The sequence below is a fragment of the Cervus elaphus genome, chromosome 31 (assembly GCF_910594005.1).
Source record: "Cervus elaphus chromosome 31, mCerEla1.1, whole genome shotgun sequence".
NCBI classification, from domain to species: Eukaryota; Metazoa; Chordata; class Mammalia; order Artiodactyla; family Cervidae; genus Cervus; species Cervus elaphus.
This window is the reverse complement of record NC_057845.1, coordinates 36,249,995-36,322,083: the sequence shown is the minus strand read 5'-3', so window position 1 is coordinate 36,322,083 and position 72,089 is coordinate 36,249,995. Positions and strand designations below refer to the sequence as shown.

The 72,089-nt window shown below is 37.6% G+C and overlaps 1 long non-coding RNA gene across 1 annotated transcript; it reads left to right on the top strand.

Moving 5' to 3' along the window:
- The first annotated feature begins 15,261 nt into the window (after positions 1-15,261).
- On the top strand, positions 15,262-34,588 carry LOC122687319. The gene is made up of 3 exons (XR_006339095.1): positions 15,262-15,409; positions 32,563-32,572; positions 34,576-34,588. It is a non-coding gene; the product is annotated as an uncharacterized LOC122687319 (long non-coding RNA).
- Positions 34,589-72,089: the final 37,501 nt, after the last annotated feature.

The window sequence follows — 72,089 nt, the reverse complement described above, 5'->3', positions numbered from 1 at the left end:
TGTTATAACTGATGAACCTACATTGACACATCATAATCACTCCGAATCCACAGTTTGCATTCAGCATCACTCTTAGCATTGTACATTCTACAGGTTTGGAAAAATAGTAACATATACCCATGATCACAGTATCATACAGAGTAGTTTCACTTCCCTAAAAATCCTCTGTGCTCAGCCTGTTTGGTACTCCCTACCAATCACTGATCCTTTTGGAGATTCCACAGCTTTTCCTTTTCTGGAATGTCATATAGTCACAGAATTATATGATATGTAGCTTTTTCAGGTTGCCTCCTTTCAGTTAGTAATATGCATTTATTCCTCTATGTCTTTTCATGGTTCTTTATTTTTAGTGCTGAATAATATTCCATTGTAAAGATGTCCCACAGTTTACCTACTCATCCACTGAAGGATATCTTGATTGCTTCCAAGTTTAACAATTATCTCTTCACCAGTGTTGTGGGCATCACCCAGTTGTTGAGAGCCTGAACAAAACAAAAAGGCAGAGGAAGGGCAAATATGCTCTCCGCTTGAGCTAATCCATCCATCTTCTCATGCCTGACAGCATCGGAGGTCCTGGTCCTTGAGCCTTTGGATTCACTGAATTCCATGACCAGCTTTCTTCATTCTCCAGCTTGTAGATGACAGATTGTGAAACTCCTCAGTGTAAACTACTGATGGTTCTGTTTCTTTGATGACCTGGCTAATATGGACAGAGATATGACCTGTACTCTGTTGACATTTACATCTGGATCAAGCCATCCGAGTTTCAGATTCAGAAGTTTCCTTCTGAGATTCTATTTCACAGTTTGAAATATGTAGTCTGTTACTTGCTATCAAATATATACTAAATACTAAAAAGGTAGATCTATAGTGTCTAGTTTTTCTCATCTGCTCCCCATGACATGCATTAGTCAATAATTTTCCCTTGTTTATGAAAACATATAAAGATTAATGCATATATAAAGGCTTTCTATATTTTATTTTTGTTGTGAAAAAAGTGTATCTAACTCTTCACATGATCTGTTATTTCTCACTTGCCAATATATCTTGGAAAGGCTTTCATATGTCATTAAATAGCTGTATCATATTTCCTCATATTTATGGACCAAAGTGTAGTCAACCAAACTCTTCTCAAAGATCTGCTTTTTTGGAGGGGGATTATTTTTGTGTTTGAAACAAAATCACAATAGACATCCTTGTTCATCTATTTCTAAACATTAGTATTTAAAAACTGTCAGAGAATGAAAGTATAGCTGTGTATACAAGAAAGGTATAGAGATATGTACTTTTAGGAAATTACTATTCAACCTTTTGAAAACCACACCTTAATTTCTTTCTGAGGAACTGTTTGATGCAGAGTTTATGTGGTTTTTGTGGGGCTGATTTTACTCACATTCAAAAGTGCCATAAATTCAGAAATTTCTAATCAGATATTATTATCATCCTGGTCACAGAGGGTAGCTAAAACATGGACATGGAAACCGTTTAAGATCTTATGAGGTTTTTACTGAGACTTCTGGGACCAGATGCTGGTACTCTTCTGCACACATAATAACACTTCCAGAATGCAAGTTCCAGAGATGCTACAGCAATCTGGGGATTCAATCAACATAGAAGATAGAGATAAAAATGAGAGTAAGAGAGAGAAATTAATCATTGTCAATATTTTGGGGTCCTGAATCAAGCTGAACCTGAAATCCTTGGCTTTTTATTTCACAAGCCAAGAAATTTACTTTAGGAATTCACCTAATTTGAATTAACTTCTCTCACTTGCTACCACAGTAATCCTTGTAATAAAAAGAGTATAACTATTTCAAAATATATATAGTAACATATTTTCCCCAAATTTCAGTAATTTACACATCCATAAATTAGTGGAAGTATTCATTTCTTCACACATTTGCTAACTCAAACCCTATTAAACATTTCAACTTTTGTCAATACTCTGGGCAGTAAAGGTATCTTACTGAGATTTAATTTGTATATTCCTTGTTGATGAAATTGAGCATTCTTTCTTATACACCAATCATTAGGATTTCATATTTGAATTGCCCATTCATTGTATGAATCTATATCCCCTTTCTGTTTCCAAATCACCCATTGTTATACTTGGGACTTTAAATGTAGTTAAATCTTTCCAGCAAAATAGCCATTTTTGAAGACATTTTCTCAAGCAAACCCCCATATTAACTCTGTTTGACTTACTGATCTCTACTCTCATCTTTCTGCTTCTTTGTTCTGTGTAATAATTTGTAAAATGTTCACTATGCAATATCTAATTGGCTTTGTCTGAAATCCTATGCTCTATTAACTTACTCAACACAAATGAGAGAAATGTTTAACTCTTTGTACTTTTTAATAATCTGGGGCTCTTAAGTACTGTCCCAATTGACTGAAAAATAACAAATGACCAAAAGCCATGTTTTATAGGAATAAAGAAATAGTATATTGATATCGCTAAAATGGTATCTATTAAATCATGTCTCAAAAAGTCATTTGGAAACATATTTCCATATATTATATTATATTAATACTTTAGCAGCATTAGTGCAGCTCAGATAAGAACTCTCAAGAATTAACCACTCTGTTTATCACCCAGATAAACCTCACTAATGGCCATTTGATTTTACCATTTCATCTTTTTAACATTTCTATATTAAATGTAGTCATAAGTTATTTAATTCAGTGTTTGCAAAATGTGAGTCACATGTATACTCTTTTCATGCCTTGTGCCTGAAAAGCCATGATGATCATAATGAGGCTGAACTGAAAGCGTCGGGGTGGGTGGGGGCCTGAGGCCATGTCAGAGTGAAATGACGACCCAGGATGGGCTGGGGAAGAAGCCAAAGGCACATGTACTCCTGCACATGGCCTCACAGCTGGTCTTTCTGAGACTAAACTGTAGGCAGCTACTCTTACAAAACTAAAACATGAACCTCAAGTGTCAGTAGATACCATGTCTTACGAATATACCAAATGTGGCCCATCACCTATATATTTATGGCCCACAAGCTAAGAATGTTTTTCATATTTTTAAATGGATACATTACAAAAGATCATATAAGTACCAATGTTCTATCCTCTGGTTTATCACTTAACTCCCCAAATGATTTATTTTTGGGACCTTTATGAAAGAGTTTGCCAACCACTGAATGAAGCATAGGTTCCCTAAAACATTTCAGCAATTTTATTCAATATCTAATTAAGATGGATATTTCATCTATTACACTGTGATCAGATCAAGACAAGACAAGCAAATCTAAGTCCTTTAAAAATGCCTTTTACTTTGCTGAAAGATTATGTGATTTTTCAAATATCATTAGGGCATAATTAATGGACATGAAGAATAGTATTGAAAATATTTACACAAACGAGCCCTCTGTGACCTATATTCTCTTAAGTGCCAGTATTCGCAATACTTCTTAAGTTTTCTGCTCAACATTATAAAAATGTCTTTATTGATTTCTTGGAGTGTGGAGTGGGCAAGGGCATTTTATTGTAATAACAATATCAAGCTGTAAAAGAGAATGTCAAGGTTAAGGAATATAACAAATGCCTATGAAACAGGCTATAAGTCAGCTAATAAATTAGAGGTGGCAGATGACATCTATAGGTGCCTGTCCTCTGGATATTCTTGGAAGAATAAGTTCCTTCCATGGTTGTCAAAGATTATGCATCACTGAAAGAAGTTCATGCTAATCAGTCCATGACTGACATTCTCCTTGGATCTGTTCAAGTCCTTCATGTGGGGCTAAGTCATCACTGAAGATACATAAATGGAAATAAATTAAATTGATTCTTTCAGCAAATTGCCTTGCAAGAAATACATCAGCAAAGTGTCCTTTAGAAAAGTGAATAAAAAGAAAATATTTTGAATGTAATTGCATTGATTCATAAAAATAGGAACAACATTAGTAAAGTAAAAAATCTTCAGTAAAATTTATCTCAAACTATGCTCTATTGTTAGTAATCAATGGACCACAGCTTCACTGATTGTTGCCTCAGCAAAATACGCATACTTTGCATTTTATGGTAAAATGTCAGACATACGAAAAGTGATGTAAGAACGTTTGCACCTGTAAAGTAACTTAGCAGAAAGCATTACCAAAAACAAAAAGTGTAAACCTTCATTAACGATTACCCTAATCCCTCTCATATAAAGCTACAATCCTGAAAATGTAATTTTTTGGTCTATTCCAAAGCATGTTATCATATTAAAATTATCTACGATCCAAATAATATATATAACAGGATTATGGTAATATACTAAATGGTATTGTTTAGATTACTTTAAATTTTCTATGAAGTGGATCATGTTCATGTTGGGCATTTCCTTCTGCATCTTATTTTTTCATTTAGTATTACATTTTGGAGATATTAATACAAATAGCTCCAACTCATTAACTTTCACTGCAGTATGTGTGAATGTTCAGTCGCTCAGTCGTGTCCAACTCTTTGCAGCTCCATAGACTACAGCCTGCCAGGCTCCTCTGCCCATGGGATTCTCCAGGCAAAAATACTAGAGTGGCTTGCCATTTCCTTCTCCAGGGGATTTAACTGACCCAGGGATCAAGCCTGTGTCTCCTGCGTTGGCAGGCAGATTCTTTACCCCTAGCACCACTTAAGCCCATAGAATGTATAACGATGTAAATATAAAACTGTTTCTCTCAGTATCCTGTTATGTATCTCCCTACATACATGTGCAAGAGTTTCTCTGGGGTACATTATAGGGATTTAAATTTCTGTGTTTATGATTATGCAAATCTGATCTATGATATGTCCTGTTAACTTTTCTCCAATGTAGCTATTCTATTTTTTGCCCATCCCTCTTCAGCAAAATTGTTTTTATTTTTTTCATATCGCTGGTAGCATGTGATATTATTAGACTTTTCAATATTTGCAAGGCTTTTTGAGATTCAAATTCTCTGATTGAGGTTAAGCTTTGTGTGTGTGTGTGTGTGTGTGTGTGTGTGTGTGTGTGTGTGTGGTTTCTTAGCCATTGTCATGCTTCCTCTTCTTTAACAGTTCATATATTTTTGTCAGCTGTGCTTTTTGCTTAAGTATCTTTTTGTTACTAGTATGTTTGATTCTTTATCTGCTCTAGATATTAAATATATATAAGTGGTATGATGACCATGTTTCTCAAGCTTTGCTTGTCATTAAATGCTTCCCCATTTAAATACACCTTTTAAGAAATAAAACTTGTAATTTTAATGTACTCAAATTTATAATTTTCCTTTTCATCCATGCTATTTGGATTTGATTAAGAAAATTTCTCCTACCCTGACCACAAAAATACCCTTAGACATGTTCTTATAAAAATCTAAAGTTTTGTTTTTCACTTTTAGACCTATATTCTACTCAGATTTTTGTATATAGAATGAACTAGAAATTTAATTTCTGTTTTCCAGCTAGGTATTGATATTGCTCATAAATGTATTAAAGATTATTTTTTCCCAAAATATTTTATTTCACATTTTTAGTTGCTATTAATAATGACATTAATTCAGGTCCACAGTGCATATTATAGTCAGAAATGAGAGGTGGTAACAATTAGTTTAAAAATCCTAATACATTTCAACCATCTATCTTTCATTTTCTAGTGTCATAATAAGTTATTTAAAATAATTGTCAACCTTTTGTAATCTTCCATCACTGTTTTCTTAACTTTCCATCAAAATGCCTGTGAGGTTTATGCCTCTCTGAGGATTATAGTCATAAGTGAGAAGACCAATTAGACTTTGTAAGATTAAGGAGGTTTTGCACAAAGGTAATGTGTGACTCCAGTTCTGAAACATGAATGGGAATGGACAAACTCAGCATGGTAGGCCAGCACAGACAGAAGGAACAACAGCAGGAGAAGGTGCAGAGGCAGCCGCCACAGGAACCCTCACTGGGGGAGGAAGAGGCAGAGTGAGCCTGGGCTGCATCCTCAAGAAGCCGTTTGCCTTGTTGAGATCTCTTTGTTGTGTTGTCCGACTCTTTGTGATCCCACGGACTGCAGTAATTGAGGCTTTCCTGTCCTTCATGTGTTTGCTCAAACTCATGTCCATTGAGTCAGTGATGCCATCCAACCATCTTATCCTCTGTCACCCCATTCTCCTTTTGCCTTCAGTATTTCCCAACATCAAAGTCATTTCCAATGGGTTGGCTCTTCCTATCATGTGGCCTAAGTATTGGAGATTCAGCTTCAGCATCAATCCTTCTAACGAATATTCAGAATAAGAATACTTAAGGCTGATTTCTTTTAAGATTGACTGGTTTGATCTCTTTGCTGTCCGAGGGACTCTCAAGAGTCTTCTCCAATACCAGAGTTCAAAAACATCATTTCTTTAGTGCTCAGTTTTCTTTATAGCCCAACTCTCATATCCGTACATGACTACTAGAAATGCCATAGCTTTGACTATAAGGACCTTTGTCAGCAAAGTAATGTCTCTGCTTTTAAATATGCTGCCTAGGTTTGTCATAGCTTTTCTTCCAAGGAGTAAGTGTCGTTTAATTTCATGGCTGCAGTCACTGTCTGCAGTGATTTTGGAGCCCAAGAAAATAAAATCTGTCACTGTTTCCACTTTTCCCCCATCTATTGGACATGAAGTGATGGAACCAGATACCATGATCTTAGTTTTCTTAAAAAGAGTTTTCTTAAAAAGAAAACTCTTGGACTTCCCTGGTGGTCCAGTGGTTAAGAATCCGCCTGCCAGTGCAGGGACATGGAATTGATACTTGGTCTTCTAAGATTCCTCATGCCATGGGGCAGCTGAGACTGTGCACCACAACTAAAGCCTTTGCCTAAAGCCCACACTCAGAAACAAGAGACACCACCACAATGAGAAGCCTGCACACCACAACTAGAGAGTAGCATCCACTCACCTCAACACCAGAAAAGCCCTCGAACAGCAAGAAAGACCCAGTGCAGCCAAGAATAATAACTAAATTTTGAACAAGGAAACTCTGATAGCAGTGTGCGTGTGTGTGTGGCAAGTCTTTAGGGACTGGAGCCTGGAGGCAGGATAATCATATATTTTAACTATGCAGAAATTCCATATAAGACTTATCATGCCAGTACTAAGGGAATGCCATATTCAAGCACAATTTAGAGGAGAGATGCACCTGTATTTTCTGAGAATTGAATGTGGTGAGTGAAGAAGCAAAAACATTTAGAGAAGGGTCACCCTGGTCCATTTTCTAGCAGCTGGTTGATATTAATAGTTGATAGTTATTGATAGAGTGGCATACACCAGATCCTGAAGGATGAGTAAAAGCTGCTGCTAAGTCACTTCAGTCGTGTCCGACTCTGTGCGATCCCATAGACGGCAGCCCACCAGGCTCCCCCGTCCCTGGGATTCTCCAGGTAAGAACACTGGAGTGGGTTGCCATTTCCTTCTCTAATGCATGAAAGTGAAGTCGCTCAGTCTTGCACAACTCTTCGCAACCCCACGGACTGCAGCCTACCAGGCTCCTCCGCCCATGGGATTTTCCAGGCACGAGTACTGGAGTGGGGTGCCATTGCCTTCTCTGAGTAAAAGCTAAGATCTGATAAGACCAGTTCAGCAAGTAAATACTGAGTGCTTGTTATCTGTCGATCCCTAGGCATTGATAGTATTCACCCTAGATACAAAGCTCATAACAATATTGCTCATTTTGTGTGAAATAATATTGCCCGAGAGCAGTTGGATGGCTTTTATCTTTTGTTACTGAAGATCAGAAACATGAAAAGGGTCTTGCATTACATCTTTAGATGCAATATCAAATTCCAATATCGTGCTGTGAACATTTTGAATTATTTTTGTATAAAGTGTTATGGAATTACATAAATTGAATATAAACTGATTGTTGTAAAAAACTAAATCTGGAGGGAATTCACAAAGGGCAGTCACTTGTGAATGGCTTGATTTGGGTGTTTTTAAATTTTACACTATATTTTACTCATCTTTTTCCAAATATTCTACTATAGATATGCACACATTTTATATTCAGATGAAACTTAATGGATTTCTTTAAAATCTGAATGCCTTAAGGGGTCTAATCCCTCCTGAATTTTCATTCCAAGGCTTTGTCTTTGAGCTGAAGATAGTTTTAACTGTGTAACACATGTCTGACTTTTCTGTAAGCATAGTTATTTTCCTTTAAGCTAAATTCAAAGCAAAATATTTTAATCTGCCTCTGTATATCTTGACTTGGTCTTTTTATTATGAACTTTCTGTTACTATTTTCAGCAGCTATTGTTTTGTGAAATAATTACAGAATAGGCATTCTCTGTGTCAACCATGGGCTTGCCATTCGCCTAACTCTTTATGAAGATATATTGAATACTTATCTTGGATGTTTTTCATGAATTCTCATTCATAAAATGTTAGAGACTTGAATACCTTGAAACAACCTGTTAATCTCCACTTAATGAAAAATACCCAGTGCTATCCTGGGAGACCTCCATCTGTCAACACCTAATCTCAAATTACTCCTATGGTTTTCCTGTGGTGTGCATCCCTTCTTCCCCTTGCTAAACCCTGAAACTGACAGAGATGACTGGATTTTGCTCATGCTATTAGCCATTCGCCCCTTTCACTATGCTCTGCTAGATTGAGAAGTGGCTGCTTAAAAGCCACTCAATGCAAACTTTATATTCACAGGCACAGAACCAAAAATAACTCTTGTTTCCCACTTACTGTGCAAGCAATATTAAAGGTGTACTGTCTCATGACTGTGGAAGGCAGTCCTGCTTAAGCAGGAGCTGCTGCCTCTCCTTAATCAAGAGCCCACTGTGAGCTGGGCCATAAAGGCATTGGGCAGCCCCTGCCAGCAATTAACACGCGACATGCTGATCATTCTTGGCAAACCCAAACGGGAGCCTGGTGCCAAAAAGGCAAGATCAATCTTGAAAAAGTGTGGCCATCTGTTGGCACTGCCCATTCTTCCCACTGGGCTTAGAGATGGCAGGAACACCCATGGTGCTTGTTTCAATGGATAGCGTTGTATTTCAGTTCTTACTTGTGAAGAAAAGTATTCTCCATCCTGAGATTTTGCTCATCCCCAGTTCTAAAAGATGAAAGTCTACAATTGATGACTTAAACTCCATAAAAGGAAAGTCTTCCTGCCTGATACTCACAAGAAAAAATTTTATTTGGCTCTTGAGAAATGATTCCATTGGGAATCACCTGACAGTGGAAGTCAAAGTGATACAACACATCCAGTGCAGTATTTCTTCACTCCAAGCTTCACCTCAGGCTAAGATTACCAGGCTTAGCAAATAAACATATAGAATGCCCAGTTAAATTTGAATTTCTGCTAAGCAACACATTTTGGAAGGGTATAGGGGAGCATACTTATACTAAAAATTTTAAATAAATAAAGATTCTAATGAATGCCTTTTGGAACATCGTATATATATATATATATATATATATATATATATATATGTATATATATATATATACACACCTTTGTGTGTGTTAGTCAGTCGTGTCTGACTCTTTGTGCCTCTGTGGACTGTACCTTGCCAGGCTCCTCTGTCCAAGTGATTCTCTAGGCAAGAATACTGAAGTGGGTAGCCATTCTCTTCTCTAGGGGATCTTCCCAACCCAGGTCTTCTGCACTGCAACTGGATTCTTTAATTTCTGAACCACCAGGAAAGCTCATATATGCCTTTACATATTTACAAACATACCCGTGTATATTTAAGTATGTTTAAAGAATAATATATTTAATTAGGAAAATCTTTATAATTAAGTACCTATGGTAAGGCACTTAATTATAAAGATTTTCCTAATTAAATATATAGGAAATTATAGATTTTTTTTTCTCTTTGGGGTATCAATGAATAATATTCTGGGGCTAGGAGGGAAGAGGTGGCAAGAATACATGAAGAAGTATACAAAAAAATCTTTTTGACCCAGATAACCATGATGGTGTAATCACTCACCTAGAGCCAGACATCTTGGAGTACAAACTCAAGTCAGCCTTTGCCAGTATCACCATGAACAAAGCTAGTGTAGGTGATGGAATTCCATTTGACCTATTTTTTTTTATCTATTTTAAATCCTAAAAGATGCTGCTGATAAAGTGCTACATTCAATATGCCAGCAAATTTGAAAAACTCAGCAGTGGCCACAGGACTAGAAAAGGTCAGTTTTCATACCAGTACCAAAGGGCAATGCCAAAGAATGCTCAAACTACCCCACATTTGCACTTAATTCACATGCCAGAAAGTAATTTTCAAAATTCTCCAAGCTAAGCTTCAACAGAACATGAACCAAGAACTCCCAGATGTTCAAGCTGGATTTAGAAAAGGCAGAGGAACCAGAGATCAAATTGCCAACATCCACTGGATTATAGAAAAGCAAGAGAGTTCCAGAAAAGCATCTACTTCTGCTTTACTGACTGTGTTAAAGCCTTTGAATGTATGGATCACAACAAACTGTGGGAAATTCTTAAAGAGATAGGAGTACCAGGCCACCTTACCTGCCTCCTGAGAAATCTGTATGCAGATCAAGAAGCAACAGTTAGAACCAGACATGGAACAACAGGCTAGTTCCAAATAGAAATATGAGTACGTCAAGGCTGTATATTGTCACCCTGCTTATTTTACTTATATTCAGAGTACATCATGCGAAATCCTGGGCTGGATAAATCACAAGCTGGAATCAAGATTGCCAGGAGAAATATCAAAAACCTCAGATATGCATATGACACCACCCTTATGGCAGAAAGTGAAGAGGAACTAAAGAGCATCTTAATGAAGGTGAAAGAGGAGAGGGAAAAAAGCTGGTTTAAAACTCAGCATTCAAAAAATGAAGATCATGGCATCTGGTCCCATTACTTCATGGAAAATAGATGGAGAAACAATGGAAACCGTGAGAGACTTTATTTTCATGGGCTCTAAAATCACTGTAGATGGTGACTGCAGCCATGAAATTAAAAGACACATGCTTGTTGGAAGAAAAGTGAGGACAAACCTCGACAGCATAGTAAAAAGCGGAGACATTACTATGCCGACAAAGGTTCAAGTAGTTAAACCTATGGTTTTTCCAGTAGTCATGTATGGATGTGACATTTGGACCCCAAAGAGGGCTGAGTGCCGGAGAATTGATGCTTTTGAACGTGGTGTTGGAGAAGACTCTGGAGAATCCCTTGGACAGGGATCAATCCTAAAGGAAATCAACCCTGAATATTTGTTGGAAAGACTGCTGCTGATGCTGAAGCTCCAATACTTTAGCCACCTGATGCGAAGAACTGACTCATTAGAAAAGACTCTGATGCTAGGAAAGCTTGAAGGCAGGAGGAGAAGGGGACAACAGGGGATGAGATGGTTGGATGGCATCACCAACTCAATGGATGAGTTTGAGCAAGCTCCGGGAGATGGTGAAAGACAGGAAAGCCTGGTGTTCTGCAGTCTGTGGGGTCACAAAGATTTGGACACAACTGAGCAACAAAAGGAGGAAATCATTTAGTTTTTTCTCAAGCATTTCCTCTAAATCAACATTTTAGGCCAGAAAGTGAAGTTTTTAAAGAACAACCTCAAGCATTTTATTTTTATCATTCTAAACGTGTATTAATGACCCTGTGGACGGTAGCCTACCAGGCTCCTCCATCCATGGGATTTTCCAGAGTACTGGAGTGGGCTGCCATTTCCTTCTCCAGGGCGTCTTCCTGACCCAGGGATCGAACCCAGGTCTCCGGCATCGCAGGCAGACGCTTTACCGTCTGAGCCACCAGAGATGCCCGTGTCAGGGACAGTAGAGCTCAAAGCACTAGGAACTGGAAAGTCCAGCATTGCTACCACCATGTCCGACAAAGACCCAACATTGGGAGGACTCCTCTTGGGTTTGGAGTAATTTGAGAAAGAAACTCCAGGTTCTAGTCAGGTGTGGACGAGGAGCTCGGCAGCCCTGCTAGCGCAGCGCTTTCCAGGATTGCAGGCTGGATGGCCACCCTCCCTGTACCATTGCCACTGTCCCTCCCCCGCCACCGGCACTGCTTCCTCCACAATCTCCCCCACGACCTTCTCTCAGCTGTGGTAGAACTTCCTGTTTCTCTCAACCCAAAGTAGTTTCCTCAGATGTTAACAATGAAGTCACTTACTACAAAACAGAGACAAATCTTTCACCTCACTTTGACACAATGACTTCTTGTCTCTCATCTTTCCTTATTTATAATTTAGTATTTCCTATAAATTGTATTGCCATGACAACTTTAAAAAGAAATATTTTTTAATTTAATTCTCAAGTAGATAATTATAATTTTAATAAAGACCAGTATAACTCATATGCTGTCCCAGGAACTGGTTCTAGCATAAACTGAATGATTTTGTGAGGGTTACAGACCAGAAATATATTGTTGTTCATACTTTTCTGATGAGGAAACCAAGGCAAGAGCAGTTAACTTGGCCAAGTTCACTCAACTAGTTAGTGGTAGATCTAGGTCTGTGAACCCAGGCCATTCAACTCCACATTTTCTACTCCTAAGGTGAAATTTTCTGGGTGGTATTTAAAAAATAAAAGAGGACAAATTTTTACCACAAAGGCAAATTATGCAGGTGTTTGTAGACTATACCCCAGATGTTATAAATGATGATGCTTCCTTCAGTCACTGCAGTTGTAATAAGGGTGAACCAATTTCTCCTAAGTTTTATATCTCATTTGTAAGATATTAACCAAGGTGACAATTATAATAATGTATATGAAATCATAGGGATCTTTTCCTACTGAATTTGACTGAAATGACCAATTATTTCTCACTAATCAGCCAAATATTAATTGTACTGACAGAGCTTTTTCCACTCTTGACTCTTAATGTAGGTTTTAATGTATTTTTTAAAAGACAATAGATTTTCCAAGAAAACCTATGATTCATGCAGTTTTCTAGAGGGTGATGAAACCCAGAACAAGGTACTGAAGTGCCAAGATCAATGCAGTCAGTGTGCCCTCTGATGTGGGGGAATTTTCAGAGTACTATACAATAAAAATTCACCCTCCCCCATATAATATCCTTCCTCTAGTTTTAATATCCTTCCTCTAGTTTATTTACATCTCCTACCTCATCATTAGCCTAAGTCCCAAATACTGCAGCTGCATCCCCAGCAGATATGTCCCCACAGACCCCATCACCTGAACCAACGTACTAAGGCAGAATCATAAGGGCATACTTTGCTGAGGCCACAAGGTCAGTGGGGTCAAAACCTTTGCTTTATTACTTTCATTACTCGGGGATGACAAGAAATATCCTGATGGTACAAAAAGATTTATTTTTTCCCATAATAGGAGTATTTGACATTTAAAGTGTGCAAATGTTTTGTATGAGTGAGTGAATGAAAGTCATTCAGTCATGTCCGACATTTTGCGACCCCATGAAGAATTCATGGAATTCTCCAGGCCAGAATACCGGAGTGGGTAGCCTTTCCCTTCTCCAGGGGATCTTCCCAACCCAGGGATTGAACCCAGGTCTCCCTCATTGCAGGCAGATTCTTTACCAGATGAGCCACAAAGGAAGCCGAAGAATACTGGAGTGGGTAGCCTATCCCTTCTCGAGCAGATCTTCCCAAACCAGGAATCAAACCCAGGTTTCAAGCATTGCAGGTGAATTCTTTACCAACTGAGCTATCAGGGAAAAGAGAATCACCTTCCTCAGATCATTGCTGCCCGCCCCACTTCTCAATAAAACCAAAACTTTGTGAGAAAGAATCAAATTGTACAATATAAATTTTTTGTGATTTTAAGGTAATCTACCTATGTTTCCATGTATTCCTAGTGAAATGAGGCAAAGAGAAAGAGAAAAACTTAGTTTTCTTTTCTCTACAGTATTCAGGTTAGTGCTAATACTGTTTGTTAAAAGAGTATGTGGAAGCAGCAGAACTGGATTTAACTGCAAAGCAAACTATCATCCCCCTACCGCTGAATTCTCAGTTTTTAAATACCATTCTCTAAAGTTACCAGTGAGTTTGGGTAAACTCCGGGAGTTGGTGATGGACAGGGAGGCCTGGATTGCTGAGATTCACGAGGTCACAAAAGGTTGGACACGACTGAGCGACTGAACTGAACGGAACTGAAAGTTACCAAGGACCCTAGGACAAATAGCTGATTCTAGGAAAGAGGCAGATAATGTGCAACATGAGCCCTGGAGCATTGGGCAGTACTAGAAAGCAATGCTCCAAAGTCAAAAGCAAAAGGTCGTGGCAAAGACACTCAGGTGTCAACCGGAAAGAGCCTCCAATAGTCAAAATGGGAATAACCTGAGTGACAAAATGAGTAACTAGACATTGGATTGCAATATGCCTGGATCCATAATGACATAAATAGAATAAATAAATAAATGAGAGAGAAAAGAATTCCAAATAATATAAAAAGAAATATCCCTCTTCTGAGGTGAAATTTCAGTTCCACTCCTTTGGGCTATGGATTTGTGTTTTGCTTCCAATAACTAGACTGTGGAAAGGGCAGCTAGTAACTCTACAAGGAGAAAATTGACAAATGCTACCTTAAACAAGTTAACACCAATAGTACTAAGGCGTGTTGATACCGTGTGCCACCTGACAAAATGTGGTGAAAAGGGCATTTAATCTCAGAGCTATCCCTCCTAACACACATCACGCACGTCTAATCATGAGAAAGCTTCAGCCAGTCAGGTCCCACACACCTCCTTAAGACTGAAAATCATGGAAAGAATGATACATTATCATGTTCTATCATTGACTTGAAGAGATCCAAGAGACGTGAAAAATTTCCTTGGATTAGATCTTGGAATATAAAAAGGGGCATTTGTAGAATCACTGGTGAAACCCAACTAAATAGTAATGTTCCAATGATACAATATGAGATGAAATCATTATGGGAAATTGAAATTGCTGAGGGGTATATGAAATCTCTCTGTTTCAACTTTGTTAACTTTTCTGTAAATTTGAAAAATTAAAAATTTTTATTAAAAAAATAGACCATGACCTTTAACCATAGGCAGGAAACTAAGGAAGGTGATCCAGACAGATGTGAGGTTAAATTTATTAGAGTATGATATTCTACCACTGCTTAGAAAGTGAGGCTGGAGACCCAAATACCTGTGCTTTACTATAGAAAACTTCCCAAAGCACCAAAGTCATCAAAAATGAGAACAGTAGGCACAAAACCAGACCATCTTTGGCCTTATCTGTGAGTGTGACATTATCTTCATTGCTTTTGAATGATTCACTGTATATGTTGGCAGGCAAGCATAAAAGTCAGTAAAGAATCTGCCTGCAATGCAGGAGACTTGGCTTCGATTCCTGGTTCTGGAAGATCCCCTGGAGAAGGAAATGGCATCCCACTCCAGTATTCTTGCCTGGAGACATGGACAGAGGAGCCTGGCAGGCTACAGCCCATGGGGTCGCAAGAGTCAGACATGACTTAGGTACTAAACCTCCACCACCACTGTATATATTAGACAAGTTGAATTTTTATTTTAGTAATGATTTATTCAAGCAAAATGATTGTAAGGGCAGTGTCAAAAAATGAAGATAGTTGTAAAACTGAGAGAACTTCTTTTCTTTAATGTACCTTAATAGCACTTCTTCCATTTGCATGTTCTAGACATGGAAGGCATAGAATAATAACTATTTCTGTTTCTTAAGTTGGTTGCTATGGTTACTCTGCAGCTGTGATGTAACAAAGAAAATTATCTGCCTTTATGAAAAGGCAGATACAGCTTAGCTTTGCACAGTCTCATTAATAATTTCAGGGGGGAGAAATGAATGTATATTGAAAATTCAAAAACATGTATGAAGGGGCAAAACTCTGTGCCCTTGAGGAATATGAAGAATAGACTTTTCTTTCTGAAATGAGAACACTTTCAGAATCATTATGGTAATCATCTTTTTCCATGCAATGGGTGAATATATATGCATAGGAAGGCACTTAATAATATATATATATGTATGTGTGTATATATATATATATATATATATATGCAAAACAGATAGGGTAGAAGCAGCAGATGTATTATTATATGTGATGAAAAAAGAAGGATTACCAAAACATTGTCCCCAAGGTTGTCAAACAAACCAAATCCTTCAATATTCCTGCCGGTGTATATTCAGATACTCCACTCCAGGACCAAAAATTATGACATTTTGAGCCACTATTTTTGCTTTCTGGGGCTCTTAGGTAAATTGTCTTAGAAAGAGCAGGTAACTAACATCTGAAAAGTTTGAGTTTTAATAAGTCTTTAAGTTTGCTCTCTTCAAACTTCAACAAAGAACATGTTGACATGTGATATGCTGGAATATTAATCACAATACACTACTGCATAGTAGATGCCAAATGTCAGGACCTAAATATGCAAAATATATTCTTCCTGCTTAAATGGGAACTTGATTCTGTTTGCCTTCAAGTTTCTCTTGTCTCAGGTTCCTTGAGAGAGCTGATGTCATAACTTGACTGTAAAGGAAATAATGCACATACAGCTATTTAATTAGTAACAAGGGTAAAATCCTTTTAATATAACCTGATCAGAGGTCAGTTTGGGGTCCCTCTCATAGAACAAGCAGATTTTAGGGACTGGATTAATACTGATCTCTAGACTTGAATTTCCCACTAATAAAGGGTAATGTAATGTAGTCTAAGACTTTATATTTGTTCAGATCTTTTAACTCCTGAGGAACTAATATGCAACAACTGAATAAATAACTCCACACTCTGTTTTAGCAGCTCAGATGACCTCTAAGGAAGCAGACGATCAACCATATTCAGAATCAAAGATGGAAACGAGTCATTACCATTTGGAGAATCAAAAGTAGAAAGCTGTTTTCTACTTGGTTATTGGTTGATTTACATATGACTGTAAAATATATAAGCATCAGCTGTGACTAAATTTTCATCTTAACCTTAGAGGAAAAATATTTTTGCAAAAATAAGTTAAAAAAGATAATAAATAAGGTATAAAAGGAAGCTATGCATTTCAAAGTTCCATCTTTCAAAGAAAAAAATGTTTTAATTCAAAAATTGTATTTTCGAAAGTGATTGCTTTAACCTGACTTTGTATTATTTTCTAGAATTTTCCTTTGGAGTTCTCACAGGTCACCTTTTATTTTCTGTTCTCTTTGTGCCACTATACTGGACTGAAAACGCTTGAGTTCAGAATCGGAGCTTTATACAATCTTATTTTGCCTGTGCTGAGCAAATTTTCAAGTGGTTAGAGGGCACAAGTTTATGATATAAAATGAAAGAGTTAAACTGAGCTCATATCAATTGTTTCAGCATCCCTGTGATAGGAGCTGTTTTAGTTTGGGGAGCTTGCTGTTCTAGCATTAGTGTTTTCTTTTTTAACTCAGAATCTTCTGAGGAAGTGTTGATATACCTGGTATTATATACCGGCCTTTAGAACTATTTTCACCTCCTTTCTCAAATGCTGTTATTTGAAGATCTGAACTCATATCCTGGAAAGTTTGGCCTTTGACTCTTATTTCCCTGCATAAACATCATAATGGCAAGTTCCATTTTCAAATTTAAGCCCTCTCTTTCAGAATTTTAATCCAGTTAGTCCTTTCCCTGCAGTGTGTAATCAATACTCAGGGCTTATTCTGTCTTTTTCAATGAGTTTTCATTATAAAATTTAGTAGCTTTGTAGTCTCCCCTCACAGCTCTATTTCCAGGAAAATAAATGAGAAAAACTTCTTTGGTTATGCCCAATTAATTGGCATTTCCTCCTGTGCTTTCATTAATTTCATTTAATGATTAATATTAATCCACTTGGCTTTAGTCAAACCAAATTGTGTCCAAGTTACAAATTAAACAGTCTAAATTTTAACTTAGGAAGAAGAATTGAATTGTGCCAATATACTATTAAGGGGGAAATATCATCACACTGTTTAGGGAAGTGATTAAAATAAAACTTATTATACAACTTATAGTTTTATGCATATATTACTCCCATATACAAGACATTTCCTACCCAACTAAGCAGTCTTTTTAAGGACTTCTAACTCTACACTATCGCTGTGAAAACCTCATCTGATACTTGAAGATTATTTTGTGATATTGACTCAATTGGCTTCAAATGCATGCCATTATTACTGGTGACTCAGCTCTCTGAGCATTTCACCTACGAACTTTGATTTCCTTTTGCTGCCATAATGGATACAGAGATTGCCGATGTCAACTTAGGAGCACAACCAGTCATCCTTTGTGGAGTCTCCATCTCAAAGAGATACTCTTGGTCATGTTTGTGCTCCAGTTAAGATGCCCTCAAAATACAACATACTTTTTCTAGTTTGATGACTGAAGGGAAAAAAATGAATCAAAATTATTGATTGTATATTAATGTCCCATAGGAAATCTGAGAACTCTCCTTTATATCTTCTACAAGGGAAGCATTTTTTAATTTATTAACTTCTTACTACTTAAACAGGCAGTTGATGTATTTAATTAATATCATATTTTCTCTTGAAAAATAGTGGCTTCACAGGAACTTATGAAAATATCATGTACCTAGTTTATTATTTACTTGTGTTGAGATTTATACAGAGAAAGTTTTCTATAGTTGAGTATACTTATATAAAATGTTTGATGAAAGAAAAGATCAAAATTTCATTGGGAATATATGGAATTTTATCATAGAACAAAGATTTCCATTAACTCTGCCTTACCATAGTTGACAAAACCTGTGTGCAACTTTAAGAAAAAATAGGTCAGAAAAAAGAAGATAGTTATACAGAATTCTGGTCTCTTCTATTCATTTGTTAAGAATAAAAACTCTTTGAACATAAAGGTCTATTGAATAATCTATTAAAATGATTAATAGAAACATATTCTTAAATAAATAACAGGAAATAAAATTTCCTGAGGAAGTCAAAGAATTCCAGACAGTGTCCCTTCATGTCAACAGAAGCAGCATCAGCAGCAGCCCAATATTTAAAAATTAAAATCTGCACTGGAGCAGGGGCCGTGCTCATGAAATAGCCAATGAAAGGCAGTTGTAATTGCTGGGAAAATAAATTGCTGAGGAGAGCAAGTGACAAGAGCAATTAAAATTTTTGTCTTTTTCTAACCACGAAATGCCCTGCCCCCTGGCCCCCAAATATAGAACCTGATTTCCAATAGAAAATGGAGTAGAAAAGAATAATGTTAGGAAAAAAAACACTTTTTTCTTCTTCTGACATCAGCCTGAAAATCTTTCTCTTTTTCCTAGGGGCATATTTACGTAGGATTTTGTTGTGCTCTAAAGCTTGATTCAAATGTAGCTGCTAACAAGGCATATCTTTGCCTCTTAAAGCTCTCATGGACTCTCTCCTCTTCTAATTGCCCAGGGAACGTGCGGTATCAAGATCCTTGGGCATCAGCTAATCGCTCCTAAGTGCTAGAAGCCGGAGAGCTCTTTCAGAATGAACAGCCATCAGATACGGTGAACAGATGGCTGCTCCACAGTGTAAGGGCTACTCCCGAAGACATCCTTCATTTAGGAGGTGCCAAAAAGCCACGGATGGCTCTATTAACACAGTGGCTTTTTTATTAGTTAAACGGCTTTTGATATATTTAACTGAAATTTTAGAGAGCTTGCACAGGCGTATTTTGTCCTAGTAGCTGTCAGTCTTCTCAATGAAAGATGGTTAACACTGACTGCATCTCAAATTCTCAGTAATTCACTGTATGACTTTTTGAGTTTTAGCTGATTCTTAAGTATAAATGAGTGCTTGCCATCAGGGAAACTGAAAAACTAAATGAAGTTATTACTGTTTTGAAAGAATTGTACATTTTTAGGATTTGAATACTCCTCTGAAGTAAAAAAAAAAAAAAATCACAAAGGTACACTGTACCAGAAGACGAGGAGATATTTTTTTAATTTTATTTGTAATTATAAGTAAGCTTTTGAAATTGCAAAGGGCACTCTTTTATATTTTTTGACTGAGGAGTAGAGGAAGTAAAGCCTTTTACAAACTTTGAAAAATGAAGTAGTCTTCTATAGTTCTCCATGGGTTAGCGCCAAAGAATAGGGGTGAGAACCTCGATAAGATTATCCTTGGGTAAGTCATTCCTTTGGTATAGGATTTATCTTTATAAAAATATATTTGATATTTCTGGTAAAAAAAAAAAAAAACTTTAGCATTATTAGGTTCACAGTGTCATTTGTTTTGCTTGTTCTATAACTCATATGAAGAATTATCTGGCTATGAGACTAACTCGACTCAGGACTCAAAGGAAAACAGAAACCCCATGAACGGAATGAATTCTTTTGTTGTGAGAGCTTACAGGGTACTATCTGTACACCAGTATAAGGAATTACAATGCTAAAAATATGTGGTATGAACAGTAGGCATTCTTTTGCATTTCTGTTTTCTCTATTGAGAAGAAATCCAATAACTTGGAGCATAAAAAGAAAGATTGTATCTTGGGGAGACTCATATTATTCAGCCTTCCTATTATGAATCTAGAGTTTGAACATAAATCTTAAAGAACATAAAACTAGTCTTTTCAGGTAGACATTTACATAGCACCTTTCTTTCAACCTCCTACTCCCAGTCCTCAAAAAAGGTCATCAGTTTGCTAATTGCTCACCACAACCTAGGTTTTAATCACCTGATCCATCAACAAGCCTTCTCACACTTTCTTTATTCTTCTTGTCAGTAAGTGACATTCTTGGTAATGAAAACAACAAATCTATTGATAGCATCCCTCAATGGAGTGGAAGGCATCCTACATTAGCTCTGTCTTGGAAACCAGTCTATCCTATTACAATTGACCTTCTCTTGCTTATTACCACACAAATCATAGTCCTTTACCCACCCTCCCCATCTATCAGAGTATTTCTCCTGCAGCCTTTCAATTGCCTGACTGCAGTTGGTAATTGGATTCATGTTTGAAGCACAGCGCTATAAGGAAAAGCCTGGAATAATTCAAAGGGAACACCCTGGCCTAAGGCTGAGGCCATATGTTACACTCAGATTTGTATCACTGAAGCTTATTGCTTTAGCAACAAGGAAACTTATTCAAATGTCATAAAATTGTTTTATTTTAGAAGTTAATTTATTTAGAGCTGTTGATGTAATCTAATGTCTACAAAAATCATGATGTTAAAGGGATGGAAAACTTACTTGACTTTGTAAAATATTTAAAAGAAAGAAAAAAATACTTGGTAAATTATCCTGTCTATCCTGCTGAATTTCATATGCTGCCACAAGTAGCTTTGAATGAAGTAATATAAAAATTAGAGACCACCAAAAAGCCAATGATTTGGCAGCTAGTATTTCTTCAACGCTCACCACTCGATATATGCCTAAAAATATTCAAGTTTTGTATTACAGACTTCAAATTGATGAGTTCTATCTAGGCTATTATGAAAGAGGCAAATATTTCCTAATAAATTCATAGTTTGTGATATAATAGTACAAATATATTTAGAAACACATATAAAAGTAACAAACACTGATTTAAACATGCACGTCTTTGATAGGTTTGTGGTGTCCTGCCAAACTTTATGGGTTACCCCATACCTTATGTTCCTTAAATGAATCCTAAGAATGATTTTATAAATTCTGAAATGCTAGAGTGAGTTTTACTGAGAGAGACAGAACTGCTCACTGGAGAAAAGTTGGTTTCCTCAAATCACCACATTATTCAGTCAGTAAGTCAGTTCAGTCACTCAGTCGTGTCCGACTCTTTGTGACCCCATGGATTGCAGCACGCCAGACCTCCCTGTCCATCACCAACTCCTGGAGTTTACCTAGACTCATGTCCATTGAGTCGGTGATGCAATCCAACCATCTCATCCTCTGTGTCCCCTTCATCTACTGCTTTCAATCTTTCCCAGCGTCAAGGGTCTTTTCATATGAGTCAACTCTTCGCATCAGGTGGCCAAAGTATTGGAGATTCAGCTTCAACATCAGTCCTTCCAATGAACACCCAGGACTGATCTCCATTAGGATGGACTGGTTGAATCTCCTTGCAGTCCAAGGGACTCTCAAGAGTCTTCTCCAACACCACAGTTCAAAAGCATCAATTCTTCAGCACTCGGCTTTCTTTGTAGTCCAAATCTCACATCCATACATGACTACTGGAAAAACTATAGCCTTGACTGGACGGACCTTTGTTGGCAAAGTAATATCTCTGCTTTTTAATATGCTGTCAAGGTTGGTCATAACTTTCCTGCCAAGGAGTAAGTGTCTTTTAATTTCATGGCTGCAGTCACCATCTGCAGTGATTTTGGAGGCCCTCCAAAAGAAGTCTGCCACTGTTTCCACTGTTTCCCCATCTATTTGCCATGAAGTGATGGGACCAGATACCATGATCTTAGTTTTCTGAATGTCGCTTTAAGCCAACTTTTTTACCCTCCTCTTTCACATTCATCAAGAGGCTCTATAGTTCTTCTTCCACTTTCTGCCATAAGGGTGGTGTCATCTGCATATCTGAGGTTATTGATATTTCTCCCAGTAGTCTTGATCCCAGCTTGTGCTTCTTCCAGCCCAGAATTTCTCATGATGTACTCTGCATATAAGTTAAATAAGCAGGGTGACAATATACTGCCTTGATGCACCCTTTTCCTATTTGGAACCAGTCTGTTGTTCCAAGTCCATTTCTAACTGTTGCTTCCTGACCTGCAATATTGCTCTTTACAGCATCGGACCTTGCTTCCATCACCAGTCTCATCCACACCTGGGTATTGTTTTTGCTTCGGCTCCATCTCTTCATTCTTTCTGGAGTTATTTCTCCACTGATCTCCAGTAGCATATTGGGCACCTACCGACCTGGGGAGTTCATCTTTCAGTGTCCTATCTTTTTGCCTTTTCATACTGTTCACCGGGTTCTCAAGGCAAGAATACTAGTTTGCCATTCCTTTCTCCATTTGTTATTTCATGTTATTGGGCTCCATTATTGGCAGAGACCCTAGTGGTGTATGTAAGTTCATATGAATTACTCCAACAAATAATTCATCTATTAGTGGAGCATCCAAAATTGCAACACACACCATTTTGGGGTGAAATGGCTATGAAATATCTCGCTTGTCCCATTTTACAGACAAACAACTTGAAGGAAACAAACAAGAGCTTGAAACAATTCAACAAAAAGATTATAGAATCCAGTTTCTTAAGACACAATTAGAAAATATTTCAATAAATTGTTTAATAATTAAATATTTATTTTTAATAAAAAATAAAATGCTTAATAAATTTTACTGAGTACAATTTAATAAAAATTTAAAAATATGTCTTAATATAAGCACAGCTATGGCAATAATTATTGGTTACCTTGTAGATGGAGAGAAGTAAATGGATTTTTTTCTATTTATATATGATGCTGAAATTATTTTTGTGTTTATATTTAAATATGGATATAACATATTCTTAAGAAATCAAAACATTTCAAACAAATAGTAATGTAAGTACATACAGCTTCACAAAATTCTACTGCACATGTCTAGGTGCTAGCAATTTGTGTAATTTTATAAATATGCTCAAAAAGTCAGTTACTACCAGCTATCCATTTCATTCTGAGAATGAGAAATCATCAATTTTCAAAGTGGAAAGGAATTCACTTTCTTTTTAAGTTTTATTTTTTTCTGACTTACAAAGTGACTTTCCACTCAGGGAATTTTGAGTGTCAGGGCTTAAAAAGTTTGTTTCTAAGTTTGGCATACAGAGTAAAACAAAATTAATGAAATCAGTACTAATGAAAAGCTAAATTAACTAGGTTTGGTTATCTCAAAAAGGACTCTTTTGAAGCAAGAATTTTCAGATAATTATAATACAAATCAGTGCCTTCAGAAACCAGAGAGGCTAATGTGTTGCAATATATACTTCTGTTGGTAAAATGACTTTCAAAGAGAAGTTGGATATACTTACCTACTTTGAAATTAATAGAACTTTTCCTGGTTAATTTTTTTTTTGAGACCAAAATATTGATGAAGCTTTGTCAATACTTTCTTACATATTCATAGTTTTTCTTTCAAAATAACATAACACAATCATGATACCAAGAAATCTGTATTTGCCTCAGTAAGAACTATATGCTTTTCAGTTTCATGCATAACATTTTGATGAAACAATCAGATAATCACAAAATAATTATTTTTCAAGTTCATTCCATAGCCATCACCTCCACTTACTCTCTTCTATCATGATGTTGGGCACTCCAAATTTACATTGCTTGTGAAATGCTCAATTCAAAAATATAAATAAACAAAAATTCCTATTTATTATAAATATATTCAGTCAAATTGTACTCTAAATGTATATTTAATAACCACATTTACCCTTTATTTTGTACCCTTAGGTATTTTTTAATACCACTAAGTACTTTAAGCTACAAAATCCTATATTTAATCTCAGATACCTAGACCAGACTTGATGTTGTATAGAATCTAGTGAGAATCTTTATCATTTCTCTCTTTTAAGATTAATTAGGGGTCACTCAACAAAGTGTAAAGTAATAGGAAATCTTCAAATATGTGTGTCTCAGATTTGAAATCTATAAATAAAATTAGAATGAATCTTTAGGTTTCCAGGAATACAACTTTGCTTGTGGCTGGATTTTTAACAAGTTAAAAACAAGCTAGGAAAAATGCCTGTAACTGACATCTGAGTATTTCAATACTGTAAGTTTCAAGGAGCATTTAAAACTTTTTTTGAATGTCCAATAGTTCTAAATTATTCAAAACAACACTGCAGAAATGTTGAGTAATTAGTGTCAATACTTTTCACTAAGTGTACAGCTTAAAATCTATCTCTAATTCTTCTTTTCTGAGCATCATACTTTATGAAACTAACTTCTTTTTCTGGGAATCTTTGATTGTCAGAGTTGAGATTATTGCCCTCATTTTCTCTTTGTCTAAAATTCTTTTGTTCAGGAATTTATAAAAATTTGGAGTTTTTTTTTGAGAGATAAAATTTACAACAATTTTCAGTGGTTAAAAATAATAGAGAAAAAGCGAGTAGTGACTTTACTGAAGTAACCCCAAGGTCGATCCAAAATAGACCCCAGCTTGAGAATCTGGAGCTTTGATACCAGCTACTGATCACATGTGCTGTCTCTGGATATGTTACTTACTTTCACTGTCCTCAAAATCCTCATCTATGACATGGTGAAAAGAGGGAGAGGGATGATTTTTCACTGGAAACTTGTAAAAATAAAACAAGATATGCAAATGCAAGGATTTTTGTCTGCTGTCTTAAGTAGTATGAAGTTATGCTTCCTAATATGCAGAAAATCAAAAGACTATAAATGTTTTTAATTATTTCCCAGTCAGACAGGGAAGTAGTGGAAAAATTCAAAGTGGCATTCACAAATTGTACAAATTGATGGTTTCAAAATTCATTTGGAGAATGAGACTAATTAAGTCATGCTCTGGAGACTTAACGAAGTGAGTAACTTCTGGGTAAAATACAGATAACAAAATATTCCTTACTTAGAGGAAGTCAGGTGTAGAAAGGAAAGCTTGGATTTGCTTTGTACAATAAATAACTACAGCAAGAAAGATAAAGAGAAAAGCGTAAAGGTAATCAAAGAGTTGCCTACAAATTATGAATTGGTTTGGATTCTTTATTATGATTGACTAAGTGTACAAAAAATATGATTAATTCTAAGCTTATACCACTGTCAAATTAATGGTGGTTTACTTAAATAGGAAGGAAGATACTCAGGAATTAGATACTATATCTGGAAAGCTAGTCTTAAAGTGAAACCTATAACGTGGTAGTGGATGTCACACATATATCATGCTACCTCCTCACAGATTTATTCCTCAATGTCAAATCTGCCGTGTACATGTAAGGTGAAAGTGTTAGTCACAGAGTATGTCCAACTCTGCGACCCCATGGGCCGTAGCCCACCAGGCTCCTCTGTCAATGGGATTCTCTAGGCAAGAATATTGGAGCGGGTTGCCGTTCCTTTCTCCAGGGGATCTTCCTGACCCAGGGATGGAACCCAGGTCTCCTGCATATGCAGGCAGATTCTTTACCATCTGAACCAACAGGGAAGCCCTGTACATAGTAAACATATTTATTTAATTTGTATTTTCCAATATTATGACAATAATATTTTGCAATTATTCTATAAATATTTACTGATGTTGTATCACAACACTTAAAGAAATGCCTTCTTGCTCTGAATAATGTATCAGTCGAGCTCTCAAGAGAACAGTATTTTGCAATGAATTAACATTTGAACTAAAGAAAATTACACCATTTCCAAAACCATAATATTTGGGGTTGGATTTTTTAAGTGTACAAAACCAGGGATAATATTTATATAAAATTATAATTGAATATTTGTAGTTAGGAATCTAAATGACTGACTCAGGAACAAGTTTTTAAATGTACACGATTTCCAGAGAGACAGATGTCAGTTAGAAATCTAGACAGTCACCAAAAGAATTCCAGAGATTGGAGACATTAGTTATAGTTCATAATTTGTGATGTTTTCTGATTTTAAATGCATTCAAAATTTTTTCATAGAAATTGAACTCAGCAAGGTAAATGGTTTAGAATAAAATGACAGAAGCATAGTGATTTATAAATCTTCAATATGGTATCTAGTCAAATGTCTACTTCAGAGAAATACACACATACACACACACATACACACACACATTCCTAGGATGATTCCATAACCTCCCTTAATAGGATATTCCAGTCTATACATTCCCCTCCAATAAGTAAATAAATAAATCAATATGACAAAGAGGTCAAGCAGTATTATTAAATTATCTGCCGGTTCGGTTATATCTCTCCAAAGACCAAGTCGAATAACATGCTCTTTATCTTCTGGCAGAAATCCAAAACTGAAGGAAAAGCAAAGAGAGCTCTTTGAAGGGACAGGATAGGAGACTTACCCAGGCAGTTGGTAGATTGTCTAAAGACAAGGTTTCTTTCTGATGTTTTTAACAATACCAGGGATTATTAAAATATGTCTGTGGCTCTTCCAGCTCATATGGGGGTGTCTAGAGTATAGTTTCATGTTACTGGCACATAAAAGATGACAAAAATAAAAATATATATTTTTTATTTCTATAGAAATAACCTTGACTCTATGGACTTTTGTTGGCAAAGTGATGTCTGTTTTTTAACACACTGTCTAGGTTTGATATAGCTTTCTGGCCAAGAAGCAATTGTCATAATTTCATGGCTGCAGTCACCATCCACAATGATGAACCTAAGAAGAGGAAATCTGTCACTGCTTCTACCTTTCCCCTTTCTATTTGCCATGATGTAATGGGACTGGATGCCATGATCTTAATTTCTTTAATATCGAGTTTTAAGCTGGCCTTTTCACGCTCTTCCTTCATCCTCATCAAAAGGCTCTTTAGTTCCTTTTCACTTTCTGCCATTAAAGTGGTATCATCTGCATATCTGAGGTTGTTGATATTTCTCCCAGCAATCTTGATTCCAGTTTGTAACTCAACCAGCCTTTCAAATGATGCGCTCTGTGTATAAGTTAAATAAAACAGGTGACAATAGACAGCCTGTCACACTCCTTGCTCAATCCTGAACCAGGCAGTTGTTCCACACTGCTATGGCTACTGCTAAGTCACTCCAGTCTTGTCCGACTCTGGGCGACCCCGTCCCTGGGATTCTCCAGGCAAGAACACTGGAGTGGGTTGCCATTTCCTTCTCCAATGCATAAAAGTGAAAAGTGAAAGTGAAGTCGCTCAGCCATGTCTGACTCTTCGAGACCCCATGGACTGTGCCTGCCAGGCTCCTCCGTCCATGGGATTCCCCAGGCAAAAGGACTGGAGTGGGGCGCCATTGCACACAGGGTATACTAACTGTTGCTTTTTGACCCACATACAGGTTTCTCAAGAGACAGGTAAGATGGTCTGTTATTCCCATCTCTTTAATAAGAGTCTTCCACAGTTTGTTATGATCCACACAGTCAAAGGCTTTAGCCAAGTCAATGAAACAGAGGTAAATGTTTTTTCCGGAATTCCCTTGCTTTCTCTTTGATCCAGTAAATTTTGGCAATTTGATCTCTGGTTCCTCTGCCTTTTCTAAACCCAGCTTGGACATCTGGAAGTTCTCGGTTCACATAATGCTGAAGCCTAGCTTGAAGGATCTTGGGCATAACCTTACTAGCATGGGAGATGAGTGTAATTATCCGATTGTTTGAACATTCTTTAGTGTTGCCCTTTTAGGATGGTAAATATAAATTATTATTTTTTATTGGCTGCTCAAATTTTGAAGTATAAAAGAGTTTCTTCTTATTTTTCTGCCCCCCCTCCATTGTTATTTTGGTAGCATTCAGGTAAGATTTGAACTAATGTGTGAAACAGATAAAATGCTTCAAAAATCCAGAATTAACCTTAATTTCCCTATTTCTGCTCTTCTTTTCATAAACAATACTTCCTTTATTATGCTAAATTACACATTTTTAGAGCATGTCAATAAAGAATTATAAAATGCACTGTAAATTCCTAGATAGAATTTAGTCCTGTTTTTCTCAATAGCTTACACCCTGGTTGTGTGCTGATTCCTGAGCCTTTCCAACATTTGCTTGCCTTATTCCCTTTGATTATTTTCCCTCTTAACTCTAAAGTCCTTTAAACCCTCTATGTGGTCTCCAGGACATTTGAAAATGACAGGGAACCCAGTCACTGCCTTTCAGAAACTTCAAATCCTTCAGAAACTAAAATCTCCAATTATTGCTTGAGTTCTTGTTTTTTTGCTGTCTTAGAGCTTCCTCTGCCATGCCATAAATATTTGAACACAATACAGTCATTTAAAGATTCACAACACTTGGTTTGTCAGCTTCTTTCGGAAGTTTCAAAAGGAGCTACATTTTTAATTAAATTGAACTATATAAACAGCAACAAATCATACATTTTTTCCCCTCAAAAATGCTCTGCTGTAGGTGATGGAATCAAATTGGAAGGATATACACAAACTCTTTAGTTTAAAATGTATGTGTATAAGTCTACCTACTTATTTATATGTGTATATATATATATACATGGACATATACAGAGATAAATATAGATATAAAACATCAAATTTCTCTAAAGAAAATGACTCAAAATCAGCTATCTCCTCTGTAAAATAGGGTCATTATAGTACTAAATCATAGAGCTTTGTAATAATTAAATGAGAAAGGCTCATAAAAAATGCCTGATGTGATTCCTGCTATATTACTCTGAGTTCCTAAATGGGCATTTTAAGAAGAAGTGACTTCTATTGAAATCTAGTTATGTCCTACAGCTCCCCTGTATTTAAGAAATCACTTCAGTCTTTTGGGGTGATTGTTAGTCTGAACCTGACTGTAGGGGGCCACCCCTTTGGTGCATGGAGCTGAGGTTTTACCAATGTGGAGGATACTGACTTTAGAGGTTGCAGTTAAAAACGCAAAGGTGAAATAATTTCAGAGATCCCAGATTTAGGCCTTAGTCATGCTAGGCCTTAGTTATATTAACATATATATAAGTAGACTGAATCCCCTTTAACTTCAGTGTTTTTTTTTTTCTTTTTTTATTGAAGTAAAGTTGATTTACAATGGTGTCAGTTTCAGGTATAAAGGAAAATGATTTAGCTATATATATTCTTTTTCAAACTCCTTTCATTACGGGTTATTACAAGATACAGAATAAAGTTTCCTGTGCTATGCAGTAGGTCATTGTTGTTTATCTTTTTCATATATAGTAATGTATACCTGTTAATTCCAAACTTCTAATTTATCCCTCTTTTCTCTTCCCCTTTGGTAACCATGAGTTTCTTTTCTATGTCTGTGAGTCTATTTCTGTTTTGTTAATAATTTGATTTGTTTCACTTTTTGAGATTCCACATATAAGAGATATCATATGATATTTGTCTTTCTCTGACTAACTTCACTTAGTATGATAAGTGGGGGAGGGTTAATGGTAAAATAACATTATTCATTTCACTTTCTTTTTATTTTAACTGGAACTCAACTTCTTTAGGGAAATACTAAGGAAACTTTTAAGAATATATCATTAAGACAAGATAACACAATTTATAGGAAGGAAAGAATAGAGATCATATAAACTAATACATAAAGGAAGCCGGGAAGGAGGCCAAATCAATATTCATACCATAAATAGCTATTTATACTATTTTAACAAGGGTACAGAAATAGCTATATATACTATATTTAACAAGGGTACAAGTTTGGGCAAAATTATAGTTGACCTTCATGAAAATTCAAGCATGATAATGTAAATAAAAGTGCTTTACATTCCTATGGCACTATGGAAGTGCTACTTAATTTTTAATAAAATTGTATAGAATCCTTCAATAAATCCATTTTTTCATTATCTCTCTCCAGTCTTTCCAGAATCAATAATCACATACTGTAGTTCCTAGTCCTTAAAGCAGATGAGAAAAAAAAATGAGCTGAATTTTTCAGTCGGGTGGTGTAGCTACAATGAAAAGTTGGGCCTAAATAAATCTGAATTGCTTGGAAAAAGGAGCCATTCTCTCCTTACTTGCTATTTCCTTGACTTTCTTACAGAGCTTCCAAAAGCTTTTCAACTACTAAACAGTTCTAACTATGCATATATTTTTTAATATAATATATAAATTATACTAATATAAATCTAATTAAATTTACCCTAAAATATCCACATGGGTTTAAAAATTCAACAGTATTACAAATCATATTTTACATTCTTCCTAATATAAAACATTTGAAAAAATAATTCAAAGCAATAATTCAAAAAATATTTTCACTCTAATACATGGCTGGGTTCATTGAGCTCTTATGTGTATGCACAGGCACGCAAAAGAAACACCTGGGCCATGCCAGAAATGAAATAAAACTGTACCACCTGGAAAAAAGTACACATATCTCTAATACCTCAACATACCAGGAAACCTAACAGAACTCATATGTGTAACAAAATAACATTCTTGTAAGTAAGCATTGACTTTTCCCTTGTTGACAGAGCTGGAACATAGAAAATATTCTGGGAACCATTTGGTAGAAGCTTTCCTTTGTGTCTCATACCCTGAAAAACTGCAAACCTCTGTCCTTGTCATGAGTTGATATGAATGCTGTTATTAATGAGGCTCAGTTCAACTCTGTATAATTCCATATTAAATCCCCCTAAATGTATAGTATGAAACTTTCAAATAGTACCAGGAAACTATATTTATCTACAATATAATGCAAATTAAAAGAGGACCTATTTCCTAGAGAAAAAGAAAAGTTTAAAAGCAATAGCCGTATCCAATATTATTTGCTATGCTGTAGCTCAAAATAATTATGAAAATGATCCAGTGATTTAAAAATCATTTCATTATAATGTATGTTTTGTACTATCTTCAGGAATCAAAGAGTCATGACTGGAGTTTTAAGTCATGGTCATGACTGCAGTTCTAAGGAGGTTGAAATTTCCTGAAACTCTATTGCTCTCAATCGATGTTTTCATCCCAGAATGTTTCTGCCTCTGAAATTCCCCTACTGATTCCACTAAGGGAGCTTGGAACTGGGGCTTCCTTGGTGGCTCAACAGTAAAGAATCAGCCTGAAATGTAAGAAATGCTGGTTTGATCCCTGGGTCAGGAAGATCCCCTGGAAGAAGAAATGGCAACCCACTCCAGTATCCTTGCCTGGGAAACCCCACAAGCAGAGGAGCCTGGCGGGCTACATATGATCCATGGACTGGAAAAAGAATCAAACAGGACTTAGCAACTAAACAACACTTGGGGCTTACTCATTAAAGACAAAACTGCTCCTCTTGCTTCTATTACTTTTCTTCTTGATTCTCATTGCAATGACCCAGTCCTCCTCAGTTAAACAAACACATTGATGGGGTTGGTTTTTAATCCTGTACTTGCTATGAAGACAGACCTAGACTGTGACCAAATTTTCTGCTAAAGCTTCTAACCGCTCTCCAATCTACTTTCTACTTCCACCCTTATGGTTATCTCTGGGCTTCTACAGCCATCTCCTCACCTGATTGTCTACTTCAACATGATTCTCTCTCCTCTTCAGAGTTTCCCTTTTCTTTTTTTTTTTTTTTCTTCTTTTTTTTTTTTTTCATTTATTTTTGTTAGTTGGAGGCTAATTACTTTACAATATTGTAGTGGTTTTTGCTATACATTGACATGAATCAGCCATGGATTTACACGTGTCCCCCATCCTGAACCCCCCTCCCACCTCCCTCCCCATCCCATCCCTCTGGGTCATCATCCCAGTGCACCAGCCCCAAGCACTTGTCAGAGTTTCCCTTACCAGGATCTCTCATATCACAGCCAATGCTGTCTGCATCGGCCTTTAGTCATGACTCCCTCAGGTCTGTAGTTCCCTTTGATTTTTTAGGATTCTCTATCCTTTTTTTCCTAACAATTGTATTTTTCTTAACCTATTTAGCACAAACTTACTCAAGCATCTGTTTTGGTACTGCTTTTTCCTGAATCCTTTTCTAAATAGAAGTGTCTAGGAAGTGCATGATCAGTTTGTATCCAACTCTTTGTGACCCTTTGGACACTAGCCCACCAGGCCCCTTTGTCCACGGAATTTTCCAGGCAAGAAATACTGGGGTGGGTTGCTCTTTCCTTCTTTAGGGGATCTTTCCAACCCAGGGATTGAACCCGAGTCTCTTGTGCCTCCTGCACTGACATGTGGATTCTTTACCACTTGAACCGCTTGGAAAGCCCTCGAAGTAGAAGACAAAAAGTTATTTCATTTTGATCTGATAACTTTTACAGTTGGATTTACTCTGTCTTTAAATTTAATTGTTTTTTATTTCTAAATTTTATTTATACACACACATCATTTCACACACATTTTTATAGATAACTGTGATTTTATTCAAAATAAGACAAGAAAGATTACATCTGTATAAATCTTCATAGGAAAAGTGAAATCTCATGTCCAGACAGAAATTTTGGTCTTAATTTAATAACTATAAAGACATTTATAATAAACACTAGAACTAAAATGTATGGGAAATTTGATAATCAGGCTGACACTTCCTAAATTACATAATGATAAACTATATTTTTAAAAAACCTGAATAATTACTCACATAACACTATTTAAGTAACTCTAATAAACTCCTGAGCATTAGAATTATAAAAGCATGTTCAATATTAACTGCAATCAAAATATTAACATAAAGAAAAATAGGATGGCTAAAAATATGTAAGTAAAATAAAGGGAAATATCAAGCCAAGTATTTGCCAAATAAAAGATGTGTGAGCAAAATTTGATTTATTCTGTTTCTTAATGTTAATAGCTCTCCAAAATTAATGACCTGGGTCATACACAAAATTGATAGTTTGGAATTCTATCAATAAAAATTAAGTTCATTATTAAGTGGTAGAAAATCTAAAATAATAGTAACTTAAACAAGATAGAAGTTCATATCTCTTATATAATCCAAACCAGTCTCACAGAAAAGTCTCATAATTATCAGGTTTTCTGATTTCTTTGATAACATTGTCCCGTGCTCCTCCACACATGGTTACACTTCATAGTCAAATGAGGATGCTTAAATTCAGCCATCACGTGTGTTTTTCAGTCTAAAGGAAGGAAACAAAGACACTCATTCCAGTTAGGAATATTTTCTAGAAGTCACAACATCCTATTGCTAGAATTAAGCAACTGCACTCACCTAGCTGCAAAGGTCTCTGGGAAATATGGTGTTTATCGTGTCTGGTAAAAATCAAGCTCCCATTATTAAGAAGCTGAGAGTTGATATCCGAGGACAATAGCAGTCTCTGCCACAAGGTCATAACAATAGATTTTATATTTGATCACAAAATCAGTCTTCTACTTTCCTCCACAAAGGACGTAAATGACCCAGTTCAACCCAATGTCAGAGCTTATGGGGGACCTAGCAGATGAGAACTCACGCCTATTGCACTAGCAGCCATGCTCTGAGTCTGAAGTCAATGGGGCCACTGATTAGAACCTAAGAACAGGGCCAACCAAAAGCCAAGCTATAGACCTGGTGTATCATTTGAACTTTCAATCAAACTGTACTTAGAACTAGTCCTACCTACATGTGTCAGTAAATTTGTTTACATAATGATAAGTCAATTTTTGTCAAGATTTTCAAGCTTCTAGGTCCAGTATACAGAAGATAGTAGTCTGTATTCACAAAGGTAGTATACACCACTTTGTTTAGTTTAAATTGTTATCAGGGTTTATATATTAAGGTGATGTGTACATTTATGAAATCATAATCAACATTAATATAAAGAAAAATGTCCCTTGTATCTCACTAAAGTTTAAACTTTTTCCTTTTTGTGTACTTTAGGCAAACACTGACGAGTATAAATTTAATGCAAACCACAAGTGTGAACCACATATGCAATTTTAAATTTTCTTAGTAGTCATACTTAAAAGGTAAAGAGAAATAAGTAAAATTAATTCAATACATTTTGTTCAATCCAAAATGTCAAATACTAACATTTCAACATGCATTCGACATGAAAATTATTAAAAATATACTACATTCCTTTTTGTCATACTATGTCTGCAAAATTCAGTACGTATTTTATACTAAGAGTCTATCTCAGTTCAGACTAGACATATTTCAAGAGTTCAACAGCCACATGTGGCCAGGGGTTGCCATATTCAATGGCATTGCTGAAGTCCAAGTTAATTTATAGGAATGATCTATTTCTTAAAGAATGGAAAGAGCTTACTATAAACCAGTTGTGTCTGATAAGTTTGATAGAAAAGGCTGAGTACATGTGGAAAATTTGATTATCTTTTAAAATCTTCATCTTTCCTTAAATCTATTTTGATCATTTATGTTTTCAACTCTATAAAAATAGAGTTGGCATAAGCTTGAATATAGGCTAAAAGATCGTCAAAGCTGCTTTGATTACTTTGAAAGCAACCAGAAACACAGTTTCAATTGTCTTAAGGCTAAAAGAAAGAATGTATTGTGTTGTGTAAAATTCATGAGTAGGGTTAGATGCCTAGAACTTAAGATCCAGGGGCTCAGCTCTATTATGTACGTTGGTTTCACTTTCAGTACAGTAGAAAATTCTAAATTTATGTCCCCTTAGTTCAAATTCAGCAAAAAAAAAAAAACCACTATTTTCTATGTCCATAAAAACTTCAGACCATTGGCCTAAACTGATTCACGTATCTAATTCTTAAAGCAATTTTGGGGGCTTGGGTGGCAATTGGAGTAGACTAAAATGTTTTATTGCCTTAGATCACATGTCAAGAGCTGGAACTGGTGGTGGAAACTGTCCTTTCCTGAATGCAATGTGGACAGTGAATATTTTGTCAAAAGAAAAACTGGAAAAATAATGGTGACACTGAAGAAAAGCAGTAAGTGCCTACTCCACCTCATTTAACCATTTGTAATGTCCTCTATAGCATATTAAAAAGCAGAGACATTACTTTGCCAACAAAGGTCCATCTAGTCAAGGCTATGGTTTTTCCAGTGGTCATGTATGGATGTGAGAGTTGGACTGTGAAGAAAACTGAGCTCTGAAAAACTGATGCTTTTGAACTGTGGTGTTGAAGACTCTTGAGAGTCCCTTGGACTGCCAGGAGATCCAACCAGTCCATCCTAAAGGAGATCAGTCCTGGGTGTTCATTGGAAGGACTGATGCTGAAGCTGAAACTCCAATACTTTGGCCACCTCATGCGAAGAGTTGACTCATTGGAAAAGACCCTGATGCTGGGAGGGATTGGGGGCAGGAGGAGAAGGGGATGGCAGAGGATGAGATGGCTGGATGGCATCATCGACTCAATGGACATGAGTTTGAGTAAACTCTGGGAGTTGGTGATGGACAGGGAGGCATGGCGTGCTGCGATTCATGGGGTCGCAAAGAGTCGGACATGAATGAGTGACTGAACTGAACTGAACTGAACTGAATGTCCTCTATGGATATATTGTGTTATCAATCACAATATTATGCAGTTGAAATTTTCTCCTTTATTTCTTGCCAAAGTTGTTAAATTCTAAGTATTTTATCTCACTTTTGAAAGAAATAAGACTATTGGCTTTATTTCTGCTTTCCTTTGCATTTAGTATATTCAACTTCTATTTGTGATGTTAATCCGTTCCTTGCTTTTTTTCAGTTACTTGTGTAGTTGCCTGAAATTGTACTAGGAGTAAGGTAACAATTTGTCAGCATTTACCCCTGTGCTGAGTCATGTAATTTTTTTCTGCATGGTTACCATGTCATCCTAAAGTTGCGTGTAGCCTTCTGCCTTACTGCCTTACTCTTCTGAACAATTCACAATATTAATTTCAGGAGACTGTCATTGCAAATCTCGGTTTTAGTTGTAAATTATTCCAATCCCAAAGAAAGGCAATGCCAAAGAATATTCAAACTACCACACAATTACACTCATCTCACATGCTATCAAAATAATGCTCAAGATTCTCCAAGCATGGTTTCAATAGTACATGAAACAAGAACTTGCAGATGTTCAACCTGGATTTAGAAAAGGCAGAGGAACCAGAGATCAAATTGCCAACCTAGACAGCATATGAAAAAGCAGAGACATTACTTTGCTGACAAATGTCCAACTAGTCAAAGCTATGGTTTTTCCAGTAGTCATGTATGGATGTGAGAGTTGGAGTATAAAGAAAACTGAGTGCTGAAAAATTGATGCTTCTGAACTGTGGTGTTGGAGAAGACTCCTGAAAGTCCCGTGGGCTGCTAGAAGATCCAACCAGTCAATCCTAAAGGAAATAAGTCCTGAATATTCATTGGATGGACTGATGCTGAAGCTGAAGCTCCAATACTTTGGCTACCTGATACAAAGAACTGACTTGATAGAAAAGACCTTGATGCTGGGAAATATCAAAGGCAGGAGGAGAAGAGGACGACATAAAATGAGATGGTTGGATGGCATCACCAACTCAATGGACATGAGTTTGAGCAAGCTCCAGGAGTTGTGATGGACAGAGAAGCCTGGCATGTTTCAGTCCGTGGAGTCAGACATGACTGAGTTACTGGGCTGAACTGAACTGAAAATGCAATTAAATTATCACTGTGGTTTTTAGCTCCCTCTTTGTTCACTTGACTTTATAGCTTTTACAGTAACTGTATATGAGGCTGTAACCAGAAAATAATAAATTTTATTTTAGAAAAAACATTTAAGTTTTTCCTAAAATATTTTTAATCATTCAATACTACAGTCTTCTTTGGAGATAGCTTCTTCCACCAAGTCTAGGATAAGTGATTATAAAATTGACCTCTCTTCTAAGACTTCCTTCTTAAAAAATTAAGGAAAAACAAAATCCCCAACTTTTTCCAACCCTTTTGTATCTGCTTACGTACCAAGGAAGGGGAATTTTCTGAGAATTCTTTTCATTTTTATCTGTAGTTCTTTACCCAATGTTGGGAATCGATGGATTCAACCACTTAAGGTCCCACCCAGATTTTAGTTTCCTGAATTCTTATATCTCCTTATTTTTGCTATGAAACTGTAGCTTTTATATGTTGTGTGTATTGCTGATTTTGGGGGGGGGGGGGAATCTCCCCTGTGTTGAAACTATTTTTCTGAAATAGAAACCTCCTGTAGTGTTAGCCCCTTTGGTAAGGCAAACAAGCCCTTTCCAAATTTATTTTCATTTTTTCTAATGTTTTTTAGTTGAAAGAAATACAACCATACACTCGGTCAGTTATTGGGCTTTATTAAAATATCTCTGATATATACAAGCATAACATTTTATGGATTTTTTTCTTTATGTGACTTTCTTCTCATATTTAGATACCTTACAAGAACTGCTTCCCTTGTTGAATTTATCAAGAAGAAGCTAGTTAAGACACGTATTTAACTTCATTTCAAACAACAGTTTTCTCTCTTCTGTTGAGAACTAGAGGTCTTTGGAATGGACTATAAAATGCTCTTCAACCCGCTACATCTTGGAAAGAACCAGTTTCTACAGAGTCCGAGAAAACCCTGTTGATGTGAGGTTATTCTGACACATATTCCTTCAATTATATGATATGCAAACACAAGCTATAGTTTCACAGAGAAGTTTAATATATTATTCCATACAGTGAGAATGGGAATTCTAGTGTCTTATCAAATAGTAAATTAGTTTAATTTGAGTTAGGGAACATGGTTTAATCTGAAATAATTTTTCATTTTTCAATCTTTCTTTAATAAAGTTTTTGTATAGTAATAAGCAATTCAAAATGGATTTATATGAGGTTTTCATGGTGGTAAGTTTTCATAATTACATATTGTAAGACACTTGACATTTTTGTGCTGATCCATTAAATTAGCCATTCAAAGCACCTGCTTTGTGCAAGGGACTCTCCCAAGTTCTAGAAATTTTGTGGTGAAAAAAAAAACAAAAAACCTTCCTGATTCCTGCCCTTTTAGGGCTTAGAGAAAAATGAATGAAAAGGATGTTGAGTGTATGACTAAGGAAAATAATGACTGAGTGTCCTGTAGAGAAAAAGTACACACACAGTACTATGAGAGAAAGTCAGAGGGAAACTAACTTGAAAGTGCCATTTTAGCTGAGATAATGATGTTGTCCAAGGTAATGAGAAGCAAAAGTGTTTTTGCTGAAGGGAATGGTGCGTGCAAAGGACCTGGGGCAAGAAGAAACATGACCTGAGTGACAAACTCAAGAAGGGCCATGGTACTGATATGCATGAAGTAACGGGAAGTATGAGATATAGAAGATTACACCTTCTAAAGTTAGATGTTTCTTCTCCCAAGATAATTTTCCATAGTTGTATTTTTAGTGTCTCCTGATATCTCAGCCTCTAAGAAATCACCAACCAGCACACATGCATACACACATACACACACACACACACACACACACACACACACATACTGAAGCTCATCTTACCAACACAACTACTATTACTTACTCAACTTATTATTTCCACGGCCTCCCCTCTGACCCTGAGTGCTGCCCATCTCCCAAAGAGCAAAATCCTCCACAAAATTCAGGCCAGACCCAGAGGAGAGCACAGAAGTCCTCTGAGGTTTTACCCCACTCCCTAGTCCTTCTGTTACCTACTGCTCTCTCAATATTTCATCCTACATAAGCTTTTTGTCTTTTTTTTTTAATTCCAGATGGCTCACTCCTTATCTACAGAAAAATGCAATTCATAACAGGAAACATAATTAAAACATTTATCAGAAATAACTGACTGTCAGAGGCCAGAATATGTAATGTAAGTTCATGCCTCAAAACTCTCCTCTTTCCCAAATCCCTGACTTCCACCAGACTAGTTCTTTGGCAGGCATTACAGACCACTTAACCGTCCAGGCCTCCTATCTCTAGACCCTTTGTTCACTCTGCATTGAAATCCTCCCCTGTCATCTGTTCTCAACTCGTCCGCACCTTCTGCTCTTTGCTTTGAACTGAACACACCATCTGATCTCACCTCACCTCTTCTAAATCTTTCCATTCTCTGGTTAACACACTACCCATGTCCTCACCCTCTTCTCAGAACATTCCATGTACCAACTGGCCCGAAACAAAACCTGGCTCTTCACTGAGTATACAACTCCACATTCTCAAATACATTCTCTTGTTCTCTAGATGCCTCATTCCTGGGGGTGAAATTGACATCAGCCCTGCCTCTATTTGTACTAAGATGGAGAGCTCCTTATCCCTCCAACTTTTGTATATAAGCCCTTTTCTTTCTTTTAGCAGACTCTCTTCAGGCCCCCTTAGGCATCAACTTCTCTGCACTTTGCTCCCAGATTTCTTCACCCCAAATCCTGCAGTCATCATGAATATTTTACTGTCCAGGAGGTAGATCCATTTGACATCCGAACCTCTAACTTGCTCTCCTGGCTTTTACCACCTCCCTCCATGTATTCATCCCTTTTGTGAGCCCCTTCTTTCTTCACTCAGCTTGAATCCCCATGTTTCACAACTTCAGTTATTCCTTCTTCAATGTCCATGACTTCCTTTACCCATTGTCTTTCTGTCAACCTGCCTAGAAAATCTCAACCCTTGATAAATTCAACCTCACCTAGCTTGCTGGATAGAGATGAGGAAGAACTTTTTATAGTTGTTCAGAATTAAGGTCATAATAAGCTTCATGATATCCAAACTCAACAGTGCCTGGCTAGTCTATGATCTTTCTCTGATGTGCATACAGTCTCATTTTCCAGTGTGAATAATCCAACTTCCCCTGTTTTCTTGAAACTCCAACTTCATCAGCATCTCTCTTTCCACAAATAACTTTGTTTTCTGCTTCAAAACAAAGATAAAGACATCAGAAAAGAACTCTCAAACCTAAAACCTTACTTACATCGGTGCTCGTGATTTTGTGTTTTGTTCCAGTTGCAATGAAGTCTCTACAGCTCATTCTCCCTTCTTTTAGGTGCCCCATGATCTTGTCCCATCAACAATTCTTTCTCCAGCATCTTCAAACCTCACTGCTAAAACATGAAAATGTTTGCTTTTCCTCAGTTTTCCACTAGAGCCCCTGTCACTCTCCCTTCCCCTTTTCAGCAAAAAGTGTTGAATACTCTATCATACTGTTTTTAATTCTGGACATATTTATTCTCAAGTCACCGTATCCTTATTCTTACCTGCAACACTCCAAATTCCCTAAGGAAGTTCCCTGATGGTCCAATGGTTAAGACTGCTTCCATGGCATGGGTTTGATGCAATGGGTTTGATCCCTGGTGGTGTTATTAAACTTCCTCATGCCATGTGATGCTGCCCCCCAAAAAAGAAAGAAAATTCCCTAAAATTGTTGTCTCAAAATCCTCCTGATTTTCTTGTCTCACAATCAAGTGGAAACTCCCTAAGCCTTAATTTACTTCTATCTGGGAAGCACTCAACTATTTTTTCTTAAAGTGAAAGTGAAAGGCACTCAGTTGTGTCCAACACTTTGCAACCCCATGGACTATACAATCCTTGGAATTCTCCAGGCCAGAATACTGGAAGTGGGTAGCCTTTCCCTTCTCCAGGGTAGTTTCCCAACCTAAGGATCGAACCCAGGTCTCCCAAAATGCAGGTGGATTCTTTACCAGCTGAGCCACAAGGGAAGCCCAAGAATACTGGAGTGGGTAGTCTATCCCTTCTACAATGGATCTTCCTGACCCAGGAATCTAACCGGGGTCTCCTGCATTGCAGGCGGATTCTTTACCAACTGACACAGTCACTTTCCTTGACTTCTAGGATGTGATATTATCCTGGTACTTTTTTTTTTTTAATTGAAGGATATTTGCTTTACAGAATTTTGTTGTTTTCTGTCAGACCTCAACATGAATCAGCCATAGGAGGGAGGTTCAAAAGGGAGAGGATATTTGTATACCTGGGTACTTTTATTTTCTTCTTTTTAAGTAACTGATTAACCTGGCAGTTTTTTTCTTCATTTATTATGTCTTGTAAATCAAATTAATATCTACATGTGTGTACATGCTCAGTCACTTCAGTCACTTCAGGACAGTTGCCTGCCAGGCTCCTCTGTCCATGGGATTCTCTAGGAAGAATACTAGAGTGGGTTACCACAACCTCTTCCAGGGGATTTTCTCCACCCATGGATTGCACCCATGTCTCTTAAGTCTCCTGCATTGGCATGTGGGTTTTTACCACTAGCACCACCTGGGAAGCCCTAATATCTACATATCATTACTTAATATATCAATATTTAGTGGGAATATCTATAAATAAGTTACTTTTAATATCTATTTCATTCTTAACTTTATTTCTTTTTCCTTTAAGTTTAATTTGTTATACTTATTTCTAGGCTCTTGCACTTAACCCTTAGAATATGTATTTTCAGTCATCTTTTTTGCACTTTAAAGCTATATGTTATCCCACAGGCTGTGACAACTAGTATATTCACTGACATTTGGTAGGAAATATACATTATCTTCCATCTTATTTTCTCTTTACCTCAAAGTTTAGCTAAGAGGATATATTTTAAGTTCCCCAAATATATGGGAAGAGTAACTATTTTTATTTTTTTGGCTGAAATCTAATTTAATTTCAAATAGGTTTGTTTCTTTGTTTTTGTTCCATTTCTCTATTTGCTTCTTTTCAAATTCATTTGTAGTTACTTCTTCTACTTTCATCTATCTTAGACTTGCCCTGAGCAATATACTCATTTCTATAGTTCCAATAAATATTTTCAAATGAATAGCTTTTAAAATATGCAACTTTGAGAGGACAGAAAAAACATCAGGTATAGACAGGTTGACCAAATAATGTTTTAGTTGAGCTATTATTTATTTCACTTCAAATATTGAAATATAACATCAACTTTAATCCTTTCTTTGATGTCACACTTTTTAAAAAAACAGCCTAATAATTTTCTTTAATATTCAAAATAAACTGGGTAAGTTAATGTCTATATTTAGCAATCAGCTATTTCTAGATATTGATAACTATTTGGCTATAACTTTTTGAAATAGTATTTTACAATTACTCCTAGTCACATAAGTGGTGATTTTGATATTTTTATGAACAGGTAAGTGAAAATTTTCAAGACCCAGTGGTATTTCTCCTATTTTTCCACAATTTTTTTTTCACCTGAAATACAAAATGCAAAATTGTGGTACCTTTGGACTATGCCACACAGCTCTGGAATGAAAAGAACACAATAGGTATATAAGTTAGGCATTAGAGCATTTTTCTCAAAATGTTCTCAGAAAATCTCACATCACCTGGGGTAATTTAAAAAATACAGATTCCTGGATGTCAATCTGGACTAATGTAACAGAAATATCTGAGCATGGGGACCAAGACTGTATATATTTTATACTCCACAGTTTTTCTTATGCATCTGCAATTTAAGGGCCACTCTAGTAAATAATGGAATTCCAGTAGAACTATTCAAAATCCTGAAGGATGATGCTATCAGGATGTTACATTCAAAATGTATGCAAATCTGGAAGACCCAGCAGTGGTCACAAGAGTGGAAAAGATCAATTTCATCCCAATTCCCAAGAAGGGTAGTACCAAAGAATGTGCTAACCATTGGACAATTGCACTCAATGGATATGAGTTCAAGCAAGTTCTGGGAGATGGTGAAGGACAGGGAAGCCTGGCATGCTGCAGTCCATGGGGTCACAAAGAGTTGGACAAGACTGAGCAACTGAACAACAATAACAACCCATGCTAGTCAGGTCAAGCTTAAAATCTTGCATGCAAGGCTTCAGCATTATGTGAACCAAGAACTTCCAGATGTCCAAGCTGGGTTTAGAAAAGGAAGAAGAACCAAAGATCAAAATGCCAACATTCGCTGGATCAAAGAGAAAGATAGAGAATTCCAGAAAAACATCTACCTCTCTTTCATCAACTATGCTAAAACCTTTGGCTGTGTGGAGCATGACAAACTGTGGAAAGCTACTAAAAAGATGGGAATACCAGACCATCTTAACCATCTCCCGAGAAACTTGTATGTGGGTCAAGAAGCAACAGTTAGAACCCTGTGTGGAACAACTGATTGGTTCAAGATTGAGAAAGGGGCATGACAGGGCTGTCTGCCATCACCCTGTTTGTTTAACCTATCCACTGAGCACATCATAAGGAATGCCGGGCTGGACGAGTTACAAGCTAGATAGGTGGGAGAAATATCAACAAACTCAGATATGTGGATGATACCACTCTAAAGGCAGAAAACAAAGAGGAACTAAAGAGCCTCTTGATGAGGGTGAAGGAGGAGAGTGAAAGAGCCAGCTTAAAATTAAATATTAAAAAAACTAAGATCATGGCACCCAGCCCCGTTACTTCATGGCAAATAGAAGGGGAAAATGTGGACATGGTGACAGATTTCCTCTTCTTGGACTCTAAAATCACTGTGGATGGTGACTGCAGCCATGAAATCAGAAGATTGGCAGGAAAGCTATGACAAATCTAGACAGTGTGTTGAAAAGCAGAGACATTACTCTGCCAACAAAGGTCCATATAGTCAAGGCTATGGTCTTCCCAGTGGTCACATATGGTGGTGAGAACTGGACATAAAGAAGGCAGAATGCCAGAGGATGAGATGGCTGGGTGGCATCACCAATGCAATGGACATGAACTTGGGCAAACTCTGGGAGATGGTGAGGGACAGGCAGTCCTGGCATGCTGTAGTCCATAGGGTCACAGAGTCAGACATGACTGGGCGACTGAACAGCAACAAGAAAAACAATAGTAAATAAATTATCGTCTAGTGGGACAACTATGCCTGTTTACAGTGTTTTCAGAACATGCTCTGTTTAAAGCCTCAAATGCTTCATAGGAGGCCGTTCTATGTTGTAAGGAGAAAATGCATACACTCATTGGTAAAAGCAGACTTCTGTGTCTTAAGAAATCATGACAAATGTCCACATAAAATGGAATATATAGGAAAATCCTGGCATCAAAAGTGGCTTAATTCTGATTACTTAGAGTTAGTTTCAATGTTATAGAGAAGTGTTCATCAGACTCTGGGCTCCCCAGGTGATTCAGCGGTAAAAGAATCCACCTGCTAATGCAGGAGATGTGGGAGACAAGATTCGATCCCTGGGTTGGGAAGATCCACTGGAGGAAGGCAAGCCCACTCCAGTATTCTTGCCTGGAGAATCCCACGGACAGAGGAGCCTGGGGGGCTACAGTCCATAGGGTGGCCAAGAATCGGACATGGCTGAACACACTCGCACACTATCAAGCTCTATGTACATAAAAATCAGCTGTGGAATTTGATAATCTAGACGTTTAGAAGGAGACAGACAGGAATGAGATTCTGCACTTCTCACAACTTCCAGGTGAGGCCATTCTGAGTAACAAAGTTACAGAGAAGAGCTGGCTCATGGGAATAAAAATAATGTGTGCGTGCTTAGTCACTCAGTCATGTCCAACTCTTTGAGACCCCATGGACTGTAGCCCGCCAGGCTCCTCTGTCCATGGGGATTCTCCAGGCAAGAATACTGGAATGTATTGCCATGCTTCCTCTAGCGGATCTTCCCAACCCAGGGACCGAACCCATGTTTCATACATTGCAAGCAGGTTCTTTATCATCTGAGCTACCAGAGAAGCCCCCCAAAAAATAACCTTTTCTAATGTTATTGGCCTTTCTTTTAAAATATATTTTTAAATAAAGATAAAAATAGATCTTTAATTAAAGGAAAAAATGTAGGTACTTTTGAAGTTATTGTTTGATTTTGAAAATCTTATATACAACATTATCTTACTTCTACAAAAATATGTCTTTTTTCTATTTGTTAGATAAAGACCTACAGTAATATAATTAAGTACTCAGCAATGAATATCATATAATAATACCAGAAGCAAATACTTCAAGGATGAGAACACAGAGTTGTTTTAGATAATCTTGCCTGGCTGGAATAATACTTCTATTAGAATAATGCAATTAGAAAAAACACATTGAAAAGTTAATAATTTTTAGGATTCAAATAAAGATTAATATTTTTAAATGAATTCCTAAAAGTTAGTTCAATGCCTAATGAGTATTACACCTTCAATATAAAAATATAAGGTAAAAACATAAATATTAAACAGCTTGGGAATTTTAATCTTGGCCCAGGGTACAAAGGAGAGTAACATATGGGAGCATTCAGATCTGAGGATAGTTCAGGCTATTTGTAAGAGCTGAAATCCCAGAGTTTCCAACTCCAGTAGCTGGGGCTTGGTTTGGAGTCAGCTAAGGGATTGGCTATTATTCAGACTAATGACACTTTTAAAGGGTAAAGACTCAGAAAACCTAGTAATGCTGACTCATAAGCACACATTTGTTCTGGGCTTCTAAGGGAATTAGGCATGCAAGTCCCATTAACATTAACAGGAGACAGAAGTTCTATATCTAATTTCCTTCTCAGCAGGCTGGAAACCAACCCCATAATTTGGAGGATTTTCAGCTTTAAAGCAAACTACCCTGTGATCAAGAATTGCATATGATGACATGGAAATGATGGAAAAAGTGCCTTATCCTTAATTTTAAATGACCTTGTGTTTTACAAAGCATTTCAGGCACGAATTAAGGAACAATTGTACTGCAGAGTAGCCTTTATCCTTAAACATAAGAATTATGGCCCCAGTGCCCTGATCTATTAAACATGGTGAGTTTAGCTTTCTTGAAATGCTACTTTGAAAATCTGTTTTGCCTGATTTGTACAATTTTGTCAGTAAAACAGCTCAACCTGGGTTTAATGTATAGAGAGGAATATAATGTTTTAGAGAATTGCAATGCTTCTCCTTGAAAGGGAAAAGCCACATGTGTATGAACATACTAAAGACTCACTTCTAGTGTCATTATTTCAGCTGACATCTGCGGGCCTATTTTTGTAGAGTTGCATCGTGATAGAGAAGAGCTTTTGTTTTCCTCTTTGGCACAGATGACAATCATCAGAGATGCTGCAAAAGAGTCAATGAAAAGTAACACTAAGGTAAAAGGTTAGTACTCCACACAACTTTCCAAGAGACAAACAAAGGTTCCCTTTACTCTCTTGTTTGATAACAAACAGATGATAACTCAGTAGTTTGAAGAATAGTGTGTCTGAAAATTGAAGTTCAGTGCCAAGTATTTAAGGTTGAGGGACAAAGTGGCATAACTTACATGTGTAACTTCACTAAAGTAATCCCAACATAAAATATTAAAATATGAAAAGGGGGCATTTCAGGAAGGGAGTCTTATCATTGACCTTATTGAGTCAGTTGACTCAATGACCTTATTGACCTCAACTGACCTTATTGACTTATCATCTTATGTTGACCGCTGAGATTTTGCTAAATTCAGGAGCTTTTTCTCACTCATCATTTTCACGGATTTCTCATCTCCCTTTTACACTCATCCATCACTCACCCAACAGGTAGACATTCTTTTTGTCTCTGCATGGAGCTCCTCATCCCCTTTTTCTTGCGTTGGTTTTTCTCCTTGAAGAAGTGATGCACGTGCTGTTTTGTTGCTCAGTTGTGTCCGACTCTTTGTGACCCCATGGACTGTAGCCTGCCAGGCACCTCTGTCCATGAGATTCTCCAGGCAGGGATACTGGAGTGGGGTGCTATGCCCTCCTCCAGGAGATCTTCCCAACCCCAAGGTCGAACCCAAGTCTGCTGCATTGCAGGCAGATTCTTTACTGTCTGAGCCACCCAGGAAGCCCAAGAATACTGGAGTGGGTAGCTAGTCCCTTCTCCAGGGAATGTTCCCAGCCCAGAAATAAAACTGGGGTCTCCTGCATTGCAGGTGGATTCTTTCCCAGCTGAGCTGCCAGGGAAGCCAGAAGTGATGCATATAGCCTTTCAAACAGTCATAGAGGATGTGGCTACTTATTACGAGGAGAGATGAGGGGAACTGCCCACGAGGACTTCACTCCTCCCACAACCCAATTGCATTTCTCAGGAAGCTTCTGTTCCTGGTCATTTGCTAACAACATAACATCTACTAATTAACCTAGCTGTTCTGTTGCCTCTTCATGGGACCCTCCCTACACATCCCGTGCTTCAGACAAAGCAGATTACTCCTATAAAAACAATTTCCCTCATGGTTTGCCTCATTCCAAGCCTTAACCAGGATCTTCCTTCTGTCTTCATTGTCTGAAGCCTTCCATGTTTATGACTTGAGGCTCACATGACCTCCCCAAAATCTCCTAGCACCAATTGTTATTTTCATTGCAAAATATATTTTCCCTTGTATTATGAGTATTGGTTAACTGCTTTATTCTTCCTGTTGGATTCTCTGATTCTGGGATATAATAAGTATCATCACTTTCTGAAATTTTCAGTCCAAAGTCTAGGATATAGTAGCCACTCAATAAAGATATATTGCAAGGGTGTGTTAAAAAAAAACTTGCTTGTGGGAGTAAACATAGATGAATGTAAACATAAGTGAAATTCTCACATTGTACACGTTACACTTACTATAATTTTATCTGCCAATCATACCTTCATAAAGCTGAAATGGTATGCCATGTCTTTCAAATGTACTTTAAAATTTTTGAATAAGTTTAAATATTTAAGAGTCATTTATTAGAATGTTTTAAGTAAAAATCTAAATGACTTATTTGGAAAATTATCACTACACTCTCAGAGCCTAGAAGGGTGCCTAACTAATAGTAGACACACAATTACAATGGATTAAATGAATGAATATATGATTAAATCCACTTAGCTCCCAGTATCACTTTTATCTTACAATTTGTACCTCTGATTTCTAAATATATAATTTTGGCCAGTCTGACTGAAAATCAAAGCATATTTTTCCAGATAAGTAAAATGTAGATAGTATAAAAAAAAAAGCAAGGGATGAGAAAGTTTAGATGAAAACATGTTTTCATTATTATAGGGACCATTTGTTAGTGATAATATTGATGATTATTTTGATAGTCATGTGATTGCATGCATGCTAAATCACTTCAGTTGTGTCTGACTCTTTGTGACGCTATGGATTATAGCCCACGAGGCTCTGCTGTCCATGGATTCTCCAGGCAAGAAAACCAAGAGTTGGTTGCCATGCCCTCCTCCAGGGGATCTTCCTGACCCAGGGATCAAGCCTGCCTCTCTTAAGTCTCCTGCATTGGCAGGCTGATTCTTCACCACTGAGTCACAGTTATGTGATTACCATTTCTAGACTTTTAAACTATTTTGCCAGCGTTCAGTAAAGAATGTTAATTTTAAGGAGCATGTGAAGAAGGGTGATTTTCTTTACATCTTCTTAGCTGCTATAAGAATCCCAAATTATAAGATATATAATTTTATATGGAAATGGGCCTATTGTGTAAAAAGTTTTATATACTACCTCTGGAGGTAGATGTCAGCTGGGTGAGGTGAAATTCCCTACAGCTTCCAGCAGTGAACACAAGCTGACACCTTGCCACTGGGAGCCTGAGACATTCTTAAGAAGATCCCATTGCTAGAAGCAGTCAGGACAGAAGTTTTTTGTTATCACCCCTTTCATGCTTTGAAAGGCGGCAGATTTCTCAAAACCCTTAGATAGAGCTATAAAAGAACTTCGTGTTATTTTACTAGAGTCACAGAAAAGAAACCTAAAAATAAAACGTCCTCGCTGATCCGAGGGTGTGAGCACTTCATGTGGCTTTGTGATGTGACATCACAAGAAATTCCAGGGGAGGCCGCCCACGCAGGGAGGAAGCCGAGGTCAAGGAGCCGCGGGTCTGGACCTGTGCTTGACTTCCTTTGATGAGCTTATTTGTTATATCAAATGGAGCAGAAAAAAGGCTCTCCAATGAGCATGAGAGGCTACTCTCGGTTTTAATTCACTCTCTTTCATTTCCCTCGGCAGCACAGATTAAAGATGGGTTTTTCTTTTCCCCTGTTGTGTATCACTGTGGTTACTCAGTAGGAGAAAGAAAGAGCCAGCTTTAAAGGATTCTTTGTCCAACACGGTCTCTTGAACTACCAAAACATCTTCCAGGATGAAGTGCTGAGGTGTTTGATGGGAGCTGAACTAGAAATCACTTTCTGTCAATCAAATGGAAACCCAGTACCCGGCAGCCGCCTTATGAAAACCGGACCAAATGATATAGAAGTGGGGGGAAAATAAAGTTCCACTTTAAAATTCAGTTTTGAATTACCTTACTTTATTCATTTACATAAATTTGAAGTGCCAAATGGAAGAAACTATGAAACAACTCACTGAAATGAACAGGATCAGGACTGCTATAAGAGGATGGTACCCAGCTCGCCGGGCACGTATCTCAGATAAAGGCTCCCAGGGGTGAAGTCACAGCCCATCCCCCTATCAGTTGATAATGGCAAGGCTGATGTTTCAGAATCAGTAACCATTGCCAGCTCACAAGAGCAGACATGTTTTAAACATATGTTTTACATGGTACAATCAACCCACGTACTAGTCATGCACCTCACACTATGTATATGTCACTAAAGGACCCCAGAGCTGTGCTATGGAGAGATAACACATTTCCCAGACCATTGGAGGCTCGGATTCACCCCTTATGCCTCACAGCACTTTCCAAGAAGTGTGTTATCTTGAAGTAACACACCTTTGGCTTGTGCCTTATTGCTTCATTATAATCGCAAAAATGTCAGATGAGAATAATTGCCATCCCAATTTGCCATTACCCATTGTAGGCTTTCCGACTTAACCTAAGTGAGCATTTAAAATATATGTTCAAGTTTTATTGACCTTGGAGGTAGAGATTCCTTTACTCCTTCCTATAATTATATTGTGAGCAGAGAAGGCCTGGGGAGAGAAGCAGAGAATCAAGGAGCGGAATATTTCTGCACTTTTTGTGTTTAACACAGTCCAGTTTCCTCACTTTACCTGCATTTCAGAGAGCACACTTTCCACTACATCACCATGAAGCCATGAATGCATACCATTGGCGCTATATTTGGAGAAAGCAGACTTCATTTGCCTTTCACGGGCAGATTACAAGACTCTCTAGTCAACTCTATAGCTTGAATCTCTGAGATGTACTTTATCCTCCTCAGTCCTCTATGCATACCGTTTATTTGTACTAAATGAGTTTGATACACCTTATCGTAAGTTTAAGTTTTCCCTGCCAACACCTCAGATGAGGGTGTGTGTGTGTGTGTGTGTGTGTGTGTGTGTGAGTGTGTGTGTGTGCTCACGCGCATGCTCAGTCGTGTCCAGCTCTTTGTGACCCCACAGACTGTAGCCCACCAGGTTCCCCTGTCCATGGAATTCTCCAGGCAAGAATACTGGAGTGGGTTGCCATTTCCTTCTCCAGGGGGTCTTCCCGACCCAGGAAGCAAACCTACATCTCCTGCACTAGCAGGCAGATTCTTTACCACTGAGCCACCTGGGAAGCTCGCCTTAATAGTGTCAATGCTCCATTTTCCCATCCACATTCCCTAGGACAGGGAGTCATCTCTGCAGTCCATCCTAGCCATCACCACCAGAGGAATTTTAGAAGCCCAGCTCTGTCATTAATGTTCTAAAAACAATCTTAGGCTGCCTATTTGTTTGAGAATAAATATCTAGATTCCTAATCAAGAATTAAGTTCCAAACAATAGGACCTCTATATGTTTCTTCAAATGGCTTTCAGTTCATCACTCTCGCTCACCTCATGATTAAACTCAACTCAAAAACCGGCTTCCTTGAGCTTGTGCTTTTCCAGGCCCATGCTTTCCACTTGGAGAATCCCTTCTCCCCATTGCTCTCAACCCACATTCTTTTTCTTTTTCCTTCTTAAATTCAGCTTCACCTATTCCTAAGTCTCCTATATGAGTCAATCTCTGCCTCCGCTCTGTCAGACACGGTAGCAGATGTTCCTGTGGGAAAATGAGCTCAAACCATCTAACATTTACCATGCAGTGGGAGAAGTACTGTGACGTGGGCAGCCTAGAGGCAACAGGTGACCAGATGAGGGCTCCCTTATTCAGCCCATGTGGTCAAGGAAGGCTTCCTGAAGGAGGTGGTCTTTGAGTAATAATTGCAGGAAGAGTATGAGCTTGGTCAGTGGGGGAAAGGGGAAGGGCTTTCCAGATGGAGGGAACGGTGAGCATTGTGGACCCAAATCCTCTCCACATCTAGTGCCTTTGGTCCTGCTCGGGACCTGTCTCTTACCTGACCTCCTTCAACAGTCTCCTGCTTCTACTGCAGTCACCACATTACTCCCGGAGAGCCTTTCATCAAAAGCCCAGTTACTTCCTGCTCGTGGATCATAAGATCATGTTTCATGGATCTTTTCGGTCTTCCCTTGCCCCATTGGACACCTTCACACCTCAATGGCATACATGTTATGCCATCTGAATGGCATGCCTTTGCCGTCATTTTTCATCAGGTTAATTCAGGACAGTTCCTTCCTTCCTTGTACTTTTACAAAGCACACTTCATCACTTCCTCTTCTGTGACCCTATGTGAATTGTATATCCTTTTATCATAGCTATTGCTATTTTTGGAGCCCATGGGAATATATCCTTTAAGTATCTCCAGTGTATATCAGTCTGTCCTTTTATTTGTTGTCTGGCTCAGAAAACACTAACAGCCCCATCTTCATTCTCTCTGTAGAAAAGTCACTTTAATGATTTGTATTTTTTCATTTATTTTATTTGTATTGTGGCATAATATCTGAATATATATTTAGGCATCATTTACACGCTTTATGAAGTTAAGGGGGAAGCTACCTGACTTGGATTGAAGGCAACTACATTCCTGCTGCTGCTGCTAAGTCGCATCAGTCGTGTCCGACTCTGTGAGACCCCATAGACGGCAGCCCACCAGGCTCCCTTGTCCCTGGGATTCTCCAGGCAAGAACACTGGAGTGGGTTGTCATTTCCTTCTCTAATGCATGAAAGTGAAAAGGGAAAGTGAATTTGTTCAGTCGTGTCGGACTCTTAGCGACCTCATGGACCGCAGCCTACCAGGCTCCTCCGTCCATGGGATTTTTCAGGCAAGAGTCCTGGAGTGGGGTGCCATCGCCTTCTCTGCAACTACATTCCTGGCACTGTGTAAACACATAACTTGATATCTCCCAGCCCCGCATCCCCTGGTCTCTCTCACACACACATGATACCAGCACCACCACCACTGCCAAAAATAACAAAAACAAAGGAAAAGAGTGCATTATTCCACACATAGGGTGCAGTGATTAAGAACCTCATCCAAGAATGCATGGCTTGTGAGAGCTAAAACCGATTTGCAAGTTCTCATCTATTGGTTCCCAAGAACTTTTCCCTTTCCTTGTAGCATACAACATACTGAAAGATTTTTTTTCTTTCCTTTTTATTTTTTAGTGCCGTATTTGACCATATCTTTGTGGTTCTTATGTGTATCTTATTTCTTACTGTGTCTTATTTTATATTAAAAGTATCCAATCTCCTTACTATAGACAATAATTCTTCCATGTTGTCCATATTATAAAGAGAAAGAAGATGATCCTTCCGGGTTCTGCAGTTGCATCATAAAACTGAACATCTTACAATTAAGAAACAACTTTATTTCTTATGAAAATTCTCAATACTTGAGTTTCAAGTACAATATGGGCTATTGTACTTTTATAACCATAGCTTATAAAATTGAATACACCTTAATTTGGGCTGGCAATTTTGGCCCCAACTAAAGCAGTCATGGCCTTTTTTAGTTTGTTATACACTAGCTACTATAAGAAATAAACTCTATTCCAAAGACTTAAAAGTACAGGAGTTCATTTCTTGCTCAAGGCGTAGTTCAACATGGGTGTTCCTGCTGTCAGGGGAAGTGGTGAATCTCTACACCATAGAATCACTCAGGGTGATGGATGCCCTGGGCATCAGTATCCATCAGGCAGAAGGGAGAAGCACAGCATGTAGAAACATAACTCCCTTCTTCAAAGCCCAGCTCAAAATTGCAAACCCGCCTTCATACTTTATCTTCTGATGAGAATTAGTCATGTGCCATGTATCATGCTGCCATATCCAGATATGAGAGGAGGCTGCAATCTCCAAATTCTGTGGATTCTGACCCTTAGGCGATGCTGTCGTTGTGTAGTCACTCAGTTGTGTCTGACTCTGCGACCCCATGGACTGCAGCACACCAGGCTTCCCTGTCCATCACCAACTCCCAGAACTGCTCAGATTCATGTCCATTGAGTCAGTGATGCCAACCAACCATCTCATCCTCTGTCGTCCCCGTCTCCTCCTGCACTAAATTTATCCCAGCATCAGAGTTTTTTTTCCAAAACAATGTTAGAGTTCCTTTTTTAGCATTAAATAAATTACTGATACAAAATAAAATATAAAGCTTTGAAGAGACCTTTGAAAGTGAGGGATATTAAAGCATAAACATCTTTAGTGTCACAGCAAGCCAGCCTCAGAGGCCGACAACCTAGTACCTGAACTGGCAGTTACCTGATTGTGCCCACTCTCCTCTAAGATGGGACAGGCACGTGCTAGGTGGACAGCTACCTCTTTCTGCCATATGAACCACATAACAGTGCCCTGGGAAGGTAAAAATTACAGTCAACATCTGCTGGATCATCGAAAAAGCAAGAGAGTTCCAGAAAATCATCTATTTATCCTTTGTTGACTAGGACAACCCTTTGACTGTGTGAATCACAATGAACTGTGGAGAATTCTGAAAGAGATGCAAATAGCAGACCACCCGACCTTCCTCTTGAGAAAATTGTATGCAGGTCTGGAAGCAATAGTTAACACTGGGCGTGGAACAACAGACTGGTTCCAAATAGGAAAAGGAGTACGTCAAGGCTGAATATTGTCACCATGCTTACTTAACTTATATGCAGAGTACATCATGAGAAACGCTGGATGAAGCAAAAGCTGGAATCAAGATTGCTGGGAGAAATATCAGTAACCTCAGTTATGCAGATGACACCACCATTATGGCAGAAAGTGAGGAGGAACTAAAAAGCCTCTTGATGAAAGTGAAAGAGGAGAGGGAAAAAGTTGGCTTAAAGCTCAACATTCAGAAAACAAAGATCATAGCTTTGAAAACAAAGATCACGTTCCCATCACTTCATGGCAAATAGATGGAGAAACAATGGAAACAGTGGCAGACTTTATCTTGGGGGCTCCAAAATCACTGCAGATGGTGACTGCAGCCATGAAATTAAAATATGGTTACTCCTTGGAAGAAAAGTCATGACCAACCTAGACAGCATATTAAAAAGCAGAGACATTACTTTGCCAACAAAGGTCCATCTAGTCAAGGCTATGGTTTCTCCAATAGTCATGGATGGATGTGAGAGTTGGACTATAAAGAAAGCTGAGTACCCAACAATTGATGCTTCTGAACTGTGGTGTTGGAGAAGACTCTCAAGAGTTCCTTGGACTGCAAAGGGATCCAACCAGTCCATCCTAAAGGAAATCAATCCTGAATGTTCATTGGCAGGACTGATGTTGAAACTGAAACTCCAGTACTTTGGCCACCTGATGCAAAGAACTGACTCCTTGGAAAAGACCCTGATGCTGGGAAAGGTTGAAGGCAGGAGGAGAAGGGGATGACAGAGGATGAGATGGTTGTGTGGCATCACCGACTCAATGGACATGAGTTTGAGTAAGCTCTGGGAGTTGGGGATGGACAGGGAGGCCTGGTGTGCTTCAGTCCATGTGGTTGCAAAGAGTCAGACACGACTGAGCAACTGAACTGAACTGACTGAGCTCATGTGAATCCAGTGGGTCAAAATGACCTGAAAGATCTAGACAGCATGTTTATTAGCTTTGTTTGTTTCAGTTTTAACATTATTTTAAGACACCAAAGCGTTCTCTGACTCATTTTCGTAAAGAGATAATATGGTAAATTTTAGCCATAGCTTTTATGTCCACAGAATTATGCATAATATGTAACATAATCTGTAACTCATTACATATCACATGCTAAACCGTCATTTTAATTTATTTTCATTTTCAATTTCTCAAGGTGTATGTATGTGTGTCTGTGTGTATGTGAGAGAGAGATTTAGTGGGATCTTTTTAGTGAGTAGTTTCACTGAAATGACACGAGTATCTGAATTGTGTAAATCGTCTCAGACTGGGGAATCATGAACTCATGTTTCCTGCTCTGACTCTGCTGTTTCCTATCTGAGGCATGTTACTTAACTGTCCTCATTTAATAAAGTAAGAATAATATTAATTATCCCATTCAGCTGAAATGTTTCTATAAAAAAAACAAACACATATCTGGATGGAAAAGTAGTAACTATATAGCACTCAATAGATTATACTCTTTGCGGCTGAAGATGGAGAAGGTCTTTACAGGCCACAAAAATAAAACCAGGAGCTGACTGTGGCTCAGATCATGAGCTCCTTGTTGCAAAATTCAGACTTAAATTTGAAGAAAGTAGGGAAAATCACTAGGCCATTCAGGTATAATCTGAATCAAATCCCCTATGATTATACAGTGGAAGTAAAAGATAGAGTCAAGGGATTAGATCTGATGGACAGATGCCTGAAGAAATATGGATGAACTTTTGTAACATTGTACAGGAGGAAGTGATCAAAATCATCCCAAAGAAAAAGAAATGTCAGAAGGCAAAATGGTTGTCTGAGGAGGCCTTACAAATAGCTGAGAAAAGAAGAGAAGTGAAAGGCAAAGGAGAAAAGGAAAGATATATTCAACTGCAGAGTTCCAAAGAATCGCAAGGAGAGATAAGAAAGCCTTCCTAAGTGAACAATGTTAAGAAATAGAGGAAAACAATAGAATGGGAAAGACTAGAGATCTCTTTAAAAAATTAGAGATACCAAGGGAACGTTTCATATAAAGATGAGCTCAATAAAGGACAGAAATGGCAAGTACCTAAAAGAAGCAGAAGATGTTAAGAAGAGCTCATAAGAATACACAGAAGTATCGTATAAGGAAAAAAAAAAAAGTCTTAATGATCTGGATAACCACAGTTGTGTAGTCACTCACCTAGAGCCAGACATCCTGGAGTGTGAAGTCAAGTGGAACTTAGGAAGCATTACTACAAAGTTGTGGAGGTGATGGAATCCCAGAAAAGCCATTTCTAATTAGAAAAGATGATGCTGTTAAAGTGTTGTTCTCAATATGTCAGCTAATTTGGAAAACTCAGCAGTGGCTCCAGGATTGGAAAAAATAAATTTTCCTTCCAATTTCAAAGACAGGTAATGCCAAAGAATGTTCAAACTATGCACAATTGTGCTTATCTCATATGCTAGCCAGGTAATGCTCAAAATCCTTAAAGCTCAAAATCCTTTAGTAGTAGGTTAACTGAGAAGTTCCAGACGAGAAGCTAGATTTAGAAAAGGCAGAGGAACCAGAGATCGAATTACCATATCCATTGGATCATAGACAAAGCAGAAAAAAAAAAGAGAGAATTCCAGAAAAACAACTACTTCTGCTTCACTGACTATGCTAAAGAGTTTGACTGTATGGATCACAACAAACTGTAAAATTCTCCAAGAGATGGGAATACCAGACCACCTTACCTGTCTCCCGAGAAATCTGTATGCAGGTCATGAAGCACCAATTAGAACCAGACATGGAACAACAGACTTGTTCAAACTTGGGAAAGGATTACATCAAGGCTGTATATTGTCACCCTGCTTATTTAACTTACATGAAGAGTACATCATGTGAAAAGCCAAGCTGGATGAAACACAAGCTGGAATCAAGATTGCATGGAGAAATATCAATAACCTCAGATATGCAGTTGACACCACCCTTATGGCAGAAAGCTAAGAGGAACTGAAGAGCCTTTTGGTGAAATTGAAAGAGGAGAGTGAAAAAGCTGGCTTAAAACCCAAAATTCAAAAAACGAAGATCATGGCATCTGGTCCCAGCATTTCATGGCACATACTGGGGAAACAATGGAAACAGTGACAGACTTTACTATCTTGGGCTCCATAATCATTATGGATAGTGAGTGGAACCATGAAATTGAAAGATGCTTGCTCCTTGGAAGAAAAGCTATGACCAACCTAGACAGAGTATTAAAAAGCAGGGACATCACTTTGTCAACACAGTTTGGTATAATCAAAGTTACGGTTTTTCCAGTAGTCATGCACAGATGTGAGAGTTGGAACCCTAAAGAAGGCTGAGCACCGAAGAACTGATGCTTTTGAACTGTGGTTTTGGAGAAGACTCTTGACGGTCCCTTGAATTGCAAGGAGATCAAACCTCAATCCTAAAGGGAATCAACCCTGAATATTCACTGAAAGGACTGATGCTGAAATTGAAGCTCCAATACCTCGATCACCCGATGTGAAGAGCCAACTAATTGGAAAAGAACCCGATGCTGGGGAGATTGATGGCAGGAGGAGAAGGGGATGACAGAGGATGAGATGATTGGATGACATCACTGACTCAATGGACATGAGTCTGAGCAAACTCTGGGGGATTGTGGGGGACTGGAAGCCTGGAGTGCTGTGGTCCATGGGATGGCAAAGAATCAGACAAGACTGAGAGACTAAGCACCGCACAGCACATCATAGTAATGACAATAAGGATAGAGTAATAACTTCATTAGGCAATTGCTTACAGAGTGCACTGTGTAATATTCATGTCACAGGGTCCCACTCATGAGTTTTAGGATTTTGAACAAGATACATAATTGGCTGTATCTCATATTACTCCTGTTTAACAGGAGGATCATTATATACTACCTACCTGCAAAGTTGCCATGAGGATTAAAGGAACATATACAAAGTAGTGAAAAAGACACCTGGCTCATAACACACACAACATTCATCAGATCAAACAATTGCTTCAAATGCAATCTCGTTTCCTTTCAAAATGATCTCAGTTTTTTTAAATCAGCTCAGATACAAATTTTATGTTCTTAATTATAACTACATATCTACTTTAGAACATCTCTTCAATATACAGTTTGTGTTGTTCAGTAGTTGCTAGACTCATCTGTAGCTATACTTCCCTGAAAGGATGAATACAATTTGGAATCCATTCAGTTGTTCTGAAGAGTGTAGATTCTGTGGTCAAAGTCTCTTTATCACTAGTTCCATGCAAATATTTTATATCTATATTCCATTTCTTCTGATTTCTGAACCACTGATTTCCTAAAACAATGCTTTTCCTATCAGACCTCACCAAATGTTTTTAGAAAGTATTATAAATTGTATAATTTTTCTGAAGTGATGTTGATAACAACCAAGGCAATTGTTCTATCTTTGTTCAGATTCTCTTACTGGAAAATGATTTCCTCTTTGTTGACTTATGCCTGCCCATCATAATTTCATGTTTTAGAATTTCTGATATCCTCATTATTCTCTGAATCCTTTCAGCATATTTCTATTACTGAGATAGTAGAACTTGCCTATTATTATTTTGATTTATTAATTCATAGTCTTCATAGTTCGCTTGTGACAGAGCGGGGGAACTATCATTCTGTTTCCATATTTATAACATTAACTAGTAACAGCTGATTAAAAAAAAGCAGTGCTTAAATTTAGCTTATGCTTCCAGAAAAAGTTGTACCCAATTTTGTTTTTATTTTTATATTTGATATTGACCTTTTTTATTAAATATTTAAAAATAAGTTATAGTTCTGAAATGCAATGCAAATATACAGTTCAAACCACTGAGTATTTTGTATTCTTGTCTTTAAAATTACTTTCTAAAAGGGAAGTTATGTTATTAGCCATGGGGTAGGTGAGTGGGAAATGGCAACCCACTCCAGGACTCTTGCGTGGAGAATCCCTTGGACAGAGGAGCCTGGTGGGCTGCAGTCCACGGGGTCGCAGAGTCAGACACAACTGAGTGGCTAACACACACAGTAGAGTGGGTAGGAGATGGACAATGTTAAACCATCTTCCCATATGTTTAATCTGTAAAAATTTTACACCCCACAAATAGAAATAATAAAAAGGATAACTTTATTATATGAAATCATTTATTTACAATGACCTAAATAGTTGCCCATAAGATATGCATTTGACAGAAAATCTTATTGTGTATATACAAATATATATATAGTCATGCATTTGCACATATATAATTTAGTTTCTAATGTTTCACATTTTATTTTTCTTACAAACCAATTTCTTATTAACAAGAATATGTGTTATGACCAAATTAAGAAGGTCGCATTTACATAATGTTTATTTACAATGCTAAATAGTATATTACATGCAAGTATTTCTTTTATTTTTATGTATCCTGACTGTGTCATTTATTAGATTGGAAATTTGGGGCAAGTGCATGGGTCTCTCTGGACATCTGTTTCCTTGTCTGTAAAACTCCAAAGACAGTGTCATCTTTTCAGTGTTGCGTTGCACAAACACAGGCACAAACTGTGTTACTTGATATAACACAGTGCAGGGGCTGGAAAAGTCAGTGTTCTGTCAATACAACTGCTATATTTATTTTCATAATTATCAACAGCATTTTAATTTTAAAACTCATGTTGAGGCAAGTATTATAGGGATATTTTTCATCATAGTCTAAGAACCAATGAAAAGGTGTAGTTGCAACAAACCTTAAATTATTGAGACCTTTTTCCATGTTCTTTTATTAATATAAGTACTAACCCTTGATATTTAGGTATTTCAAGGTGGTGCAGTGGTAAAGAATCTGCCTGCCTGTGTAGGAGATGCAAGAGACATGAGTTTGATCCCCGGGTTGGAAAGATCCCCTGGAGTAGGAAATGGCTACCCAATCCAGCATTCTAGCCTAGAGAATTCCATGGACAGAGGAACCTGGTGGACTACAGTCCATGGGGTTGCAGTCAGACACGGCTGAACACACAGGCACACACACAGTCCTTGGTAATTACCAGGAGCTCTGGTCAACATATTCCTCCCTTAGTTCATTTAACCCTTTGAGAGTATTATGAGGAGATATTAGGCTCACTGTATAGATCTAAGTACTGAGCTCCAGACTAATTTGTAATAATTAGCAATAATTCTTAGTAGAAATAAACCAAATTATTTATGGTAACTAGATAGATGCTTATCAAATGGTAAATCATAAATTTACATTCATGAGTTCCTGATTTTAATGTTCACACTTCCTCTTATTTGACCATACTGTAATTACATGTATTTCTCTTCCTTTGTTTTTTTTTTTTTTTCTCTTTGCCGAATTGTGCAGCATATGAGGTCTTAGTTCCCCAGCCAGGGATCTAGCCCACCCCCCTGTAGTAGAAGTTCAGAATCCTAACCACTGAACAACCAGGGAATTCCCTACACCTATTCCTTATTTTCTGTTTATGTATAGTTTTATATTTAGAAATATCAGCTAACAAAAATTTCTTCATAAGAATTTTTTATATTTATGATATTCATAAATTATAATATCCTGGCACATTCTGTTTCATATATTTCCATATGTTATGAAGAATTTAATAAAGTGACTCATATATTTACAGAATTAATACATAAATGAACATTGAATGAATGAAAATATTCTATAAATTAGTTATGAGGTAAGAGGTAGAAATAAAATTTTACAGTTTTGTTCCTTATGCTTATTTATTCTCCAAATAATTATGACTGATAGGGAAAAGTTCTTTATAGCCTGATTTAAATAGAAACTACACACATGATTAAGCCTTTGCTGAGATATAAATATTTAAAGAGTAATCTATGTTTACATTAACCTTCTTTAGGACCCAAGGAAATGATTGTGGATCCACATAGCCTAAATTCCTATGTATGACAATATCTGAAGGAGGACTTTTACTTAGGATGCTATCAAATTTCCTCAGTAAGGAACATATATACCCCTACTCAAATGAGAAAATACACCACTGCAAATACTAGATGTCTGACATCAACTTCTGGTTCCTTCTAAAGATATTGTAACTATACTTGTTATTTTAAGGTTCACTCTGGCTTTTTGCTTCCAGTTTGGGCAGATTTTCCATTCCATACTATGTTGTTCCTCTTTACATCTTCTGCTGCTACTGCTGCTAAGTCGCTTCAGTCGTGTCCAACTCTGTGAGACCCCATAGATGGCAGCCCACCAGGCTCCCCTGTCCCTGAGATTCTCCAGGCAAGAACATTGGAGTGGGTTGCCATTTCCTTCTCCAATGCATGAAAGTGAAAAGTGAAAGTGAAGTTGCTCAGTCATGTCCGACTCTTTGTGACCCCATGGACTGCAGCCTACCAGGCTCCTCCGTCCACGGGATTTCCCAGGCAACAGTACTGGAGTGGGTTGCCATTGCCTTCTCCATTACATCTGCTAAAATCAATCAATTAATCAATTGTTAAAATTAGAGGTCTTCTTAGTCCTTGGAGATGTGGCTTTGTCTCAGATTTGGTAGTTGGCCAAGTTTTGCTTCAAGCAATGTTTTTGGGGGAGTTTGCTTCTGTTGATAAATTGCAAAATGCCTGCTGCTAACAACCCGAGGATGCACCCGTCTCTCTAATCTGGATACTCCTCATAAAATCTGTGTGCTTTCCTGCCCTGCTGTGCTTGCATCCCGTCCTTATGTCGTTCTTCAGTCGTTCACTCATGTCCAACTCTTTGAGACCCTTTGGACTGCAGCGTGCCAGGCTTCCCTGCCCTTCACCATCTCCTGGAGCTTACTCAAACGCATGTCCATTGCATCAGTGATGCCATCCAACCATTTCATCCTCTGTCGTCCTCTTTTCCTCCTGCCTTCAATCTTTCCTAGCATCAGGGTTTTTTTCTAATGAGTTGGCTCTTTGCATCAGGTGGCCAAAGTATTGGAGCTTCAGCTTCAGCATCAGTTCCTCCAATGTATTTCCTTGGGTGAAATGTCGCTCTCTAATTCGATTAAAACAGCAAATGAATTTCCACTCATTGGGTAGTAATGTGGGTCTTCATCAACACACTTATTCCCTTCTAATGAAGAGGTATGGAATGAGTATGATGCAATACTTAGTCTTATGTTGGCTATCCTGGGAACACTTAACAGTGTTTAACAGATGTATATATATATATATATATATTTTTTTGCATCACATAAAACATCCTTGACTGGATCTTTTCAGACTTCATGAGGGTCAAGGATTTGCTCTGCTATTCAGCTTGGTCAATTGTCAATAATCTACTAAGAATATTAGCCTATAACTAAGAAGTTTACAGAGTTTTCCCCAGTGGCTCAGTGGTAAAGAATCTGGCTGCCAATGCAGGTTCAACCCCTGGGTCAGGAAGATCCCCTGGAAAAGGAAATAACATTCCACTCCAGTATTCTTGCCTGGGAAATCCCATGGACAGACGAGCCTGGCAGGATACAGTCCATGGGGTCACAAAGAGTCAGACATGATTTAGTGACTAAACAACAACAAAGAAGAAGTTTACAGAAACAATTCATCAATAAATGGTAGTGACCTTCATTGAAAGGTACTGGACTTTACCCAAACTGAAAATGCCTCCTTAAAAATGAAATAGTTTTGATAACACATAAATATGAGCCATTAGATTTTGGGAAAACAGAAGTTCAAAGACAAATCAAACTCTAACATTTTAGACTTTTGCTACTAATCTGCAAAATATTCTGGGGGATATGTAACAAATACCATCAGAAAATGTCTATTAATTCGAATCTGTGGATATGTTGAAATTCCTCCTTGCTAAAGCATGCATTCTCTTAAATCTAGCTGTGTTCAGAATCTTAATTGCACAGTGACCTCTTATTTTCTCATTTTTTTGTACACAGGAAAGCTATTGAACTTTCCAGGTGCATTGTTCCACATGCCCATGCTTTAGAGTTGGCATGAACTGACAAAGATTCAAAATAATGACAGGTTTATCCATTTTTCTTATTCTTTAAAAGGAAGTAAAAATTAAACAAAGGTATAATATTTTGTCCTTATTCAAATTTATTCATTATATTTTCCTACTTGAAAGCATTTCTACCATTATATTTCTTTCCTTATAAACTTTTAAAATAAGACCATCATGCACAAGGTTAATTGAAATAGAACTGAAGTGCTGAGAGTATGAAATTATATCACTATGAGTTACATAACACTAAATAATTTATGTTCAAGTATAGCAAAAATTAAATTAAAAATTTATCCCCATGCTGTAACACAAAGTTCTACCTCATTTTCAGAACTGTTAAAAAACTATTATTTTATGGAAAAACAGAAGCTTCCTTTTTCTTAAAAGCCACATACTTCAATTGTTCTTACTGCACCATGCTGCTTGCAGAAACCTATGCAAACTAACCATTACTCCACGGATCCTAGACATTATGTAACAGTATATTTTCATTTGACAAGAAAACTAACAAAAGTGGTTGGTTCCTCCTGTCCCAAGGCCTTGGCACTTACTGTTCTCTCTGCCTGAAATGTACTTCTCTTATTTCTGAATAAACTTTAGCATGTTTAGATCATGATTCAGACATCATCATTAACAAGGTCTGCCCTGACCACAGTACTTAACATTACCATTCCTTATCCATCCTCTCAGTCTCTATTTTGTTACCTTACTTTTCAATTTTCTTTGCAGGTAATCTCATTTGATATGTATATATGTTTTTATTCATTTATCTCTGTCTCCATCTACTAACACGTTGACAAAAAACAACATATTTTTCACTGCTGCATCAACACTGCCTAAAACACAGGCTCCCTAAGGGTAGGACCTCAACAGATATTTGTTTAAAAAAAATAACTGAACAAATAAATGAACACGTTTGAAAGTTATAATTATATATACCATGTTTTTAAAAGGCTCTCAGAGAATATGTTATTGGTTCTATTTTATTTACTAACTCTACTGCATGGTCACTTCCCTCCCTACTTCACACACACACACACACACACACACACACACACACACACACAGCCATGAATTACCTCTAATTAGTTCAGCTGGTTAAGAATCCACCTGCAATACAGGAGACCCCAGTTCGATTCCTGGGTTGGGAAGTTCCCCTGAAGAAGGGATAGGCTACCTGTTCCAGTATTCTTGGGCTTTCCTGGTGGCTCAGACAGTGAAGAATCTGCCTGCAACACGGGAGACCTGGGTTCAATCACTGGGTCAGGCAGATCCCCTGGAGGAGGTCACGGCAATCCCCTCCAGTGTTCTAGCCTGAAGAATCTCCATGGACAAAGGAGCTTGATGGGCTACAGTCCATGGGGTCCCAAAGAGTCAGATATGATAGCAACTAAGCACATACTTATATAGTTTTTATAGTTTTCTAACTTACCAGGTATGTTTAACTTCATACCAATTTCTCAATATGAAAGAAAACTTTTCTTACCAACCCCCACCCCAATTCCAGTTACAGTCATTCTGACCATCTTTTGAAGCTCAAATTAAAGGAAATTTCCTTCACAAAGCTCTCTATTTTTCCAAGCATAATTAATCAATTGTTTGCTCATTACTGGGTTTCCCTGATGGCCCAGACAGTAAAGAATCTGCCTGCAAAGCAGGAGACCTGGGTTTGATCCCTGGGTGGGGAAGATCCCCTGGAGAAGAAAACGGCAACTCACTCCAATATTCTTGTCTGGAGAAATCCATGGACAGAAGAGCCTGGAAGGCTACAGTCCATGGGTCACAAACAGTTGGACACAACTGAGCGACTGACAGTTTCCCGTTTTCACTTATTCTCACTGCAACTGTTATGCATTAGTCAATCAGTCCTGTTTTAATTTCTACTTTAGTTTTTACGTTCCTCTGTCCCCAGCTAGATACTAGAATTTTAACTCTTAGTTAGTCTAACTTATCTCTCAATACTGTGAGGTGCCCAGTGTTTTTAAGATACTTAAAGTAGTTTGTGATAGAAAAGAAAGAATAAATGGATATAAGTTCATGTTTTCAGTAAATGTTCATAATAACACTGAGGCACAGACAGGCTAATGCTAAAATCATCTCAACTTGTATTTCATTAATTTGACCTACCTGTTAAAAGCGTGAGACCAACTAAGTTGACCAACTAGTGTAGAATAAGAAGTAAACCTGAAAAATTGTCTGTTTTATCCAAAAACTTCTATCCATACATGAATTGGAGGAAAACACATCCACAGACTGAGTGGTGCCTCCTTTAAAAAGGAAAACTCATAGAGTTTGCAGAAACTGAAAGCCTGATGTTTCTATCTCTGTAATAATTCATAGGTTATAAAATGTGGAAACTATCATATGCAGCCCTTAGACTGTCATTGCAATCACTTAATAGTATAGACACTCAAGATCTAGGCCAATGAACACATTTTGAATGTATGTCTAGTTTCTCTCCATCGTGTATATATATATATATATATATATATATATATATATATATATATATATATATATAACCTGGTGATAATGAGAAAACTTCAAGAAAGAAGATGAAATGGTGTCCTTTTCATCCCAGGCTTCTCACTTTCTAAAGACATTTCCTGTTGCGTGGGAAGCCAATAAGAAGCTGCTCTGCCAACATCCTGACACGGCATCAGATCCTACTCTTTGTGGCCATTTCTTAACATTAGTGGGAAGCAGCACATATTGACACTGAAATCTGTTTAAAAGCAAGGTTCCTGACAACTAAACTTCAAGAAGGCAGAGCCTTTAAAAATGCACATAGGCACATGGTGTTGACAGCAGGTGCCATTGACTTTTCCCGCGGAACAATCCCATGCCACGGGCTCCGTAAAGGCATGAGGGGCCTTGGAGAGAAAAGCAGCTGGTTTTTCCTTAGAAACTACCTGCTGTCAGTCAGTTTGGCATCATTTGGGCCGCAGGTGCTCCACAGATGAAAAGAAAGATCGTTAGAGCATCTTTTTCTTTTTCGTGCAGTTTTTTTGACAATGCATTGATGGTGGGACCTAGTTGTGATGAAAGTTCAGTTTACTTTGACAAGATGGCTTTTTCTCTCCAGGCTATTAACCCGATCATTGGCCTGTGACAGATTAGGGAAAGGGAAAACATAAAAATTTGTCTTTCCTTGTCTTGACTCCTTTTCTTTCTCCCACACACACAAGCTACAGCTGGATAGAGAAGAACTTTGCTTGCGTTTCAAATATAACTTCCCCAAACCAATTGCTATGTGAGTTTTTTACTTTTGTGTGTCTATTTTTTTAAATCTGTTCCTTTTGACGTCTTTGATCTACGGGAGGATTTCACTATGTCTGATGTTATTGTGTTGTATTGCCTGAGGTGGATGGACTGATTGTAAGGTCAGTAGATTAAATGTATGTAACTCTGTGTTATGATATTGGATATAATTTACCATTAGGAACAAGTGACAGTGTACAATGTCACGCTTTCACAATTTGATTTCCTATTCCGTAGTGATAGTACAAGGTTGTTTTATGTCTGAATTAGGAGCCAAAATCGTATCTGGATTAGCAGCCAAAATGTTTACTGTCTGCAGAAAGGTCACAGAAAAATTCATGGAAGATGCCAAAGGTTATAAAACATCAAAAGTTACTACTCGTAGGAAACAGTGAAAAGTGAAGTGAAAGTGAAAGTCACTCAGTCGTGTCCAACTCTTTATGTGTGACCCCATCGACTATAGCCTGCCAGGGTCCTCTGTCCATGGAATTCTCCAGGTCAGAATACCAGAGTGGGTAGCCATTCCCTTCTCCAGGGGATCTTCCCAACCCAGAGCTTGAACCCATGACTCCCACACTGCAGGCAAATTCTTTACAGTCTGAGTCACCTGGGAAGTCCAAGAATACTGGAGTGAGTAGCCTATCCCTTCTCCAGGGGATCTTCCCGATTCAGGAATCAAATCGGGGTCTCCTACATTGTAGGCAGATTCTTTACCAGCTGAGCTCCAGGGAAGCTCAGGAAACAGTAACCACCCAGGAATGCAATTGGAAAATGCATTTGAATATTACATGTAACAGGGCTTCCCTGATAGATCAGTTGGTAAAGAACCTGCTTGCAATGCAGGAGGCCCTAATTCGATTCCTGGGTCAGGAAGATCCCCTGGAAAAGGGATAGGCTACCCACTCCAGTATTTTGGGGCTTCCCTTGTGGCTCAGTTGGTAAAGAGTCTGCCTGCAATGTGGGAGACCTGGGTTCAATCCCTGGGTCAGGAAGATCCCCTGGAGAAGGGAACGACTACCCACTCCAGTATTCTGGCCAAGAGAATTCCATGGACTGTATAGTCCATGAGGTTACAAAAAAGTTGGACATGACTGAGCGACTTTCACTATTACATGTAACACATGCATATGGAATCTAGTAAGACGGTTACTGTTGAACCTATTTGCAGGGCAGAAATGGAGATGCAGACAAAGAGAAGAGATTTGTGGACACAATACAGGGGGAGAGGGTCAGATGAATTGACAGAATAACATGGAAACATATACATTACCGTATATGAAGTAGATAGCAAGTAGGAATTTGCTCTATGACACAAGAACAACCCAGTGCTCTGTGACAACCTAGAAAGTGGGATGGGTGGAAGATGGTAGGGGGTTCAGAAGGGAGAGGACATGTGCATACCTGTGGCTGATTCATGCTGAGGTATGGTAGAGGCCAACACAATATTGTCAAGCAATTATCCTCCAATTTTAAAAAAGTAAAAAAAATAACAGCTGATGGAGACATTTGGTTTAAACAATGAATTCATTCTAAGTCAAAGCTGTCGCTATTACAACTGAAGGAAAAAGAGAAAGATTTTTAAATGTTCTTGTTAAAAGTGAATCAACATGGAGAAAAGAAGACAAGGAGACATATATAATAAGCAAAATCAAGAAAGACGAGATTTGAGACCAAACCTATATTCCTCTAACTGTAATACAAAGTATGTAATTGTGAACATTTAGTTACAATAAAAATTTCACTACAAACTGCTAAATTTAAAATGATTATAAACACTACAAAGAACACAAAATCAAACATGCCATACCATTATGAACAATTCATTTCCTAATAATTTTTTCTACATTATTAGGCTCCATAATCTTTGGTTACCTCTTCATATTATTTGTAATGTCTATTTCTATAGATGGTAGAAAAAATAGTTGAGTCTTTTCCCCTAACAGAGCTGACCAAAATTTGTTCTTTAGAATCAACAGTTTAGAACAGATAGATCCTCTCAGGTTTCACTGCCCAAACTTGATCTGTTCTGGCAAGGTACATAAAACATGGAGCTTCGCACACAGGCATCCTCAGCTGGTCAAACTGCTCAAGGGTTATTCCCTAAACACAGGGGCCTTAAATAATTCCTATCCGAAAGGAAAGCAAATGTCTGGTTTATTGCTAATTATTTATAGTGACATTAAGTGAAGTTGCTCAGTCATGTCTGACTCTGTGACCCTATGGATTGTAGCCCACTAGGCTCCTCCATCCATGGAATTTTCTAGGCAAGACTACTGGAGTGGGTTGCCATTTCCTTTTCCAGGGGATCTTCCTGACCCAGAGATCGAACCTGGGTCTCCCGCATTGCAGGCAGATGCTTTACCCTCTGAGCCACCAGGGAATCCTGCATTATCAAAAGTATTCCTCACAGGAAGTTAACCTCTGTCCAGCAGCCAAAAGTACCAAATTCTTTCCGAAATTGTCTGATGATTGGAAGAATTTTTAACAGACCACTTTCAGCTTCTGCATCTGAACTGGGAATGTTGAAGTGGCAGGCTGTTCGGTTGCCTGGGGCTCTGGACTAGGAAACCAAAAGGTCAGGCTAAGGAGTTGGGTTTATTATGGTGGCAGAGGACTTGCCAAAAGTTGTCTTGTATTTTAGAAACAGCTTTATTGAAATACAATTCTCATACCATACAGCACGCCTGTTTAAAGTGTACATTTCATGTCTGAGTTATCTTCCATCACCCCCCAAAAAACCCCATACCATTTAGTACTCACTCCCATCCTCCCTACTTCCAGCCTATGGCAGTCACTAATCTACTTTCTGTCTCTATCGATTTACTTATGCTGAACATTTCAAATATATGGAATTACTGATATCGTTCTTTTCAATTTTTTTTCAGTTAGCATAATGTTGTCAAGGAGTATCCACGTTGTACTATGTATTAACAGTTTGTTCCTTTTTATTTCTGAATAATATTTCACTATAGAGATAATACCACATTTGATGAAGCCCACAGCAAGATGACAGCAATCCGCAAGCCAGGAAGAGTTCTCACCAGAACTCTGCCATGACACCCTGGTTCTGGCCTTTTATCCCCCAGAACTGTGAGAAAACAAATTTCTGTTGTCTAAACTACCAAGTCTATGGTGTGTTGTTATGGAAGCCCAAGCTGACTAAAACAAATGGACATGGACTTCTCAGGTCTAAGTTACATGGGTATCATCCTTAGAGACGTTCACACATGATCAGTGGCAGTGTTGTGAGATTTGTGGTCCATGCTCCATAGCTTTGATGTGAATTATATAATATGAAAGCTCTGATCATTTTCAAGCACGACAAGCACCCAAGATGTTTAAACCAAATCTGCTGAGTTCTCCATGAACCCTAAGATCTCGATGAAATTAAATCAAATTCCTATTTTATACCCCCATGTGTATATATTTATCCCAAATTTCTAGAAATGTCTTTGAGGCTATATTTCCTAGCCACTTTCACTTTCACTGTTTTCACTAGGCTTGTAGATTATCTCAATTTCCCTGTTTTGTAACACAAGGAATCAATTGCAATTCTTAGTCCATTCATCTTACTCACATAAGCATACAAACGCATATACACACTTTTAAACATGTGAGTGATATGTGTTAAACTTTATTAAGAATATAAGGAGAAGTGGAATCTTTACTTTGTGGTAATCCTGGCCCTTGGGCTTCCCTTGTAGTTCAGTTGGTAAAGAACCTGCCTGCAAAGCAGGAGACCCAGGTTCAATTCCTGGGTCGGGAAGATTCTCCTGGAGCAGGAAATGGCAACCGATTCCAGTATTCTTGCCTGGACAATCCCCTGGACAGGGGAGTCTGGCAGGCTACAGTCCATGAGGTCACAAGAGTCGGACACAACTTGGAGACTAAACTACCACCACCAATTTTGGCCCTTACTGGTTAGATACTAGATATTCAGAAGTGAGAGTTTACCACTAACATTCACCATTGTAATTAAGAACCACTAGTTCTGGCAATAAAAACCCATTTTAGCTATCTGGTAAGATGATTAATGAAACATCAGCCCCAGTTGTGTATTTCCTGATGGATGCTAGCTGACTCAGAGTTTTCTTGTTTATAACCTGGATGTTGTATTACAAGTAATGCATAATCTTCTTACTGTATATAAGTGTGGTGGAAGAACAATGCCTCCACAAAGATGTTCAAGTCTTAACCTAGAACCTATGTATGAACACATTACCATTCATGGCCAAAGCAATTTTGTGGAGATGATGCAGGTTAGGAAATTTGAGATGCGAAAAAGTAGCCTGGATTATACATGTGGACCCAAACCAATCCCATGGGTCCTTAAAATTGGAAAACCTGTCTTTAATGTGGTCAGAGAGAGGGAAATATGACTATAGAAGAACAGTCAGAGAGAGGCAGAGAGGTGCAAAGTTCCCGGCTTAAAAGAGTAAGAAAGCATGCCACAAGCCAGGGAGTGTTGGTGGCCTCTAGGAGCCATAAAAATCAAGAAAGTCTTTTTTCCCCTAGAGCCCCCAAAAGGGAGGCATCCCTGCCCATTGAGTCTCTTGTTGAACCTATAACCTACAGAACTGTAAGATAATAAATTTAAGTCATTGAAGTGATAATTTGTTACATCAGCAAGAGAAAATAAACACAATAAGAAAGTGTTTTAAAGTAAATTATAGGTATTGTAAAAACAAAGTTTATTTACAGCAGAATTGCCTCTCTAGCTGAAAAATTAGACATCAAAATGGTCAACAATAGGGCATTGTTTTTAATATAATATCCAACTAATTGAATAATTAAAGATTATGTTGGTCTTTTTTTTCCCTCCCAATACCCTTTGTACCATTTTATGACTATTGTTTCTCTGATAATTACAGAGATAATACTGAAATTAAAGTGAAAGATGAGGAAGTGGTATAGTCAATAATTATTAAAGAAAAATTAACAAACAGAACCCAGATGTTTCTACCACATTCTAATCTAGTTATCACATATTAATCAATTAAATTGTTCTAATAGTTTTATGCTCAGGGATAGATAGATTAGATTATTCCTTAATTCAATTATGTTCTAATGCAATCCATGAAGTCTCGGATAGTTAATAGATACTTGCTTGAAGTCGATACTCGTTTGAAGGATGACAGGATTTAGATATATTGGATGATCACTGTCAGGATTTTCTTTCATTTTATTTCTGCTATCAAAGCCTTTTGCTATATTCCTAAATGAATTTGGTATACATGTTGGGGACAAACTCATAACTTGCAATATGTTTATTTGACATTGTATGAAAGGATCAAGCTTAAACTGCATGCTTGGAAAGTGTCAAATATCAGAATGTCTACAACTGTCTTTACCATAATGGATTGGTTGTTACAAGGACAAAAGTAAGCCAAATAATGAGGAAAATGACTCAGAGTTTTTCTAGCACACAACTTAAAATGCGTATTAAACAAACAAAGGTTCTTGAGAGTGGGAATTATGAGGTTTTATGGCACTTTCCATACTAACTCAATCTGGATTCAAACCAGACTGAAATAGACTTGTGGCCAAAGAAAATGCTTCATGTTTCCTTTTACTACTGATATTACACAACTGCATAATAAGAAAAAGAATTAAATACATGCTTCACCAGCATTAATGTTTGACTTAGCTCTTTCACGGTATTCTCCAATAAACCAGCACAAAAGAGCTATCTTACATAGACACAATTCTGATCATTTTATTGTTGCATTGTGGATTTTAGCACACACTATGCCTACTCTCAGATACCATTTGGGATCTAAGCCTTTTTTAAAGTGTGAAAGCGTTAGTCGCTCAGTCGTGACTGACTGTGACTCCATGGACTGTAGCCCCCCAGATTTTCGTCCACGGAATTTCCCAGGCAAGAATACTGGAGTGAATTGCCATTCCCTTTTCCAGGGAATCTTTCCGACCCAGGGATGGAACCCAGGAGATTCTTTAGCACCTGGTTTTTACT